Source organism: Astatotilapia calliptera, chromosome 11 (assembly GCF_900246225.1).
Source record: "Astatotilapia calliptera chromosome 11, fAstCal1.2, whole genome shotgun sequence".
NCBI classification, from domain to species: Eukaryota; Metazoa; Chordata; class Actinopteri; order Cichliformes; family Cichlidae; genus Astatotilapia; species Astatotilapia calliptera.
Genome location: NC_039312.1, coordinates 36465403 through 36534834, shown reverse-complemented (window position 1 = coordinate 36534834; position 69432 = coordinate 36465403). Strand labels below are relative to the sequence as shown.

The window sequence follows — 69432 nt, the reverse complement described above, 5'->3', positions numbered from 1 at the left end:
TAGTTGTCAAACAGCTAACAGATCATCTGCAGAGGAATGGCTTATTTGAAGAGTTTCAGTCAGGTTTCAGAGCTCATCACAGCACAGAAACTGCTTTAGTGAAGGTTACAAATGATGGCCTCTGACAGTGGACTGTAACCGAACCACAACTGTGGCTGGACCTAAGAAAATAGACCAGAAGAAGAACTGGAGTTAAAACCAGAACTGAAAGCTAAGACAGTGGTTGTCACGCAGGTGTACACAGTTATTTTGATCAAGTTCGAATCTGTTTTGAAGGTCAGCAGCTTTAATTTAGACCTGTTATGGCGTTTCTACTCAGGTGAAGTATATCACACTTCTCACCTGTCCAGGTGAGCCCTGCCTCTCCCCCAGAGTAGCCCTGCAGCCTCTGATGACCTCATCAGGGTTAAACACGTTAATGACGTTAAAACACACTGTAACGTTGGGTTGTGTTGTGTGGTTGAGAAGAGGCGGCAAAACACCTAGCAGGCTAGGCGGAAGGATACACACCCACACTGGTATCAGTAATCCACGGTGGTTCTTTAATACGCATTCTTCAGCAACCATATAAAAGCCCGGCTGAACGGCTGCGGCTCAACAACAAAATGCCCAGCGTTCATACAACCCAAGCGCTGCAAACAAAACAAAAAAAAGGGTCTGGAAAAGAAAACATAAGTCCGTCTCTCGTTAAGCACGAGCGTGAAGGCACGTGTCCTCATAGTCCCAGAGCGAGAGAGAGAGCAAGAGCAGTGGCACACACTGATGACACCATCAACCCTCGACTTGGGTGTCTTAAAGGGACACCACACCATAACGGCTGTTACATATTCCCCCCCGGTTAAACAAAGGCTGTCCCCAGCCGAACACAGCAAAGGTACAGTTCAAACTTAACCAGCCTCCATACATGGTCAGCAGGATAAGACGTCAAAACCAAAATAGGGGAATGTACAGTCCAAAATTGACAAACTGGCATACATGACAGTGTCCCACATGGTGAATGCCCATTCAAATAAATGTCAAAGAAAGAAAATAAGCTTAGGATAGCCAGGACAATGACAGAATGAAATTCCCTCTTATTGTTACATTGCGTTTCCACCGTTTCCCCAAAATTTGCAACAGTAAGCATGAACATATCACCACAACATGAAAACAGTGCCAACATGAATCGTAGAAAACTCAAACAACGGTCCTGTGACAACAGTAGACCACATGAAACACATCAGAAAGCAAACAAGGTCACTTTATGTCAAATCTGTCAGTATGAAAAGGGTTGGTCCACCTATTGACCGACCAGTCAGCGGTGACCCTAGGAACTCGTCTTGGTCTGAGGTCATAAGAACCTCTAACAGCACACCCATCGGCAGCAGGAGGTGAACTGTTAACCTCTGTCTCCAGAGCAACATCAGCAGTCTCTTGGAAAGAGTTCTGGTCCACGACAAGCGGGGCAGCGTCAGCATAGTCAAAGTCAGTCTCAGCAGAGGCGTTGCTAAAGACCGCGGGAGTGGTGTCAACAGCATCACAGTCAATGCGGCCCGGGACTGAAAGAGCAGGAGGCAAACTGCTGTCCGGGACACTGAGATCCAAAGCTGCTGTAGCATTTAGCTTCGCACGCTGGCTAGACAAAGCTGAGTCCCAGGTATGGAATGGTTGCATGTTCGCAACATGAAAAACTCCCACTCTCTCCCCAGTGTCCACTGTGGTGAGAGAGTAATTCACATCCGACATCCTCTTGGAGATGCGGTAGGGACCCGTGTAAAGCGGGGCCAACTTAGCAGAGAAGTTGGACGATGCATCTGATTTTGGGTGTGACTTTACCCTGACGAGGTCCCCAACTTCATAAGAAACCGTGCGACGTCTCAGATCATAGTAGCGCTTTTGCCTTTCATGACTCTCTCCGAGCACCAAGCGAGCATGTTCGTGAGCATCCCGAAGCGAAGCTCTCAGGTTATCTGAGTGGGATGTTTCCGGGTCGCTCAGTCCCTCCCAGGAGGGTTGAGTGACAAGGTCCAAGGGCGTGTCCAACTCTCGCCCATACAGCATCATGGACGGACTCAGGCCTGTGCTCTCGTGAGGCGCAGTGCGCAGTGCAAAACAGATCTGGGGAAGATACTTGTCCCAAGAGGTGTGTTTATCCCCAACATAGGCTCGAATGGCCGTTTTCAAAGTGCGATTTACACGCTCAGTTGCATTCGTTTGAGGATGGTATGCAGTTGTTAGTCTGTGTTCAGTCCCAAGAGTCAACAAAACATGCTCAAAGAGTTCACTGACGAAAGGCGTTCCCCTATCAGAAATAAGGTGTGAGGGAGAACCATGTCGGGCAAAAATGTCAGTAATGAACTTGTTCGCAGCAACCTGAGCAGTGGCTTCTCTCACAGCACTCACCTCGACCCATTTTGAGAAATAGTCCACAAAAACAAGGATATAAGCATTCCCCCTTTGTGTGCGGGGCAGTGGGCCAACATAGTCCACCCCTGCGTACTCCCATGGTCTTTGTGGCTGGATAGGGACCATAAGGCCTGCTGTTTTTCTTTGACTCGGCTTAGTGGTTTGACACAAACGACATGAGACCACATACTTTTTCACGTCAGAGTTCATGTGTGGCCAGAAGAATCTGAGACGCAAGCGTGCCAGCGTTTTTGCAATGCCCAGGTGTCCAGCTGTGGGATGATCGTGGTAATATTTGAGCAGATAACCACGGAGGGCAGTAGGAGCAAACAGTTTAAGCTGCTTGAGTGGGTGGAGACCACACTTTGTCTTTGGGTCGAGGAAATAGAGGAGACTGTCATGGACAATGTACTGTTCCAGATCTTGATTATTCTCCCCCGTTTGTTGGTCAGTTTCCAGTTGATTGAGCAACGGGCCTGTGACCGGGTCCTCAAGCTGCAGCTGACGAACATGCAGGCGGTCCAAAACAATCACAGAAGGTAGAGCACGAAGGTCCATGCTCCCAATCACGGCATAGGGAGGGAGAAGATCGATGGGGGCATCCACATCAGGTAGAGGATTACGGGAAAGGGCATCGGGCACCTTATTACGTTCTCCAGGTTTGTGGATGATGCTGAAGTCAAAGTCTTGAAGGCGCAGAGACCACCGAGCAAGCCTGCCAGAGGGATTCGGTCGAGACATCAACCACTTGAGGCTGCTGTGGTCGGTGTAAATGGTTACGTGCAAGCCTTCGACATAGGGTCGGAAATGTTCCAAGGCCCAGATCACGGCCAGACACTCCTTCTCTGGAGTTGAGTAGGGCTTTTCCGATTTGTGCATAGCCCGGCTAGCAAATGCTACAGCAACGTCTTTGTCATCCTCATCTTTTTGCATTAATGCTGCCCCAAGACCAGCATCGCATGCATCAGTGTGAATGAAGAATGGACGCGAAAAATCTGGGAACCTGAGGACCGGCGCTGAGGTTATTGAATGTTTCAGAAAGTCCACAGCTGCCTGGCACTCGTCATCCCAGTGAAACTGCACGTCCTTTTTAGTGAGGGCGAAGAGTGGCTCTGCATGGCGGGCATAGTCCTGCACAAAGCGGCGATAGTAGCCAGTCAGGCCAAGGAACTGTCGCACCTGCTTTGTTGTGGTCGGCACTCTGAAGTCAGTCACAGCTCTCACCTTGTCAGGGTCAGGATGAATGCCAGCCGGCGTAACCCGATAACCAAGGAAGGTGAGTTCTGAAAGGCAGAATTGGCATTTGCTCAGCTTTAAAGAGAGGCCAGCAGACTGAAGCCTACCAAGGACCTCTTTTAAGTCAAGCAGGTGTTGCTCAAAGGTCGGTGATGCGACAACAATGTCATCTAGATACACCGCGCAGGACTTATAAATCAGGCCAGCTAGAACATTGTTCATAAGCCGCTGAAAAGTCGCAGGGGCGTTACACAGGCCGAAAGGAAGGACTCTGAACTGAAACAGGCCACAGTGCGTGATAAAAGCAGTCTTTGGTTTAGCTTCTTCAGCAATGGGGACCTGCCAGTAACCTCGAGCGAGGTCTAGTGTTGTGAGAAACTTCCCTCTCGACAGAAAGTCCAGTGATTCATCCACTCGCGGGAGTGGGTAAGAATCCTTCACGGTCAGCTGATTCAGACCACGGAAGTCAACACAGAACCGTGGTTCGCGGGGGGGTTTGTTCACAATGACCACGGGGGCTGCCCATGGTCCTGATGCAGGTTCGATGATGTTATCCTGTAGCATTTTTTCCACTTGCTCTTCTATGATTTGCTTTTTAGCTGGTGAGGTGCGGTATGGTGGCAAGTTAACAGGCTTTGCATCCCCAGTTACAATGACATGTTCTGCCAGAGAAGTGCGACCAAGGTGGCCATCAAACAGGTCACCAAAACTATTTAACAACTCCAACAGTTCTTCCCGTTCCTCAGAATCCAAGTTAGCTTCTCCAGCCTTATCATGGAGCTGCGGGGTGTTCTGCAGGGTCATAGTTCCACACTCAAGATCAGCTTCCACAAAGCCATTCTCACAGAGTTCATCAAGACATGGGGGATTATCATCCATAATTACAGTTCTTGTTGGGACATGTATTGTCAGTGAAGTGCGAGTCATGAAGTCCATCCCAAGAACAAAGGGGGATGACAGGTCCTGCACTATCACAAACCGCTGATAGACTCGCTTGCCCATAAATCCAATGGTCAGCCAGGTTATTCCTAATGGACTGCAGTTGGTGCCATTGGCCAGTCTTATTGGAGGAGAATCCCACGGATTCTCTAATGACTGGTTTCGGTGTCTCTCAGATAATAGGTCTGCATTTACTGCTGAAAGAGATGCCCCTGTATCTAGTGTGGCATCCAGAGCCGCCCCATTAAAGTTCACTTTAACTCTGAGAGGGGTGTTCCACGATGCTTGCGAAGTTCCATCTTCAACGTGATTGAGCACTGGTGGCACACTTTGATTTGACAAAGACGATGAGGGCTGAGTTATTGGTTGGGGGGAGGGTTGCCCCTGTGAAACACTCTCCCCCCCCTGAAGTTTCCCGGCCTCCTGCCCGTTGCTCTCGTCTCCCTGACCCCACCAGTTTCATCTGGATCCGCAGGCTGAGTTACTGGATGTTGGTCAGGAGACAGCGTTTGGGGAAGCTCCGGAGCCATCCTGGGAGAGTGTCGAGCTCCCTGAAAATCAGTGGAACAGTTAGGGCACGTACGAGAGGTAACACCAGGCATGGCACATTTGAAACAGCGGGGTCCTCCCTCGGTTCTGTTTTTCGGCTGAGCTCGGGAGGGCCGTGAAAGGTTAGTGCCAAGAACAGAATGCAGCTCGTGGGCACGCAGCACTAGATCAATTACTGACTTTACAGGCGTTCCGAACAGTGCTACTCTGTACTTCTCCACTGCGTGGTTACAGATGAGCTCAATTTGCTCCAGTTCAGATGGTGGGTTCCTCAGTCTCCTAAATTCACTGAGCATGTGGGCAACAAACGTTGGCAGAGGTTCTTCGGGGTGCTGGAAACAGTCCAGGATGCCTCTCAAAATCTGCTCCTGGTTGTCAGCAGGCAAGAAGACGGTTCTGAAAAGTTCACAAAACTTAGCCCATGTAGATACGTGAGGAATGAGCACATTAGACCACTTTCTTGGTTCCTTAGCTAGGAAGTGCGGCAGCTCTCTGAGGATTTGGGCGTCTGTTAGGTCTAAGGAGGTTTTATAAGCAGCAACAGACTGCAGCCATTCTTCTGGGTGAAGGCTGCCATCATTAGCGAACACCTTGGGCTCCAATTTGGCTTGGTGCAATGCCGCAGCAAGGACTCTGGTTGTATTAATTAGCTCCAGTGAATCTGAGTGGGATTGGGACATGGCTCTGGCGGGCTGCGTGGGGCCAGGTGTTGAGATAGATTGTTGCGTTTCCCTGGTTGGCAGGCCTGGCACATATGGGGTAGAGGAGGCCTGAGGAAAAGGGTGAGTAATCTGGGCAGCTGGCACTTTTGGGACTGGTCGTTTTTGTTGAGTCCACTGCTCCAGAATATTCCTCTGGAGGTCCAAAGAGTCATGAAGACACTGCTGAAGCATATCAACCTCTGCTTGCAGACTTTGCACTTTATGCCCAAGGTCAGCAGTACTATGTCTGGCAGTAAGTCGGTTGGGGTGTAACATAAAGTCTATATCATCACACATGTCATTCAAGTCAGGATGAGTAGCCATAATACACACTTATCAAAGACCCAAATCCATACAAGGTAGCAGTTAAGCAGAAATCAACTTCAGTTCTGGTCACACAAAAGTATATGAAACATGTGAATTCTGAAGTTTAGCTACACATGTCTTATCTGACTTTGAAACGTGGAGGTGGAAGGAGCAAACACCCTGGATCAAAAGCATTTAGGTGTAAAATAGATCCAAACTTACGAGTAACTGAGTATGAGCAACACCTTTTCAAGTCAAATGCACTTAAAACAGCATTTCAATAAGGACAGTTAAGCCAGTGAGAATCAATAGCAAATCAGTTTGAAATATAGACAGCGTTCTTTTTTTTTTCTTTTTTTTTTTTAAAAATACACTCACAACATCAGTTCGGCGATTTTCCAGAGGACACCAGACTTGTCCAGTCCTGATGCGGTATAGAGGTTTGTCCCGTGGAAAAGTTCCCACTTGCGGAGACCGCACGAACGAAGCAAAGTCTGCAGCGTGAGCTCAGCTGGCGAGGAAGAAAAAAAAAATCCGGTGCGCTTTACTCCGCTTACATGTACGTCAGAAACTATGAAGAAACGGCATCCATCTCGCGTCCAAGCAGCGTGAATCCACGTTAATCCAAAAATGTCGCAGTAAAGGCGTTCGGCAGATGACGATAATACATCCCGAAAACAGCGCTGCGGCGGCTCCACTCGTTGCCGTAGAAACACACTTCCGTGATCCGGCGAATCGGACGTCCGCGTCGAGGCCAGCCTGGTCTGTCTCCGCGAAGTATGGCAGGCTACTACTAGCTCTACTTTGCCGCTATGTACCTTTCAGTGTATCAATCATCCGCTGCTCAAAGATACTGCATACTGAGGTCCAAGAGAAGATGTTCGGGCGCCATTTTGTAACGTTGGGTTGTGTTGTGTGGTTGAGAAGAGGCGGCAAAACACCTAGCAGGCTAGGCGGAAGGATACACACCCACACTGGTATCAGTAATCCACGGTGGTTCTTTAATACGCATTCTTCAGCAACCATATAAAAGCCCGGCTGAACGGCTGCGGCTCAACAACAAAATGCCCAGCGTTCATACAACCCAAGCGCTGCAAACAAAACAAAAAAAAGGGTCTGGAAAAGAAAACATAAGTCCGTCTCTCGTTAAGCACGAGCGTGAAGGCACGTGTCCTCATAGTCCCAGAGCGAGAGAGAGAGCAAGAGCAGTGGCACACACTGATGACACCATCAACCCTCGACTTGGGTGTCTTAAAGGGACACCACACCATAACGGCTGTTACAACACCTATTGTTAAAGTTTATTGAAAGCTGATTACAAAAGCAGTTTCACTGAGCTTTATTTAAACAGAGATTACTGACCGTACGTGCGTCTGCAGAGCTTCCTGAACGGACAGCGCTCTCTGAAGCGCAGCAGGCAGGACCGCCTCCTCACAGGTACGGACTCCATGAAGAAAACTTCTCTGTTTGGCGTTTTCAGTGGCAGGATGTGGTGTAAATGAGCCGATCTTGCAGGAACAAATGGCAGTGCTGCTCTCGGAAGTTCCTTCAGTCCGTGACAATAAAAAAAAAATGCAGTCTACCTGCAAAAGCCTCACACACCTGAGCCTTCAAAATAAAAGCTTCCCTGTAGACAGAATGGCGAAGACAGAAAATTGCTTCCTGTCAACCGTAAATGATCTCGTGATTATTGATCACTGCGATTGATCTCATTAGTTTGTGTCACCGGAAACTGTGTTTATATATAATGACGCATACTGTTTCCGATGCCTCAGAGCAACAAACATTTCAACCCTTTATCCTCCTGTGTCATTTCTGCTTATCAAATTATAAATACTGATAAAGAGGGACAAAAATTATCGACTCTTGATACTTCACGATATTTTTAAGATTCTTATTTATCCAAAATGAAAAACATTATCCTTTTATTGTGAAGTCAGGGTGTGAGTACTTCCTGTGCTCAGATTTCATATGACAGTTTGACCAGTTTAACTAGAAAAATCAGCTTCACAGCAGCAGATGATTAATCATCAACACTGACAGGCTGCAGTGTGCAAAAAAAAAAAAAACCTTTGTAAATAAATATAAATTAAAATCTAAATATCTAATTGTAACATAAATAATAATCAGTTTCTTATTTTATTCCCTAAATCACATATTTTGTCATGTCCTTTGAAAAAAAAAAAAAAAAGGTTTGTTGTACCAACATTATTCTGAAACACTGCAGACAGGAAACGATGTGATAGTTTCCAACTTTTATTGTGAAAATTTGTAAATTACAGTCTCTTTTCTTTAATTTATTGATCATAAAAACAATTGTAGAAAATAAAACAGAAAAAAAAGATCAACAGGAAGCTGCAGAGAACAGGAAGCAGTTTAATAAAGGAAAAAACAAGAGCCGCGCACACCAGCTGGGCAGGGCTACGCCTGGTCATTTTAAAGCATTTAAACCTCAAAATAAAGACAGATTTTACTTTTCAATCGATAATGACAATCATCAGTCACTGCTTGTGTCTTATCCCCAAAACCGTTGTCGGCCTGCTGGTTGAGGCGGTGCCTCGTCATGGGGAACACTGAAAATGGAACTCGCCGCATCCATCGTGAAGATGAAGTAGAAGTTTGCTCCCATCATGATGATACTTGGCAGGAAGGAGATGCCAAAACCAAATCCACGAATGCTGCTGCCAAATGCCGCAGCGACCCAGTAAGCCAACCTGTGTAGACACGGAAGCGCCATTAGATTCATCAATCGATGTCGTTATCGACTGATCACATCGTGGATGGATCCTCACCTTCCAAAAGCAAAGAGGATGGTCAGGAGCGGCACAAGCTTCAGCTGCTCCTGGCTAAGGTACATCGCCATAACGACCAGCTGCAGGAAGTAAATCAGGAACAGCGAGGCAGAGTCAGAGATGAAGCGCTGGTGGACAGTGACTTCCTGTAGCTCCGCCTCCTTTATCTCATCATCAAACAGAGGACGAAGCACACCTGACCTTAGCCGTGAGATGCCCAGAACAAGCCAACCTAAAGAACAGGTGAGACGCACACAGGTGAGACAGGTGAGATTCTGCATCTCTTTTTCGGTGGTATGTGACTCACCAAGGACGATGGGGGTGGCAGCGAACACAGAGCAGCGCAGCGTGTAGACGAGCCGGAGGGGGGCACCATCCAGCAGCGGGGCGTCAAATGGCAGAAACACAAAACCACCCCAGACGAGTAAAGGGAAGAAGAACGCCGAGGCCATCAGAGACACGCCCATCTTCAGGACATCCGTACTGAGACAGCACTGCCCTCCTGACACAGATGAGAAAAATGAGTTAATGGAGGCAGAGTCAGCAGTCAGAGGTGCACAGGTGTATAAACAGGGGCAGGTAATTAAACCCCCTGGAGTCCAGGGTAGAACCTGCTGTTTTCGACTCCCTCACCATGTTTGGCATCAGTCTTTTACGCACAACTTCACGTGTCTGGATTTACAGTCATGTTTTCATTTTGACATACTGTAGTGACACAACTAACCTTAAAAGAAAATCAGAGCAGGAAACATGTTCAACAAATCATTTTCAGAACTTGTGATGAAAAAATAAAAGTTCTGTGCAACTGTTAACAGTCTCTGCCGTTTTTTTGCACAAAGCAATCAGATGTCACACAAATTATTTGTGTTGTTCCAAAAACTAGTTCTGTCCAGCAAAAGGCAGAGGAGCTCATCACAGGCCTAAAACCTCAGGTGTATCACTTCTGTTTTCCACATGGAGATTTCAGTCAGTGACATTCAGCCGTCACCTCGCTGCTGTGACACGCAAAAAAAGAACAAAAGCCAAACACCGTAGACACACTTCAAACATGCTAAACATCAAAATCATTCCCACTTTCCCCCTCTTTGTAAGAAAACAAATGGCACGTGTTGCCATATCATTTCTTGATTGGTTGATGTGGTGCATTTTTCCACCAATAGGAAAGGGTGTGTTTGTTCGTTTTTGCTTGAAAGTGCATTCCTTAGAACATCCAGTTTTACCACTGCTCTGTACGCTACACCTGACGACAGTATTCAGGAAAAAGCACAATGAGAATGATTTATCATAACTCTAGCTTTACTTGGTCTGTCAACACAAACGGAGACTCAGTGAGACTGCATCTTGCTGGTACGTCATCTTAAATGGTCATATGATTTGGACGCACTAGCATGGCTGTCCTGTCCAAAGGTCCCAAAACCTGACGTGATTGGTTAAATGAGTGATGGCATAAGCAATTCTCCACAGCTTCCATGGTGGCAGATAATGCCAGAGCACGCATTAGCCAACTTCCTGTTTAATGGGGAGTTCTTCCTCAGCCTCTGATTTTTAAAAACTTTTTTTTCTGATCCTCCTGTGGGGCTCTTTGTAGCTCTTTTTCTGATATTTCATATCATTGTTATGCTAATGATGTTCAGCTATATATCTCTTTTAGGCCACCTGATGTTTCTAAGCTCCAAATCTTGCAGTCCTGCTTAGATTCCATTAGAGATCGGCTGGCTGATAATTATCAACTAATTATCAACTAACTAAATGCTGGTAAAACTGAAGTCATTGTTTTTGCTCCTGAGAAATTTGTTCCCCCAGTGGTTAAAAATCTAGGCCCTCTTGCTTCTTATATTAAACCCTCCATTAGTAACCTTGGTGTTAAATTTGACTGTTTAAACTTGTTTTTGGTTGATTTTGTTTGTTTGAGGTTTCATGTCCATTTCTGCTTCTGTGAAGCACTTTGTGATTTTATCTTGGTGCTATATAAATAAAAATTTACTTTACTTTTAAAAAACCCCAAAAAAACCTCAACATTTGCATTTTTGTGATTGTCAGGGACTGGTTTCACTAATATGTATAAGTATCCGAGTCATTCCAGTCGTTTTAGTTGAGCGTCGTCTAGAATCTACAGATTTTAAGGTGGTTCAGGTGGTTCTGTTCAGGTGTGCCCGACCCCCTGACCATTTCCTCCTGATGCAAGGTGATGTGATTTTCTGACATAGTCTCTGAGTTAGTACTTACGTTTATTGGAGCGCAGTTCCTCGTGCAGGTAATAATGTTGATTGTAGTTCTCGGGAACTCCTCGGGGACCCAGAAAGGGACTCTTCTCGGACTCCATTTCCCGGAGCGGCCCAGACTCTCTGAGTGAGGAGGGGGAGTGGAGGGCAGTCACTGCAGGCCTGAACACCTGAGCAGCTTTCTCTGGCAGGAGGTTCTCTCGGGGCTCCTCCTCCAACAGGTGTACCCTAGTTTTATCCTCACGTAGCTCCGCTCCTTCGTCTAAACCCGCTCTGCCGCCCCTCCTCTCCACCTCTGCCTTCAGTTCTCTTTCGCTCTCTGTGCAGCTCGACGCCTCGGGAAGAAACACACCTGACCTCACGCTCATCCTGTCAGCTTTACCTGTCCGTCCACCCGTCTGTCTGTCTGCAGACCACGGCAGCGTGCTCGTCTCGGTCACGACTGAGCTCACCGTCTCCTCGTCCTCGCCCTCTCTGGTCTTCCTCCCTCCGCTGTCCTCCATCATGGCGCGTCCTGTTTTGTGAGCAAATGCACCTGCCAGAGAACAGAGAGTGGGTCAGGTAAATCCAAGTGAACAGTAAACAGGTGATACAAGGAACTGTGCCACACACAGCTCACGACCTGTGTGTGCTGAAACACTGGAGTAAACACTGGAGTACTTCAAGTGTGATGTGGTTGATCACTAAGGCATAATGCAGGCCTCCTTCTCCACCTCCTGGCTTCCTGCATTTATATAGACTGTGTGAAAGATCATTTTGAAATCTGATGCAATGTTTGAACCCAACAGACGACACTTTCACTGCCATCACAATAAAGCATGTAGAATTCTTCTCAACATGAAATTCTGAATCACAAACATTAAAAAAATGCTACCTTCACCTAAGTTTCATGATTGATTTAGCAAATGCACGCCACCCACCCATCTGAGCCATGGCCTGTGTGACCCCCATCACTCAGGACACTCACACATTCAGTCCAAGTCTTTTCTTTGCTCTCCGCTGTGTGCCTTTCCTATTTTTGTGTGTCATTTATTCCCAACGTGTATTTACTATTTACATTTGAACTCCGGCAGGTTGGCGGGGAGCGCCCATAATAAGTAAAGTTTAGTTATTAAGTGCTTTTCGTAGACAGGCAGTCACAAAGCACTGTACACAAAGGTCAAAATAAAGAAAATATTAAGTAATAAAATAGACAATATAAACAATGCAAATTCAAAACAATTCAAAATTGTTGATTAGCAGAAGGCCTGTTTAAACAAAAAAGTTTTTAACTGCTTTTTAACCCTGGAGAACCCATGGGGTCGGCTCTGACCCCATGGGTTCTCCAGGGTTAAAGGATTCCACAGAGTCAACCAAACGTAAGCTGTGTCCCAAAACGTCGGCTGCATCCTCCGGAGGCCGCATTTGAAGGCCGACTACGTCACAGCCAGGCGATGAAGGCTGTCCCAATGCGGCCGACAAATGTGTCCTTCATTTCCCCAAATTTGAAGGATGGGTCGGGTGTGTCCTTCGTATCCCACCATATCCCAGAATTCATAGCCAAATTTCAGCTGCCAACAATGGCGGCCGCTACTAAGTTTTAAAATTAGTCTTATTAAACTTTCTGGGTCGCAAAATAAACGTAACATATTTTCAGGCAAGAAAGTAGCTGTGTAAATTACAAATATCTTCTTGGTTTGTCAAGACATCGTACATTTGCAAAAGTGTGCCGACGTTTTCAGAGACGTCTGTTACCCACCCGCTCGATAGCAAGCCGGGGGGTTCAATGGTCACTCCAGCCGGCGAGAGCAGCGGACAACCAGACCAGTGGACTTCCAGAGACGCTCTGCTTTTTGACAGGAGCATCGAAGACCACGAGTTTGATTATTTAACCAGGGTGTGCAGGAACTAACAGAGCAATGCCTATCTTTGAAAGGAGCAACCTGATTGACAATAGCAAGACAGTGTTCATTAAAAGAGTTAATAAGGAGCTCAACATCGTCAAAAGAAGTTTTAAAATCAAAAAGGGAAGAAAATTTAGAAATAACAGAGTCATCAATAAAGGGCCTGCAGCTAACAAAATCTTGGGGAAGAGACTCTGAGTTGACAAACACATTAAAAGAGACTGACTTATGGTGGCTAAAGACAACGTCATTTAAATTCAAGTGGTCAAGGGAAACGCCATAAGTGAAGACCAAGTCCAGAGTGTGCCCAGCAGTGTGAGTAGGGCCTGATACATGCTGAACAAAATTAAAAGAGTCCATGATGCTCAGGAACTCATTAGTGGTACTATTTGATGAGGCCTCTGCATGAATGTTGAAGTCTCCAACAATGATGACCTTGCCCAGTTTAATAGTGGAATTTAAAAGTTCTTTCAAGTCTGCCAGAAAAGACGCAGCAGACCCAGGTGGACGATAAATTAAGATACCGTACATTGGCTGATCTCTTCCAATTTTTATCATAACCATCTCGAAAGAGTTGTAACAGCTCGAAGAAATCAACTGGTATGAAAATGTCTTTTTAAAAATTACAGCTTGTTCCACCTCCTCGTCGAGATATCCGAGGCGCACAGAGAAATGAACAGTCTGTGGGACATAGCTCTAAAAGATGTGAGACTTCATTCTCACGCTGCCAGGTCTCATAGACAAACATTAAATCAAGCGTCTCTGCACAGAACAAGTCATTTAAAATATAAGACTTGTTGGCAATTGAGCGGGCATTAATTAACATCATTTTAATGTTGAGACCCACCGGGACAGTTGTAGAATAGCCTGGAACAGAGCCCGCACAGTGCAGTAAGCCACACAGTAAATCAGGGTTCCTATTGTGATGAGCCGTGGCTTTCCATGCTTTCAGGTGACAACCCGGATGGTAAACACAGGGGGTTGTGGGGATTAAACCAGCTCCAACAAGTCTCAAGCGTATTTTACTGGCAGCAGCCCAAGAGTAAAGCCCCTGAAGATCCAGTTCTCTGCGAAGCCGGCAAAGCAGCACAAAAAAGCCTGCTTGCTTCCTCCGATGAGGCCTCGGAAGCAAAAAAGAGCTGACCGGCAAGAATGGAGGTAAACCCGGGTGCTCCGCGGTGGGAAAACAACCTCGTTTCGTTGAGTCTGAAAGATAAAGGCCCATTCTATTCTTTTCTAGTTTCTTGTTCCCTCTCTGATTTCTGAAGTTTGCACAGTGGATGACTGTGGTCCAGATGAAAGCACAGAGGGGATCGGGTCTTCTTCACATCAGGCCCTGACATCAAACTCATCTTTATTCTCTGGCTTTGATATCAGGATGAACTCTGAGTGCTTTTGTGTTGTTCTTACTCAGATTTAGTCTCCTGTTGTTCTGCTTTATGCTTGTTATTTTAGAAGTGCAGGACTTCGGTCCAGACAAACTCATCCTCTCTGATGACCCTCAAACCCTCCGATCTTTAGGGGGGCCCACATCGCCACTAAAACCCAGGTAACTTCACGTAACTATGAAGCTGATTCACTGCTTGTTGAGGTAAATCACCATGGTAACTGATGCTGTTAATCTAACCTGCTCTGGAACAGATCAGACGAAAAAATGTCGTTTCCATTCCTTTTTTTTTTTTTTTTTTTTTTTTTGCCTGTCCCATTTGGCTCTTTTGCATCAGAATTATTGTCCAAAGGCAAAGAAAGATGCCCAACGGATTTACTTTACCAAACTGACCATCCCAGCCTTGCCATAATGGTCCATTTGATTCACCTTTTATTGTTTATTTTATTTTCACTTACTGAATACGGGACAGACTTGACTGGGGGAAAGAAGGGGAGAAAGAAAGAGGGAAAGAGAAACAGCTGAGAAGAGGGACGGGGGAGAAGGGCAAAAAACAAAAACCAACAGAACGGGCAGAGAAAAAAAATGCATATATCAATCACCTGGATCACCTGCTGAGAAAGAAAAAAGAAAACAAGCAGAAGAGAACAAGAGTAATAGAATAAACAACATCACAATGATATATGGGAATATGACAGTAAATACTAAATATTAAACATTATTGTGCAGCACATAAGATCAACAGAACACAGTGTGCTTTGAGGTAGGAGCCAAAAAGGGTGTAGTTTGTGGGTGTGATCACCCGTGTGTACACCTGTGAGCATGGACGCGCTTGTTTTTTAAAAGGTTCCTTCATGTAATAATCTGCTAGAGGGTGTGGGGGGGCCACAGCCCCGTCCTCCAGGGCATGAAGCAGGTGTGGAGGAGATCAAAACTCCAGACATCCAGAGGCCCCAGAACACAAGAGACCAAGGAAGACCAACAGAGGGGCAGCCGCGCCACTGTCCCAGAAAGAGCTGAGGAGAGTCCCAGATGAGGGCTCACTCAGCAGCCGCGGAGCAGAAGCCAGGGGGAGTTGCAGTGACGCGCCCGTGAGCTCCGCCGGCAGCCAGCTGCGCCTGAGTGACCGAGCCCCAGGCCGAGAGGCCGGGGGCACCCCACCTCCGAAGTGGCCCGAGCGAGCCCCAGGCTCCAGGCCCCGATAAGCGGCCGCCAAGGAGTGAGCCGGTGTGTACCTGGACGCCCATCCCCGGACACAAAGAACCACCAACGCACCGATGTCTGAGGGGGTCCGCCACTGGCAGGGGAAGTGGTGGTGGGGGGAGATAGGCCTCCAAGCCTTGGAGGGCCTGAGATGTCCCCAGAGAGGTGGCGTCTGACACCCAACCTGACATATAGACACAGACATACAGGCACACACAGACACAAACATCCATTCCCACCCTCATGCTCTCATATGCACTTACTCCACACTCAACCAACGTGGAGACAGACATAAAGAGACGCTGTACACACAATCACACTCCCCAAGCGTACTCTATTCCATTCCTGAGGCTCCCTCAGAGCTCAGAGTGGACGAACGAAGGTGTGAAAGTTTCGTGTTGATCTGATGATCAATAATCAATACAGACTCTTACACGCAGCTTTGTATATGACGCAACTGTCTGTTTATATGCGTGCGTGTGCGCGCGCGGGAGTGTTAAAAAATTTCTGTTTTTATGCTCTGAAGTTTTTTGAACTTGAAATTGTGACAAATAAAACACAAGCTGCAGGTAGCGGTAGTCCCGCCCATTGCATGACGGCAGTCTCAAGTTGACATGGCGACGTGACGTTTGTGATCAAATATGATAAAAACTGTGATTGAGCTCCGAGCTAACAGGCTACATGCTAACGGAGCGGAAATTCACACTAAGAAAAAACCCACCTGTTCGCTGAAGACCTGGGCCGGGTTTTAATCCTGGTTTTAATCCTGGTCCCGGCTCTCTTCCGCCGACTTGTTGTTGTTTCTTCTCTTTGTGAAAGACCCGGAAGTCCAGCTCAGGTGTGGTCAGGTGTGTTAAAGGAAAAGCTCTCTTAAAGGAGAAGTGTCAATTAAACATCCGCGCACGCGTTAAAACGTTGAAATAACAGCGTTAAATGTTCTTTGATTTGTTTTCGTCCAATACTGCGACGAAAAATGTGCCAAAAATGTGATGTTACTCATGAAGCAAGAACAGGGAGCATGTTCACTCCTCCTCCGAACATCTGCGAGCAGGAGCAGCAGCACTGAGAGTGCAGATGTTTGTGCAGATGTTTGTTTATTTGTGCAGATGTTTGTTTGTGCAGGTGTTCGTCGGAGCGGTGAGTGAGTAAAACGGTCTGGTTGCTGTGCCTCTGCGGAGGCACTCGGTAGGATTAACACACTGATGATGTGAAGCCTACATCTTCATCACCATCAGCTGTCTGGATGTTTGGGTCAGAGCCTCAGATCTAACCAGGTCCAGGTGTCTGACCTTTGATGACGTTTCTCGGCCTGCTTCAGTTTCAGGAGTGGAAATGATCTGTGATTGGAGGACGGTGAGAAAGCCCACCTGCTGCAGACTCAAACATGAGGAGCTCCCGCGAGTTTAGCCCCCTCAGAGTACCAAGGCTAAAAACAGCCATAAGAATTTAAATCTCATTCTGCAGATGCGGCAGGTGAAAACAGGTGTAATTTCCGGTGTTCATGATGTCACACAGAGGTGTGGCTGCTTCAGCTGCAGGTCAGTCATTAGTGCTTTTGTAACAGGGTCATAAATCACATTATTATAATTACACAAAATGTGTTCCAAACCCCCAAACTGCTCCTTTTATACTTGACTTTTAGGACCTCCAAGCCTGTAGTTGTGTTCATTATCAGTTAGAGCCCCTCCTCATTCTTTTCTTCTTCTTCTTTGGTGCAATACTATGTACCCCTTTTGCCTCTCCCCTTTTTCTACAATTCCCCTGTGGGAGAGGTGGGTGTCATTTCTTTCCAACACCTGATAAAAAAAAGGTAAAAGAAAGAAAGACCTCCAAGTAAATAATTTGCCCACTCCAGCTCCTACGACCAAATACAAACAGTGGGGAAGAGGGTTAGCTCAACCCACCACAGCTCCCAAGCTAGCAAGGAGTATATATTCATGCTAGCATTTATGGCGCCTAAAACACATTTATGATACACACATACTACACACTTATAACATCTTACAAAAACAGGCTTAATAATGACAATAACTGAACTAAAATCGCAATCATAAACATCAGGGTGGCTAAATATGAATTATGTGTGTTTTAAGGTATGTCAGATTTCATGTTGTTTTTATCTTATGTCAAATATGTTACGTGTATATGCATACTTTATGTTTAATGTAAAAATAAATGCCAGCCCTTTTTCTACAATTCCCCTGTGGGAGAGGAGCTGGAGTGGGCAAATTATTTACTTGGAGGTCTTTCTTTCTTTTACCTTTTTTATCAGACAGAACGCAGAATCACACCGGTTACACTTTACCATACTGCAATTTTGGAATTGAACCAGTACCAAGTAAACACAGGGACAGTATAAAGGCAGCCCAGTGTGTCGAGATTTATGACATCATCAGTGTTTCTCTGTGATCTTTCCACAATAATTAGTTACCACAGCTAAACACACGTTTCATGCATTATGGTGATATTCTATATATGAATGCTTCTGCTCAATGTCTTCGAATGGTTGATTCTGTGTATCATGCTTGTCTGAGGTTCATCACTAACTGTAAATTTCAGACTCACCACTGTGAGTTATACTCTCAGGTAGGATGGCCTGCTTTGGTAAGTCGGAGGAAATCTCATTTATACAGTTTTATATATAAGGCGATACTTGGGTTGCTGCCTTCTTATATATGTTCCCTGCTTGTAATGAAACATGCTGGTCGGTATTCTCTTCATCCGCATGGTTACTTGTTGCTTTCTGTTCCATTTGCCCGAACTGAACTTGGTAAAAGAGCTTTTGTCCATTTAGCACCCTCGGCCTGGAACAAACTGCAGAAGGAATGGAAAATGACTGAATTCATTTCATTAAGTGATTTTAAATCTAAACTACGAATCCTTGAGGCCAAGTCCATAACATGCAACTGTTTCAATTAGATTGATTGTCATTTTAACTGACTTTTTATTTTATTTGAATTTTATTGAATTTTATTTTTATTTTATTTGTATTCTTTCACTTATTGTTGCATGTGTGTTGTTGCTGCCTGTGTTTGAGTAATTTCTGTAACTGTGAGACATCTGCTGCTGCCTATCTTGGCCAGGTCTCCCTTGAAAAAGAGGTTTTTAATCTCAATGGGATCTTCCTGGTTAAATAAAGGTTAATAAATAAATAAATAAATTTTGAAACTGTTTTGGTTTTGTTTGGGTTTTTTTGGGGGGGGGGGGGGGGGGGAGCATGTAGACCACAAAGGCCGGGTCCTCAGGAGGATGCAGCCTACGAATTTGGAAAAGCGGCGCTGCAGAGGAGCTAAACCACTTCTTTGAGGTGAAGGGACCAGAGGTATGGCACACACAAAACACCAGCCCCTCTCGCTCAGTTTTTGCATTTGCGCTCGCTCGCAATGTGTCGCTCGCGCTCTCAACATTTCTGCCCGTGCGTGCTCAACTCTTTCTCTACACCGTTATATTTGTGCCACAAAACCAGCCAATCACAGACTTGGAGGAAAAAAAATCTGATTGGCTGTTTTGGTCTCCAATCAGCTCGAAATGACGAAATGCAATATCCCAGAATGCATTTGGTCCAAAATTCAAAGGAGGCAGTGGCGGAGGAGCACAGAGTGGCGGAGTTTGAAATATTACTCTTTCTGGGTCACAAAATAAACTTTTAAGATATTTTCATGCGAGAATGTTTCTGTGTGAACTTCAAATATCTGCTCGATTTATCAAGACATCACATAAGTGCTCTGACGTTTTCGGAGATGCCTGTTACCCACCAGCTGACCGCATAGCTGGACTGGCCATTGGGCATACCAGACATTTGCCCGGTGGGCCGATGATGATTTTTCATTTTTATGTTTGTTTGTTTTTGTAACGGTATAAACAATGAAAGGTGGTGGATTAGCCAATTGGTCATGATCAACTCTGGGCTGGACCAATTACAACACATCCATATTGAAGGGAAAAGGAACGCGATAAGTCCCGTACTTTAGCTAGAATGAAAAAAGACACAAAGCTGGAGTTATTCTGTCTTTGATGCACAGCTGCCTCTTCTTCTCTCATCCTCTCACCCTCTCTCTCCTGTTGCTACTTCAATCATGAAACTGATCAATGATCCGCTGATCGTCTCTCTTGTTTGTTTATCTCCCACTTTGCGCCAGAAACAGGAAACCAGCAGATGTTGCGCTAAACAACAACAGCAGCACGTTCAAGCTTGATCAGCTGTTGTTATAATTTATTTAATATTACTTTCTAGTATCAGCTGATGTTTGCTGGAGCCACAGCTGTAAAAGCTGCTGGTCATGATATCGGTTTGGAAACACGAAGGTGATACAAATCATACATATATACCAACAAGACACAGTGTGCATCACTGTCACAGCAGCGTTTGTTTTAGTTCAAAGGCTTTATGGTTTTTCCTGTAATACCTGGTGGTGTAGTCGGTGATTTTTTTTGTCACTTCAGCCTTATATATTATGTTTAACCCGAGTGACCACCCGGTCAGCTGGTGGGTAACAGGCATCTCCGAAAACGTCAGAGCAGTTATGCAAATATGTGATGTCTTGATGAATCAAGCAGATATTTGAAGCTTACACAGCACCATTCTCGCATGAAAATATCTAAAAAGTTTATTTTGTGACCCAGAAAGAGTAATATTTCAAACTCTGCCACTCTGTGTTCCTCCGCCACTGCCTCGTTTGAGTTTTGGACGAAATGGATTCTGGGATATTGCATTTTGTCATTTCGAGCTGATTGGAGACCAGAGCAGCCAATCAGAATTTTTTTCCTCCAAGTCTGTGATTGGCTGGTTTTGTGGCACGAATATAACGGTGTAGAGCATAGGTGTCAAACTCTGGCCCACGGGGCAAATTTGGCCCGCAGCCTAATTACATTTGGCCCACGAAGACATACCAAATTACTTTTAGAGCTGGCCTACTGGTATTATACAGCTAATATATATATTGTTTAGTATCAAGCTTTGCTTGTTCCATATTCAGTTTTTCAGCAAAACTTGTTTGAGTCCATAAGAAAAGATTCATTCTTATATCTGGAGGAAGTTTTTTTTTCAATAAATATTAATGTTAGCCCGCAACCTTGTTCCAGTTTTGAATTTTGGCCCACCGTGTATTTGAGTTTGACACCCCTGGTGTAGAGAAAGAGTTGAGCACGCACGGGCAGAAATGTTGAGAGCGCAAGCAACACATTGCGAGCGAGCGCAAATGCAAAAACTGAGCGAGAGGGGCTGCTGTTGTGTGTGTGGATAATAGCAAACACTGAAATACATTTTTTGCATGCAGGAATGAATTTTGTTCACTCAAATTCAGCTTTTCTTCGCTCAAAATAAATTTCTCCTCAAAATGCAACACTTGCACCTGCAAACTTTTTTTACGTGCGCTCAATTTTTTTTTACGTGCACTCAGAATAGTGGCACAAAAATAACGCCATACAGAGGCAGCAGCAGCTAAAACATTGGACAGCAGCAGCAACCCAAGCCTCATGGTGCAGGAGTATGAGGTGATGAGGTGAGATGCACACTGAGGACAGTGAACCCCAGAAAGGCCACCAGTCCAGATTGGGTGACCAGAAGGGCCCTAAAAGAATGTGCAGACCAGCTGGCTGGGGTCTTCACTAAGATCTTCAATTCTTCATTGTCCCAGTCCTGCATCCCGCCGTGCCTAAAGTTGGCCACAATTGTCCCACTGCCAAAGCGCACCAACATTAGCAGCCTCAACAACTACCCACCAGTTGCTCTAACACCTGTTATAATGAACAGTGTGGGCAAGTAAGTAATTATAGTTACTAGTTACTTCTTCAAAAAAGTAACTGAGTTAGTAACTGAGTTACAAGATTCTAAAAGTAATTAATTACTTGAAAAGTAACTATTGCATTACTTTAAAAAAAATGTTTAACCCTCTGGGGTCCAGGGTATAACGGGCCATTTTTAACTACTTTTGATTTTCAGGGCTCAATCCTTGGCCCTCTTCTTTTTTCATTATACCTGCTCCCTTTGGGGTCTATTTTTAGAAAACACAAAATATCCTTTCACTGCTACGCAGACGACTGCCAAATTTATTTGCTTTTAGCACCAAATGGCCCAGGCTCCATCCAAATCCTTTTGAACTGCCTTGATATCAAAGCTTGGATGGCTCTGAACTTTTTGAGTTTCAATGAGAGTAAAACGGAGGTGATTGTATTTAGACCTAATAATATTTCATGTAGCCTGCTCGTAAATTGTGGTTGGCTAGGGTCTTATATCAAGCAGCATGTGACAAACTTGGGAGTCATTATGGACTCAGATTTTACTTGGACAAACATATTAGTTCGGTGTTGCAAAAAAGCTTTTTCCAGCTGGGGCAAATAGCTAAGCTGAAGACAGTTTTGTCAAGAGGTGACATGGAGAAGGTAATAATAATAATAATAATAATAATGGATTGGATTTATATAGCGCTATGCCTTTATTTCAACACGGCTTGACTATTGTAATGCACTGTTTTTTGGAGTCAGACAACGATCTCTTGCTCGTCTTCAGCTCATTCAAAATGCTGCTGCCCGCCTCTTAACTGGTACCCACAGCTATGAACATGTAACACCTATCCTGTCTTCTCTTCATTGGCTTCCTGTTCATCACAGAATCAATTTCAAAGTCCTAACACTGGTTTATAAATGCCTTAATGGTCTTGCTCCCCCATAACTTTCCGAGTTACTTCAGCCTTATATTCCTTCATGGACCCTCAGATCAGCTGACCAGCTGCTGTTGGTTGTCCCAAAATCAAGGCTTAAACGTAGAGGAGAACGAGCCTTTTCAGTTATGGCCCCAAAACTTTGGAATACGCTGCCTTTAGATATTAGACAGGCATCTTCGTTTCCTGTTTTTAAAATGCTCTTGAAAACACACCTTTTTTCGATAGTGTTCAGACTGGCTTGAGTTGATGTGGTTTTTATGTGTTTTATTATGTTTTATGTGAGCGTCAGTGGTTGTATCTTGTGTTTTATCCTGTGATTCTGTTCAGCACTTTGGGCAAACGTTTTGTTTTTAAATGTGCTATATAAATAAACTGGATTTGGATTTTCCCTCCACATTTCACCTTTAAAAACTATTTACTTTTCCTTGTTTAGTATCATCCTTTTCAGCACAACCTCACACGTCTGAATTTACAGTTATGTTTTCATTTTTTACATACTGTATTAGCACAATTGATCTAAAATCAGACAAAAACATAAAATCCGAGTAGAAAATTTTATATTTTTTACTGTAACAACCACAAACATGTTTAATGAATCATATTTCATAACTTTAAATGCAAATATAAATTGTCAATTTTAAAATCCTATGCACAAGTTTTGCAAACATAGTTATTTGCAGCCATTTACCTTTTAACCTTTTTATAACCTTTTCAGACTATTTACAGAACAATCAGCTGTTCTTCATTCAGTAAGATGCCACACAAATTATTTGTGCCACTCCAATAATTTCTGTCCAGCAGCAGGTGTATCACTCCTGTTTCTACCTGGAGACAGCAGTCGCCTCATTGTTCTGACACACAACACAAAACTATCCACAACACTACACACTAACTACACAAGACAACACATTAACTACACTCTCCAAACATGCTAAAAGTCACAAATCTCTCACATCTCAAAACTCGCTCTCGCTCTCTCTTTTTCTGCTCTCTCTCTCGCTGTCACTCCTAAATCTTCCGCCTCTTCCTAAACAACCAAATGTCATGTCGCCATATCATTTTTTGATTGGTCGACATGGTGCATTTTTCCACCAACACCAACATGTTTTTTGTTTGGTCATAAGCAGAGTGCTTGCTAGCGCTGTCCTTAGACAGTAAACGTGATGAAACTATTCAGGAACAAACGCCGTGTATATATTGTTTATCATGACTCTGGTTTTACGTGGCCTGTCAACACAATTTAAAAACTGTTATATATCACCTTGTTGCTTTGTCATCTTGAAGTGGTCATGTAATTGGCTTACCCCGACCACTTTATTCTTCTTCAATCAAACAGCAGCACTCATGCGATTGTTTTGCTCACTAGCTCCAGGTGTTGTGCCAGAAAGTGGTCGTCGGGCAGAAAGTGATTGCTGTCCGCGGGAGTGCCCGCAAATGCTTAAAGCTGTAGCGCCTCGATTACTTACAGCTACTTCTGTGTAACTAATATAATGTGCAGTAAGCTGAACACAGCTTCAACCGTCTGTTGAAAAATAGTAACGGACCGTATTTTGTTGTTAGTAATGGTAACGGCGTTGTAACGATAGGAACAGTAATTACTCATATTACTCGTTACCAGTGTTGGTCAAGTTACTTGAAAAAAGTAATCAGTAACTAATTACTGATTACTTCCCCAAAAAAGTAATCCCGTTACTTTACTGATTACTTATTTTCAAAAGTAATTAATTACTTAGTTACTTTTTAAAAACACGATTTACAACCTGAATAGTTGATAAAGCGATAGATCTTTCAGCCCAATTCTACTTTTTCTACATAATCCATCATACAAAATGTAATCAAATGGAAAAGTCTCTTTTTAAAACTTGTTTTATTAGTTTTAATCTTTTAACTTTATGCATCAAGCAAACATTTAATTATATGCAACATTCTCTGACTGGAAGAAATTTGTTTAATATTTAAACCTATTTTCTGCACATTCCAGCACATAAAATATTTTTTTTGTGTGTTTACACTCACTCTTTCAAATAGATGCAAGTAAAACACTGCAGAAAATAAATAAAGTCAAAGACTAGCGGAGGTAGGGTAGGCAGAGGTTTGTCCTGGTGCAGGTGTGCCACAGCGGTCAGTGGAAGAATCCACGAGTTTCTCTGTGAATTTCCCATTACGTTGTAGCTACTCGGTGCTTGTTGGAGGTTTAGGGGTTTTTTCGCTGTAAAAAGAAGTTTTCTTCCCACGCACAGCGGACACTAATGTTTTTGTCACTTTTTATGGAATCAAACTCAAAGTAAGGTCAGTACTTCCACGCTTTAAACGCTGCACGCTCATACTCTCTCTGCACTCGATAATGATCCATTGTTGATCTGCACACAGCTGTTGTCACAAACGTCGCACTCGCTTACGTCACTGTCATGAGACATTCTCGCAAAAAAAATCATGGTTTTAGTAACACAGTAACGCAGTGTTCCTACGGGAAAGTAACGGTAATCTAATTACCGTTTTTGCAATAGTAATCCCTTACTTTACTCGTTACTTGAAAAAAGTAATCGGATTACAGTAACGCGTTACAAGTATCTCTGCTTGTTACTGAAAAAAGTAGCACCGTTAGTAACGTCGTTACTTGTAACGCCGTTATTCCCACCACAGATAATGAAGTGCTTCGAGAAACTGGTCCGACGTCACATCATGTCCTGTCTGCCACCCACACTCGACCCGCTCCAGTTCGCATACAGAGCTAACAGATCAACTGAAGACGCCATTGTTGCAATGCACCACATCACCATCTCTCACCTGGAACATCAGAGGCGATTCACCAGGCTGCTCTTTGTTGACTTTCGCTCTGCTTTTAATACGATACTCCCCAACAGACTAATAGTTAAACTGCTGGATATCGGACTTCCTTCTACTACCTGCTGCTGGATCAGAGACTTCCTGTCAGACCGTGTATAGAGGGTTAGAGTGGGGCCTCATCTTTCCTCAGCCCTCAGCCTTAACACCAGCTCTCCACAAGGCTGTGTACTAACACCCCTACTGTACACTCTGTACACACATGACTGTGTTAGTTCCCACCCAGTCAATGCAGACATGATATAGAGCTGAGGTCCAGAGCATGTCGGATTTGTGTGCAGACAACAACCTGGACTTCAATACCACCAAGACAAAAGAGCTCGTAGTCAACTTCAGAAGGAGGAAATCTGAGCTGCAGCATCAACAGGGAGTGCATGGAAAGGGTGTCCAGTTTCAAGTTCCTGGGTGTGCACATAGAAACAGACCTCCAATGGAGCTCAAACACCTCGGCGGTTTTAAAGAAGCCCCAACAGCATCTTCATTTTCTGAGAATCCTCAGAAAAATGGAGCTGAAGAAGGTGCTGCTGATCGTCTTTTACCGCTGCTCCATTGAAAGTGTGCTGACAAACTGCATCTGTGTGCTGTTCTCCAGCTGCACCACAGCATTTCAGAGGGTTATTAATATGGTCCAAAAAATCATTGGACATCCTCTTCCCTCCGTTAAGGACCTTTACAGCACTCGCTGTCTCCAGAGGGCACGCAGCAATAGTAATGTGCAATAAACATACTCATTCTTTTATTTATTACGTCATTCATTTGCTCATACCATTCATGCACTTAAAAAAATCCACTTTAATTTAAGTTACTGTGCTGTTTTGTTGTGCTATTGTACTAGGTATGACTGTGCAATGACAATAAAGAGTTGTCTTTATTTGCTGTTTTATCGGTTTGCTAGTTGTTGAATAGCCCTGATCAATGTAAACAGCTGACCTGACTGGATACCTCCCTGGACTTTTTAGGGGGAGGTAACAATGTTTAAAACGATAACAATAATATTTATATTTATAACAAGGTGCAATAATAATTAATGTGCAATAATAACAGTGTGCAATACACATACACTTATTCTTCTTTTTTATACTAAGTTAATATACTGTGTTGTGTTGTTTGTTACGTTGTGATGTGTCATATCGTGTCGTGTTGTGTTATATGTAGTGCCGACGTAGGACAGTTTTTCCAATTTCATTGTACTACTGTACTATGTATGACTGTGCAATGACAATAAAGAGTTATCTTATCTTATCTTAATAGTTTTGTGAGCTTTGACCTGAGATTCTGGCGTTTCTGGCAAAATACATTGATATTTAAAAATCAATTCAGAATTTATTGAATCAAAATCACTTTATTCAAGCTAAAATCGTTTTGAGTCAGAAAAATCGATTATTGAAACCCACCGCTATTTATAATTTAGTCTGGTAACCACCGGTTTCACTAACTAACCAGACCCCACTAACTGTGGACTGTGGGAGGAAGCCGGAGAGAACCCACGCACAAAAAGGCCCCGCCCTCATTGTGGAGTTGAACCACTACTGGCCGTGATGTCAAAATATCCATTTTTCCCTTTGAAAGACTAAAGGTTAAATATCAGCTGTATTTCCTCCGGCCAGTCAAGAGGGGGCGGTAGGCTTTCATGACGTCACTATCCTCAGGTTAATGTGTTTGTTAATTGCTGGCTGTCATGGTAACAGTGTGGCGGCCTGTGCCGGGAGGCAGTTGCAGACAAACGTTTGGCTCTGTGTGAAGTGATCTATCCGCTTCTGATCGATCACATGACTGTTGTGGAGCTGCTTCCGATCGGTCTGATCTGTCATCGATCGCTTTTTCTTTGTGTCCGATGGAGGTTCGTTTCTTGTCTACGCCAATGTACTCCGGTCTCCGCGCGCAGTGGGCGGGGATTGACCTCCGGGGTTCCACGTCACACCGCGATGGTTGTCCACCCTGCGCCCGCGCGGGCGGGTCTATTTTATCCGCGCAAGTCATCAGTCACGTGACGCCCTCGGCTGTCCTAGTGGCTGATGAGGGTCACGTGAGCTGTGGACACGTTGTCATAGAGACTGACTCCCCCCTCACTATCGTCAACCCGCCCCGGTAGAGAAAAGAAGCGCTCCCTGACAACTGGCGGGGGGCTGGGCTCACAGACCTGAGTGGATTGTGATTGGTCGAGCGTCCCAGCAGCGGGCTGAGCTGTGATTAGTTAGAAGTACAGAGCTTCGCTGTCAGTCAGAGAGAAGCCCCGCCCCCTCCGCTCAGACCGCGGACGCTCCGGGACGAGAACCGCACTTCTTTGATCAGAGACCGGAGCAATCAGCTGGATCAATCGGAGATCGGCAGGTGATCGACCATCGGCTGATCAGGGATCGGTTGATCAGGGGAATGTCCCGGCTGCTGGAGAGTAGGAGGCAGGACAGGATGAAGGAAATTAACCTGAAGGTGAGTTCACCGGAAAAAAGAAAGAAATGCTCTCCGGGCGCGTGCACACCGCTCCTCGCGGATGGATCGGGGCAGACGGCTGCGCGCGTCCGATCAGGAGTTATTGATGAGTGATCGTTGAGGGAGCGGCGGGAGGCGGCTGTTCCGCTTTGTTTCCGCTTAGACTGTTCCGTTACTATAGAGTATCGATCACAGCATCGATACCTGCTGATCAGACACTGATCGGCTACTGATCGGTCGTACACGCTGATCACCGATCGATCGATGATCAGCGTGTACAGGAGGCTGTGTTTGAACACGTGAGGAAAGTTTGAGGAGAAACGGAAACGGGACTTTTTTTTCCGTTCAGACTGAAAACTGCTCAGAGCGCGCGCGCGCGTGTGTGTTCAGCGTCCGTGTGCGTTCGTGGCGCGTGTGCGTTCGGCCTGTGTGCGTGTGTTCACACTGAGTTTTGGTGTGTATTAGTTTGTGTGTCCGTTAGCTGCAGCGTGGCCGCTTTGTCCTGCAGGAGGAAATGAGAAGGGGGAGGGGAGGCTGTGTGTGTGTGTGTGTGTGTGTGTGTGTGTGTGTGTGTGTGTGTGTGTGTGTGTGTGTGTGTCAGACAGGAAGCAGGGAGGAGGAGTGAATATTTGACTGTGAATATTTGACCTCTGACCTCTGAGCCGTAAATAAAGACGGAAACTGAGACAGGTGACACACTAATAAAGTTTAGTAGAAGATAAACCCTTTAAATGCTTAAAAAAACACACACACACACACCGTCTCTCTCTCTCACACACACTCCGTAAAACTTTATTTGAAGTCCTTCATTGATCTGCCATCAGTGAAACTGATCAGTTTTAGTTCATTGATCAACGCTGATCGATACCCTCTGTCTGCACCAAGTATTGCTACAGACCGACCAATCAGCTGCTTCAGATGATGATGAGAACATGATGGGAGGTGTGAGGCCCAGAGCAAATGTCACGTTGATCAGTGAGCTGACATTACCTGAGCTCAGGTGAGGAGGCTTCACTCAGTCAGAATAACCTCACATGAACACCAGATCATGTGATTACCGCCCCGTCACATGATCTCTCTCTAACGCTACACAATGAGGGCAGAGCTGCACTTTGACCTATGCTCAGGCAGATGCTTCACTCTGATGTCAGAGAAGGAAGCGAATGTTTCCCTCGTGCCAGCACGCGACCACGTTTCCATGATGACCTGACGGTGCGCTGCTATGAATTATGGGATCGCATAATCTCCCAAAGGGCGCCGCAGTGTCCCCTGGCATGGAGGAAGCTGTAAAACTCCTTTCAGCTCTGACTGAGGAACACTGATCTTACCATTAGCTGTGCGGTCATGTGACTGCGCTGCAGTGCATTGTGGGATGGAAGTAGAGCCGGTGTGTACTTTGCTGAAGAAGGAGTCCTGTTTCTATGGTTACCCACATGTTAAAAATTGACATTTTCAAACTGTGAGTGTATTTCAGCAGCCAACCACAGGAGGAAGAAGCCACAATCAATAACCTTTGACCCTGATCAGGTGACTGTGCGTGTGCAGAAACAGGTTATTATAAACGAGTTTAATCAGAGACGCAGTTTGAACAGTTAATGAAAAATAAAGTCAACACTGCAGCTGTCACACACACACAGACACACACATACACACTGTCTCTCTCACACACACACTCTCACACACACACACACACACACACACACACTGTCTCTCTCACACACACACTCTCACACACACACACACACACACACACACACACACACATACACACTGTCTCTCTCACACACACACTCTCACACACACTCTCACACACACACACACACACTCTCTCTCTCGCACTGCATGCTGGGAGTTTGCTGGTGGTGAGTTTGGTGTGTCTGAGTGTGAGTGTGAGGTGTGACCCTTATTAGCTGAGGTGATCAAGCAGAAGACACTAGATATAGCCTTTCTCCAAGAAACACATACTGACAGTACAAATGAAATAGACTGGGGTCTGTGGTGGGGAGGGCAGCAGCTTCGTAGCCATGGGACAAATTTTAGTGCAGGAGTTGCTATTTTATTTTCTCCTTCTCTTAATGCAAATATTACTTTCAGCATGGAGATGGTAAAGGGGAGAGTCCTTATGGTGAAAGGTGAAATAGGTTTTATTTTTACTTTTGTTGTTGTCTATGCACCAACCTTAGGGTCAAGGGGACTGTGTTGTGTTGGGTGGGGACTGTAATTGTTGTCTTGACTTTACTTTGGATAGGACAGGGGCGGAGCCGCATCTTTATCAGATGTCCTACGGAAAATTAACTTGGTTGAGGCATGGAGGATGAAGCATCCTTCCCCAGGCAGTATACCTGGGTGAAAGTCAATGATGGCAGAGTTAGTGCAGCCAGATTACACGAGTTTTATTTGTCTGTTTCACTTACTGCTCGAATTGTTAACTGTCAGTGTTTTCATGTTGTTTTTTCAGATCATCACTAATTTCTTTTTTTTTTTTGTTGCCTGTCCCATTTGGATCTTTAGCCGTCAGAATTGTTGTCTGAAGGCCAAGAAAGATGCCAAGCGGCTTTACTTTACCAATTGGATCATCATGGCCTTGCCATATTGGTCCATTTGATTGACCTTTATTATAATTATGTATTTATTTGATTTGATTTTCGGTTGTTACAGATGGGACAGACATGACTGGGGGATAGGACAGGGAGAAAGAATGAAAGAAAGAGAGGGAGAGAAAGAAAAACAGAGGGGAGAAGAGACGGTGAGAAGGGGGGGAAGAAAAAAAAGAAAAACAAACAAAACACCTGGATCACCTGTATGGAGAAAAAAAACAGAAGAGAAAGCAAACAACAAAGAGCAACATAATAAAAAAACAGCACCATCACAATAAACTAGCTAGCAGTAGATAACAGTAGATGCTAAATATTACATGTTATTGTGCTGTACGTAAGATCAGCAGCGCACAATGTGCTTTGAGGTAGTTTGTGTAGTGTGAACACCCGTGTGCATACCTGTGTGGATCAGTACGTTTGTATTCCAAAGGTTTCTCCATGTAACGATCTGCTAGGGAGTGTGGGGAGCCATAGCCCTGTCCACCAGGACATGAAGCAGGTATGGAAGAGATCCAGGCCCCAGACATCCAGAGGCCCCAGAATACGAGGACCCGAGGAGGACCACCAGGGAGGCAACCGTGTCACCCTCCTGGGAAGAGCTGAGGAGAGCCCCAAAGGAGAGGTCACCCAGCAGCCACGGAGCAGAGACCAGAGGGGGTAGCCGATAAGTGCCCACGGGCTCTGCCGGCAGCCAGCTGTGCCAGAGAGGACCAGGCCTCAGGCTGTACCCCACCCCCCGGAAGGGGCCCAGCCGGGCCACAGGCGCCAGGCCCCGCCAATCAGCCACCAGGAGTGAGCCGGTACATGCATGAGCGCCCAGCCCCAGACACCAAGAACCACCAACACACCAACATCTGAAGGCATCAGCGACTGGCAGGGAGTGTGGTGAGCGGAGATAGGCCTCCATACCTCGGAGAGCTTGAGATGTTCCCAGAGAGGTGAAGTCTAAGACCCAAGCTGACATATAGACACAGATGAACAGGCACACGCAGACATAAAACGTGCATTCCCACCCCCATATACAGAAAAAACAAATACTCGGCACTGCCCAAACATACTCTATATCCCAGGTCCGGGTACCCCTGTCCCCAGAGGGGCAAACCGTAGAGAGTTAGAGAGCCCTGCAGTTGGGCCGATGCACCAGAGGTCCCCATGCACCCACCCGCCCACCGACCCGGCAACACAACAACCAGGACAAAGGCCTGGCCAGAGCCCCGGCCTGGGGGCGGAGCACCCCCAGACCCCTAAGCCTCCACGCCCATCCCGGATCCACTCAGGGGCAGCCAGGCTACCAGGCCAGTAACCAACTTCCGCCAGCATAGACCCTCCCCCATCTCCGCTGTACGTAGCCACAAGGAAAACACCATCTAAGAGCCACCAGAGCCCCTAACCAGGTCATGGCCACAACCCCTGCGTTAGGCCTTCCAGGGAAAACGTCCCTAGGGAATCCCTAAACGCCCTAAGACCGTCCCTACCCCCATATCAACCACAATAGCAAAGGTAGGACTAAACCATAACCCCCCCCACCCCCACTAGGTGATGAAGCCTATCAGAGGGATTGATCAAATGTGATGGCAGAGGCTGTATCAAGACTAATGTGCTCTATTAGATGGTTTTTATATTGGTTAGAATTAAGATTATTTTTATTTTCCAGTTAGTGAGGACCATAGGGCCGTAAAAACAATGTGGGCTGTGTTTATTTCTGTAACGACCTCATCCAAGTTGCCTAGCAAGCACACTAAAGGGGAGGCTGGAATGTTACATTTCAGACACTTTGATAAGTCTTCACATATCTCGCGCCAAAACTTCTGAACTGGTGGACAGAACCAAAGAGTGTGGACATAATTGTCCGGTGTATTTGCTTGACAGTGTGAGCAGTTATTGGAAGACGTATAGCTCATCTTGAACATCCTATGACCAGTATAGTGCACTCTGTGTAATATTTTGTATTGTATTAATTGCCAACTGGGATTTCTGATCCATTGAAAGGTTTTTAAGCAAATCTGAGACCAAAGGTTTTGGTCTAAGCTGATTGATAAATCCACTTCCCATTTTGCAATAGGAAGGGATATTGATTCATCTATTTTAGAAAGTGTTCTGTATATTTTACAGAATAATTTGGGGGATTTTAGATTAAAAAATTGTACCACACTTGGTGGTGTTTGTAATTCAGCTTCACTGGGATTAAATTTCTTTTTTACTATGGACTTAATTTGTTGATATTCCAAAAATCTTTTCTTGTTAATGCCATATTGTATAACTAGTCTGTCAAACGAAATAAAGTCTGTTCCTTCCAATGTATGTTCCAAGTATTTAATTCCTTTACCACTCCAATCTGGCAAGTTGATCATATCATTGTTTTGTAATACCGGTATGTCCGGATTGTTCCAGATAGGTGTACGTTTACATGGGATTAATGAAGACTCTGTCATTTTTAGAAACTCCCACCATGCTGTTAGAGAAGAGCTAATATTGATGCTTTTAAAGCATTCATGTCGTTTGTTGTTTGAGCTGATAAATGGTAGGTCTGAAATTTCTAGGTTATTACATAGTGCCTGTTCTACATCTATCCAAGGTTCATCTAAGAAGGTGTGTTTCAACCATCTAGAGATGAACTTGAAGCCTGTTGGCTAAAAAGTAGTGATTGAAGTTAGGCAGATCTAGTCCTCCTTTATCCTTGGTCCTTTGTAATGTTTTTAAGGTGATACGTGGGGGTTTATCTTTCCAAAGGAATTTAGAAATATACAAGTCCCTAGGGAATCCCTAAACGCCCTAAGACCGTCCCTACCCCCATATCAACCACAATAGCAAAGGTAGGACTAAACCATAACCCCCCCCCCCACTAGGTGATGAAGCCTATCAGAGGGATTGATCAAATGTGATGGCAGAGGCTGTATCAAGACTTGTGATGGTTTGTTCGGGTAGACATTTCCATCTAGTCAGATCGCCTTCTACTGTCTTTAAAAGTGGGATGTGGTTTCATGTAGTTAGATCTGCAAGCTTGGGAGAAACATTAATACCTAAATATTTAATATTTCCAGATTGCAGTCGGGTAGATGAAGAATTATGGAAGGAGCAATTAATCGGAAGAACTGTAGATTTTTACCAGTTAATTGAATAATCTTGGACTTTTGAGAAAGAGTTTATCAATGCAATCACCCCAGAGATATTGGTTTGTGAGTTTTGGCGAAAAAGTAACACATCATCTGCATAAAGGCTGATTTTATGTTCTACATCCATACATTTTAGGCCCTTAATTGTTGTAGCCTATCTAATTGCTGCTGCTAGTGATTCAATAAAAATTGCAAACAGTGAAGGGGAGAGTGGGCATCCCTGCCTGGTGCCCCTCAGGAGACAGAAGCTGGAGGATGTTTGGTCATTTGTTTATGAAAGAATTTCCGAAACCAAATTTGTGTAAAGTTGCAAATAAAAATTTCCAGTTAACTCTGTCAAACGCCTTTTCTGCATCAAGAGAGAATATTATGGTTTCAATATTTTTACTACATGAGTAGTCTATTAAATTAAGTAGTCTACGTGTATTTGTTGATGAGTGCCTACCTTTTATGAAACCAGTTTCGTCAGGATGAATTAAAAGGGGGGTTATTTTCTCTAATCTCTTTGAGAGAGCTTTGCAGATTATTTTAAGGTCTACATTTATAAGGGATATTGGACGATAGCTTGAAGGAAATACAGGGTTTTCACCTGGTTTTAGTAAGAGACTAATATTTGCAGAGTGCATATTTGGTGGAAGTCTGCCATTTTCTTTGATTTCCTGCAACATCCTGTGAAAAATTGGTGCCAGAATTGTCCAGAATTCTTTGTAGAATTCTGCTGGAAAGCCGTCTGGACCTGGAGTCTTATTAGTGGGCATACTTACCAGCGCTTACTGGAGTTCACCTGGCGTCAGTGGCGAATCCAGTGCCACTGCTTGGGTATCTAATAATTTTGGGAGAGTTACATTATCGAGAAATTGATCAATTTAGTTTTTAAATGGGTTCATTTGTGGTGTATATAAAGATTCATATGTCTATCGATTGACTCCAGGATGTCCACAATGTCTTTGCTGGCAGGTGATGTTGTGCCGGGGGAGTCTGCCGGGCGACATCTTTTAGATGGCGGCGTCTCAACTTTGGCCAGGGAAGACGCACTCTGGGCCTTCTTCATTACTAGGTCATGGAAGCACCGGTTGATGAAATCTTGGAGAGCGTCTAAACTCTCCTCGTTGTCCTCCAGGGTGTTGGAGATAGTTGGACAAATGTGGTTAGTTAAATGACAAGTGATTAGTGTATTTGGAATACTTGAAGTTTAAAAGCATTTTTTAATTTCTATGCTACCCTTTGCTTTTTCCCGCCAAATCTCCAGCGTCTGACGTCCCCTACAGCATAATTCGCTTACCCGTCTCCCTTCCGTCCCTTACCGTCTCCCTTCTGTCACTTAGTTTTAATGGAGCTGTTTCTATCTACCACCAGTAAATCCAAACCTTTTTGGCGGTTCAATGTAAAATTATTGCATGGTCAGATTTTCTGTGAAAATTTTAGGTGTTTTGGGATTACTGGAGATCAAGGAAGGATGATTTTAATTCCTTCGTTCAATGGTGGGAGGTAGGAAATTTGTGTGTTTTGTCAGCAAAATGGTTTTAATTTGATAGTCAATATCATGACAACTGTGCAGGAGCTAGAAAAAGAGATAACACATATGGAGAATGTCTCATCAGGCTCCAGGACATGGACGCTCCAACTACATTTTCCTTTAATTTGGGGAAATCTGTGGTTCACAGAAAGCAAATGGTGTGTCTTCATCTTTCGGATGGAAAGGTGACCACAGATCTGGCTGAGATGAGAAGGCATGCAGTGGCCTTTTACACGGACTTGTTTAGTGCGGATAGCTGTGGTGTGGACTCTGCTTCGGACCTTCTGCAGGGGCTTCCTCAGCTGAGTCCAGGGGATCAGGATGTTTTAAACAGGGATATAACCTTGGATGAGCTGTTTGTGGCGGTGTCTCAGATGGCTTCAGGCAAAGCTCCAGGAATAGATGGTTTACCATCGGAGTTTCTTGAGCACTTCTGGAGTCTTCTGGGTCGGGACAGCTCTATAGCATTGCTATTGAGCCTTTTCTCTGTAGACTGAGGAGCAAGTTGAGGGGCTTCTCTTTGCCAGATCTCGCTCAGAGCCCTCCTGTTGTTGTGTCAGCATGTGCTGATGATGTTAATGTTTTTATTAAGGATCAAAGGGATGTGGAGGAATTAAAGGAATGTCTGGTTTTGTATGAAAACGCTTCTTCAGCCAGGGTTAATTGGGGTAAGAGTGAGGCCTGTTTGGTGGGGCATTTGGCGAGTATTCCCAAACTTCCTGGGAACCTTCGCTGGGGTCAAAGGGGCATTGAAACTCTTGGGGTTTACTTGGGGAGTGATGACTTTGTGAAGCAGAACTGGGAGGGAGTGCAGGAACAGGTGGAGGCTGAGTTGTCTAAATGGAACCGGTTACTCCCCTACCTGTCCTACAGGGGTAGAGTTGTAATAGCTAATAATCTAGTTGCCTTGTCTTTATGGCACAGGTTACTTGTTTTAGTGTCACCACCCGGTCTTCTGGAAGAGGTGCAGCGGCTTCTGGTGAAGTTTGTCTGGTCGGGTCAGCATTGGCTTCGTGCGGTGGGCCTGTATCTTCCTGTGGCGGAGGGGGGACAAGGCCTAATAGATGTTTTGTCCAGAACTCCAACCTTTAGACAACAGACGGCACAGAGGCTGCTGTATGGCTGTGGTCACAGCTGGATGACTTCTGCTCAATTGTTGCTTAGGAGAGCGGGCCGGCTTGGATTGGACCAACAACTCTTTCTTCTGAAATTGGATTAAGTGGACCTGTCTGGGCTTGTACCATTTTACAGCTCGGTGGTTAATGCCTGGCGGGCGCTGAAGGTTGCACGTACTCCTAACCCCAGACCTGGGATGTGGCTTTTTAAGGAGCCACTGTTTTTTTAATGACTTCCTGGCACTATGTTCTTGTTTGTGGAGGCTGGCATTATCAAACTCTGTCATCTTACAAGGATGTCAATGGGTGCACTTGGTGGTGCCACAGGCATTAAGTCCTCCAGAATCCTGGGGAGAATTATGGAGGAAATTTGGCAATCTCTGTCGCCATCACTGAGAGACTTTGCTGGAGACTGGGTCCTCGCTGATCAATGGGCTGATGACAGCGAATATGTTTTTCCTTCATTGATGGTCAGTCCTTCCTTTGAGGAGCAGCCTGAGGGGAGTGGCATGCTTCTCTCCCTGGGAACACCAGTGCGGATAGTTTCAGCTCTTGTGTGAAGAAGCAGCTTTATTTATGCTGTGTTAAGGTGCTGAATTTCCGCTCTCTGGTTGGAATCAGGGAGTCAAAATGAACTGAGTTTTTTAGCATTTTTGTGTTACTTTTTGGTGTTGTTTGTTTTTTCTTTTTAATGTGGTGTAAATAAAGTTGTGTGAAAAGTCTCTCACACTCTCTCTCGCTCTCTCACACACACACACAGTCTCTCTCTCTCACACACACACACACACACACTGTCTCTCTCTCTCTCACACACACACACTGTCTCTCTCTCTCACACACACACACACGCACACTGTCTCTCTCTCTCACACACACACACAGTCTCTCTCTCTCACACACACACACACAGTCTCTCTCTCTCACTCACACACACACACACACAGTCTCTCTCTCTCACACACACACACACACACACACTGTCTCTCTCTCTCACACACACACACACACTGTCTCTCTCTCTCACACACACACACACTGTCTCTCTCTCTCACACACACACACACGCACACTGTCTCTCTCTCTCACACACACACACAGTCTCTCTCTCTCACACACACACACACAGTCTCTCTCTCTCACTCACACACACACACAGTCTCTCTCTCTCACACACACACACACACACACACACACAGTCTCTCTCTCTCACACACACACACACAGTCTCTCTCTCTCACTCACACACACACACAGTCTCTCTCTCTCACACACACACACACACACACACACACACAGTCTCTCTCTCTCACACACACACACACACACACTGTCTCTCTCTCACTCACACACACACACACACACACACACACACACACTGTCTCTCTCTCACTCACACACACACACACACACACACACACACTGTCTCTCTCTCACTCACACACACACACACACACTGTCTCTCTCTCACTCACACACACACACACTGTCTCTCTCTCACTCACACACACACACACACTGTCTCTCTCTCACACACACACACACACACACACACACACACACACACACACACACACACACACACACACACACTGTCTCTCTCTCACTCACACACACACACACACACACAGTCTCTCTCTCTCACACACACCACACACACACACACACACACACACACTGTCTCTCTCTCACTCACACACACACACACACACACACACACACACACACAGTCTCTCTCTCTCACTCACACACACACACTGTCTCTCTCTCTCTCTCTCACACTCACACTGTCTCTCTCACACACACACACACACACACACACACACACACACACACACACACACACACACACACACTGTCTCTCTCTCACACACACACACACACACACTGTCTCTCTCTCACACACACACACACTGTCTCTCTCACACACACACACACACACACACACACACACACACTGTCTCTCTCTCACACACACACACACACACACACACACACACACACACACACACAGTCTCTCTCTCTCACACACACACACACACTGTCTCTCTCTCACTCACACACACACACACACTGTCTCTCTCTCACTCACACACACACACACACTGTCTCTCTCTCACTCACACACACACACACACTGTCTCTCTCTCACACACACACACACACACACACACTGTCTCTCTCCCTCTCTCTCACACACACACACACACACACACACACACACACACACACACACACTGTCTCTCTCTCTCTACCTCTCTCTCTCTCTCTCTCTCTCACACTCACACTGTCTCTCTCTCACACACACACACACACACACACACACACACAGTCTCTCTCACACACACACACACACACACACACACACACACACACACACACACACACACACACACACACACACACACACACACACAGTCTCTCTCTCTCACACACACACAGTTTCTGTAATTCTCTAATTTTTCACTGAGCGTGCTCAGAGTGGTGCTTTTTACTTCTAAGGTAGTTAGAGTAGTGAAACTGGATCCATTTAAACACGAAAGCTTCTCACAGCCTGATGATGAAAATCGTTTCAACTTGTTGCAGATCAAAGTGGAAAGAACAGCTGATCTTGGTGTTTGTTCTGTGTTGCCAGCAGATTAGAATCAAGTAGAACCAAATGTAGACATTTTCTAAATCACCAGATTAATTCATGCAAATTCACATGACTAGAGCAGTTTGTGCTTCACACAGTGGTTTTAAAACGTATTCCCCCTGCAAAGAATCTACTGTAATAAAATAATCAGTGAAAACCCTTCTAGCTAATTTTAAACCAAAACTTTGGTAACCTGCTGCTTTCGTTTTTATTCTGTCAGCTGCAGACTCGTTGAAGGGTTTCAGAGCAAAGACGTTAGTGTAGTGTAGGAGTTCTCTTGTAGGATCAATTAATGTGCTTAGAACAACACTGCTGTAAAAGTGTTTGTCAAGAAATAAAGTTGCATAAAAAAAATCTTTATTTGGTATTTATTACTGATGCTCATCAGGGAAACACAAACACAGACCTAAGGAGCTTGGAAAGAAAAGCATCTGGACTTCTTTGAGTTGCTTGAAGATGTTTCACCTCTCATCCGAGAAGCTTCTTCAGTTCTAAGGTCAAATGGTGGAGAGTCCCAGATTTAAACCCAGTGGGAGTTTACTCCCAAAGAGGGACAAAAGGACCCCCTGATGATCCTCTACCTAATCACGTGAGCCAAGGTGTGAAAGCGGGTGTGGGTCACAATCAGCCAAGGTTTCAGGTGAGCTCATTGTGAAACCTGGCCCCACCCTATCATGTGATTTCCTGAGGTCAGATGGCCCAGGATGTGAATGTGTAAATCTCCCCACCATTTGACCTTAGAACTGAAGAAGCTTCTCGGATGAGAGGTGAAACATCTTCAAGCAACTCAAAGAAGTCCAGACGCTTTTCTTTCCAAGCTCCATAGAGCTTGGAAAGAAAGCTCTAAGGAGCTTTCTGGATGACTGAGAACCTTCACAAACACAGACCGTTCACACGTCGAAGTCTGAGGGATCTTCTAGCAATTGTGATCCTATTTTCTGGAGATGTGATTGGTCAGTAGGTGGTTATTTCATATCTGACGATGTCTAGTTACCATGTCGATTTACCCCAGAAAGAAGTGATTGACCTTGGTGTCCAAAACCCAATTTTCAAGCTACATTCACAAAACCTCTGACTCTTCTTGCAAAAACGTTCACCCCAAAACAATTCAAACTGTGCTCAAACCTGAACTATGCCATCAAATCATGCCTCAAGTCAATCTAAATTAAATACTACTGAGTAGTCACTAAACACTACATAGGAAAAAGGAAAACACAATGCTCAGGACATGAAGCATTAAGTCAGGCCAGCACAGACTGCGTTTCACCAGCGTGTTATCAGCTCTGCGGCTGGTACGCGGTGAGGTCACATGGGTCAGACTCCAGTGAAGCATTACCTGTTTCTCTTCTGTCCTCACTGAGTCTGCTGTCTCTCCCGTCTCTCCTCTAACCTCAGCTTACTTGCCCGCCGTCACATGACACCCCCCCCCCCCCACTCCACAGCACAGAGCTCGCTTTCTTCGTCTTCATCACTGAGCTCTTTATTTATTGATCAGCTGATCAGTGACTGTCACCAGTTTCTCTGTAACTATGATGCTTTTCTTGTCAATGCTGAGACGGTTTTCACATCACAGCTGCTGCAGTTTGTTTACCTTAAAACTTTAACTTTACAGACAGTTTAAAACAGGAGCTCTGTCATTGGCTGGCTGCTAGTCACATGATTTCTTTCCTTTAATTTATATCTGACCAGAAGAAGTTCAGAGTCAGAAACAGGAAGTAGTTATTATTTTCAGGCATGAGCTCAAATAGAAACACTGATCACATGCAGAGAAAACTCAAGCAGGAAGAATTAACCGTGTTTCTATAATCATCACCATCATTAGTTAAATCTGTGATTATTTCCACTGACAGTGTTGCTGTTTGTGACGGACACGAAGTGGGGCAGTGGAAGGATGGATATCTTGATGCTGTGCAAACGTCTCGTTCTTTATGCTTTGCTCATAAGCAGCCAGACTCGAGCAGGAGTTCTCCAGTAAAGTTATTTTGGACACTGGCTGCTTTTTCAGTCTGGTCCATGTACCTGACCACTGTGTTTGTTTAGCCTCATAGCTCTGACCTTTGAATCATTCAAACATAAAAAGGATAATAAATCAACGATGAACCAATGTTGTATCCACACATAAGACACCCCAGTGTCTTTAGGCTCTTTCTTACCAGTGTCCTGTTCACATTTCTTTACTGAACCTATGAAAAATGTTAAAGATAACACGGTTGGAAATAAAAATTTTTTTTAGTATTTTTGCACCAAAACAGTGAATTCCAAAGAGCTGGTATCTGAAAACTCAGCATATTTCAGCAGTGTGACCCTAGTAGCTGAACAGTATCACGTCCGTAACAGGAGTAAAAAAACCCAATAAAGACACGAGAGAGGACCTGGGAGATGATCCAGACCTCCAACTGATCGTCTGCTGCTCACGCATTACCACCCATGTGTGGCCCAGATCTGGTTTGCCAGGGGTGGCCCACACATGGGCCAGCACAAGGCCAGTTGCAAACACACAGTTTCAGCCGTGGCCCCAGATGTCAGCCTAATGTGTACCTTAATCAAGCCATGTAATAACAACATGTGCATAATAGTGCAAAAGTAACATGACAAAACTCTGTTCAGACAGTGAATCGACTGATCTTATATAACACTTTTCACTATTCCGGATTACTGAAAGTGCTCTATACAGCATGCCACATTCACCCACTTTCTCTAAACTGAGTGCTTCCTAACTACATTCATACACATTCACACTCTTGACATGCAGACTGGAGAAGCCAGGGATCGAACCACTAACCTTCCAATCAGCAGGCTGCTCTACCTCCTGAGCTACAGCCACTCAGTGGTAAACATGAGTAAACCCTCACTATGTTTTGGATAAAGAGCACGGTTTGACACAAACCTGTGAAACCTGTATTTGAAACGTTGGCTACCATAATAGTATAGTATTGCAACATGGCATTTGGGTCTTCTAACTAAAATAGGAAAATAGGAACATAAACAGTGCCATCATTGCCAGACCTGGCCCACATCTGGTTTACATACACTCTGCCATGACACCGGTCAGTCAGAAGTGCCAGCTTGATGCTGGATCCAAGGAAGACCTGCTTTCTATGAGCCTGGGCCACATAAACCAAACCACAATCGAGCCAGATATGGCATGACATAACATAGACAGTGCCATCTACGCCAGCCCTGGCCCACATCTGGATGACTTCATTCCAGAAGTCAGTCAGCAGTGCCGGCTTGATCCCAGATCCAGGCCAGACCTGGGGCCTGTTCGTCGTACCTCGCTAAGTAAGTTAGCTGGATTAGATTGTTGACGATTTCGCGTGATCCTGGATCGTTCGGTTCCCCGAAGCTCATCCGGGACTTGCTGTCATAGCAACAGAGCCGTAAGCGTAAACCTGCTGCCGAGCAGGTTTACTTTATGTAAACAGGATTAGATCGCGGCCACGCAGGTATGTCCGCGTCATTCATACGAAAGCAACAGCGATATTTTTCCACTGTTTCACCATAAATAAATATTATCAATGTAACTAAAGATAATGCAGCACCTGATCCTTTTATTGATGTCACACAGATACATACACGTCATTTCCTAAAAAAGGGAAATGAACTATTAACATTCTATTACATGTATGTGATTATTACAGATGTAAGTCATATTTCAGAGTAGTAATTGTAAATTACTTCGTGTAATCAAGATGAGAGACCACGGCTATAAAAGCGAAGGTGGATTTGGGAAGCCTGTCGCAGCCATGTCCTGTCCGTATACGCGAGCAGCCCATTGCGGAAGGTGCAAGATTGATAAGGAGAGTCCTCAGAATTCAGCGTATATTGCGGGATAGACAGGATCCTTTAGCTCAGCGCGACTTTACTTAACCAACTTGTTGACGAGGGGGTGCAGGACCACCACCTGTCTTTTTTTTGCTCTGCCCTTTTCTTGGTTGCTGTTATGAACAAACTAACAGAGTATTACAGGCCAGTATTACCTTGCCAAGAGACGAAAAGCAATCTAAGAGATAAATATTACCATTCTGTAGAATACTCCTGTATTCCACTTTTACTTGTTCCCATGTTCTTGTGGGTCCTGTTGTGGCTCTAATGTGAAAGGGGATATAATATAACATATTATAATATAATATAATGTAATATAATATTGGACAATGTAGTGTCATATGATAGATCTACCCTACCGCCTACTGGTGTTGGCCAGAGGGGCCGATGGCGCGATATGGCAGCCTGGCTACAACCGTAGCTGCCTCCACCAGTGTGTGAATGTGGGAGTGAATGAATAGTGGTATCGTAAAGCGCTTTGGGTGCCTTGGAAAGTGCTATATAAACCCAATCCATTATTATTATTATTATTATTATTAAATTACCTACGAGTTTGATTTGTCAGCAACTTCCTGCCAGCCCTCTCTCCTTGCTTTTGCAGCCTTTGCAGTGTTCTCTTGCGTTTTAATTAAACTCTGAAACTCCTGAAATCCCTCAATCATGAGTTCTTGCTCTGCTGCCGGAAAATACCGAGCACGCCCCTTCGACATTTTCGCCGACCAATCAGCGGGTTGCCGATCAATGTTTCTACTATCGATGCGTAGCCCCTTTTACGACACCCAGTGATGTCACATTACTGCGTCCAGCTGTACTAATCGTCAACAGCAGGTGTGTTCGGGGAACCGGATTAGCGAGATCACGGTTAGCGCGATGGTTTGGTCTTGGATGTGTCATTTGATCTTGGATGTAGTAAGCGACGTACGAAGAACGGACCCCTGCTTGCTATGTGGGATATAAACAGTTAGAAATACACTGGACACGTGCGTTTGCATGTTTCATCCCAAAATCAAATCAAATCACTTTTATTGTCACATCACATGTGCAGGTACACTGGTACAGTACATGCGAGTGAAATTCTTGTGTGCGAGCTTCACAAGCAACAGAGGTGTGTAAAAATACAATAACATAAAACAAACAAAATATAAGAATGGCTAAATCTGAGACTAATAAATATATGTACAATATAAAAGTGTATGCATTACTGGATGTGTATACTAAATATGTTTTTCTACGTGTGTGTGTGTGTGTGTGTGTGTGTGTGTGTGTGTGTGTGTGTGTGTGTATAGACATTTTACAAATTAAATAGAGTAAACAATAAATAAAATATATTAAAATATACAGAGTTGAATATGTGCAAAACAAGTGGCATTTATATACAGTGTGGAGTGCATAATGTTGAAGTTCCAGTAGTGAAGCTGAGGTGTCTATGACGTGTTCAGCAGTCTGATGGCCTGATGGAAGAAGCTGTCTCTCAGTCTGCTGGTACGGGACCGGATGCTGCAGAACCTCCTTCCTGATGGAAGCAGTCTGAACAGTTTATGGCTGGGGTGACTGGAGTCCTTGATGATCCTCCCCGCTTTCCTCAGGCAGCGCTTCCTGTAGATGTCTTGGAGGGAGGGAAGCTCACCTCCAATTATCCGTTCAGAGCACCGCACTACTCGCTGGAGAGCTTTGCGGTTGTAGGCGGTGCTGTTGCCATACCAGGTGGTGATGCATCCAGTGAGGATGCTCTCAATGGCACAGTGATAGAAGGTCCTGAGGATGCGGGGGCTCATGCCGAATCTTTTCAGTCTCCTGAGAAAGAAGAGGCGCTGCTGCGCCTTCTTCACTGTTTTGTTTGTGTGTACTGACCACGTAAGATCCTCAGCCAGATGTACGCCAAGGAACCGGAAGCTGCTCACTCTCTCCACAGCAGCGCCGTTGATGGTGATGGGGGTGTGTGCTTCTCTGCACCTCCGGAAGTCCACTATCAACTCCTTTGTCTTTGCGACGTTGAGGGTGAGATGGTTGTCTTGACACCAGTGAGTCAGGGTGCTGACCTCCTCCCTGTAAGCCGCCTCATCACCATTGGTGATAAGACCCACCACTGTAGTGTCGTCCGCAAACTTCACAATGATGTTGGAGCTGTTAGTGGCCGTGCAGTCATGGGTGTAGAGTGAGTACAGGAGAGGGCTCAGTACACACCCCTGTGGAGCACCAGTGTTCAGTGTGATGGGGGATGAGGTGATGCTGCCCAGTCTGACCACCTGGCGTCTGTCAGACAGGAAGCTAAGGATCCAGCTGCAGAGGGAGCTGCTCAGTCCTAGATCCTGCAGTTTCCTGTCCAGCTTCGAGGGAACGATGGTATTGAATGCTGAGCTGTAATCTACAAACAGCATCCTCACATACGTGTCTCTCTTCTCCAGGTGTGACAGGGCAGTGTGTAGTGTCAGGGCTACGGCATCATCAGTGGACCTGTTGTGGCGGTATGCGAACTGTAGAGGGTCCAGTGAGTCAGGTAGTGCAGAGCAGATGAAGTCCCTGACCAGCTTCTCGAAGCATTTTCTCACGATGGGGGTCAGGGCTACAGGTCGCCAGTCGTTCAATGAGGAGATGCTGGAGGATTTGGGTGCAGGGATGATGGTGGCCATTTTGAAGCAGGCTGGGACTACAGACGGAGAGAGGGAAAGGTTGAAGATGTGTGTGAACACTCCAGCCAGCTGATCCGCGCATGACTCGAGGACGCGGCCGGGAATCCCGTCCGGACCAGTAGCTTTGCGTGCGTTCACCTTCCTGGTGAACTTCCGCACATCCTCCTCAGACACAGTGTGCGCGCTGAGCAGGGGCGGATCTAGAAGGGTGGCATGGGGTGGCAAGTGCCACCCTAAAATGATCCCTTGCCACCCCAAGTGCCACCCTAGTTTTGCATTTGACAGTGCTGTTTATTAAAATAAGATAGCATTAACAGTTTGAGCGTAGTTACAGTCAGCAGTGAATATAAATGCTAAAACTGAATATGTTGCATAGTGTTCCCCCCCTCCACCAATAAATGGTTCAGCCCAAAGCAGGACCGGCTTTTTTCTTGTTTTCAGTAGCAAGCGATGCTCATGATTGTGCCAGAGCACATTTTGAACAACACCATGGGAATTTCGCTTTTCACACAGGTGGGTGGATGTTACACTGTGGAAATGGAAGGAAGGTGAGTGTTATTAACCCTCTGAGGTCCACGGACACGCTGCACCTCCAGATCACATGACTGATGTGAGCACACATCTGTGAGTGACACAGCAACAAGCTGCAGCCACGCTGAGTCTCTGTTTCAGCCACATTGAAAGTTCGGACTTTAAAGTTTTTAAATTTTAATTACAGGCCAGTAAATCCAGAGTTATGATAAAAATATATATAAGCCACGCTTTTTTCTAAATACTGTGGTCACATTTTTGTGTGTGTGTGTTTTAAGCATTTTCTAAAGACAGCACAAAAACAGTAAGGAAAGAAATAAAGCCACATGTTTCCTATCGGTGGAAAAATACACCATGGCGACCAATTTTTAAAAAAGTCAACACGTGGGATTTGGTTGTTTAGGAAAAGGGAAAAGTTTGGGGAGTGACGGTAACGGCAGCGAGACAGAGTGAGTTTTTAGATGTGGGAGATTTGTGACGTTTAGTGTGGAGTGCATACTTAGTGTGTTGTGTTGTGTTGTGTAGTTGTTCTGTTGTGTAGTCGTTTTGTTTTGTGTGTCAGTGAGGGCGCTAATGACTGTCACAGAGCCACATTTGCAACGTAAACACTGTCACTAAGTAGAAAACCAGCGGAGTGATACACCTGCTGTTGTCGGGCCTGCAGGTTTGTCCCTGTGCTTTCTGTCTTTTGGTGGACAAACTTGTTTTTTACTGACACACATCATTTGTGGGGCATCTTATTGCAACACCTGATTGTTCTCTCATTTTAGTTTTAGTAATATTTTTAAATGGTTGTACAAAATGAAAAAAAATGGCAGGTGTATGGGGTGCATTTTTAGATAAATGGTTGTTTATGTTTACAAAATGTACATTTTATATTTGCATTTCAAGTTATAAAAATGTACTCAACATGTCTGTGTTTTTTTACAGTAAAAAAATTCTACTAGGATTTTAAGTTCTTTGTGTGATTTCAGATCAGTAACACTAATTCAGCATGTCGGTGAAAAAACAACTAAATTCAGTTGAGCTGAAAAGAAATCAAACAAGGCAACGGGGAAAAAACCAAAATGAAACAATTTCAGGGTGAAATACAAACATAAACTCAAAAGGAGTCAAAAATGGCCGGTTGTATTGTAGACCTCAGAGGGTTAATCCAACAAAACATGAAAAATTAGGTTTACATTTTTGTTCATGACAGTGCAGATTTCTGACATTTTGTGTAATTTAAGCTGTAACAATGTGACTGTTTTTAACAAAAACAGTGAAACTTAAGTTAGACTTGTGTTTGTAAATGAAGCGCCCCATGTTGTGTAGCTTTCTGGATTTTATATTTATTGGGCTACATATTTATTTATTCTACAGGCTATACAGTACATAAGATCAAAACTCACATGTTTTATGTAACTAGTGTGTAATTATGTGGGCTACAGACAATAATTAAGTTATAGACTATATTTATATGAAAAACTTGCATACTTACTGCATTTGAATCATTTAACCATGTGTAACCACCTGCATGAGTGTTTGAAAAAAAAAAGGCTTTGATTTTGCCACCCCATTTGATTTCTTTGCCACCTTAAGAAAATTTCTCTAGATCCGCCCCTGGCGCTGACGTCATCCGCGGTGCGCACACTGTCCGGTCTCGTGGTGTTCGCTGTGTCAAATCTAGCGTAGAATACGTTTAGATCCTCACACAGAGAGGCCGTGGTCTGCGGTGTGCTGGTTTCCCTCTAAAGTCTGTGATCGTGTTTAGTCCCTGCCACATACTCCGAGGGTTGTCAAACTGTTGCTCCACCCTGTCCCTGTACTCACGTTTGGCTGCTTTGATCGTCTTCCGGAGTTGGTAATGTGCGTGTTTGTAGTCCGATGTGTTCGCGGAGGCAAAGGCGGTGTTCCGTGCCGCGCGAACATCTCCGTTAATCCAGGGTTTTTGATTTGGGAAGGATTTAACTGTTCTGGATGAGACGACATCTTCCACGCATTTCCTGATAAATCCACAGACTGAGTCTGTGTACTCATCAATGTCCCTAGCAGCCACGTGAAACATTTCCCAGTCCGCGTGATCAAAACAGTCCCGCAGCGCAGACTCCGATTGGTCCGACTAACTGTGCACCGCCCTTATGGTTGGAGCTTCCTGTTTCAGCTTCTGCCTGTAGACGGACAGGAGCAGGATGGAGCGGTGATCTGATTGGCCGAATGGGGCGTGGGGGAGGGCTTTGTACGCATCCCGGGAAAGAGGTGCAGCAGTGGTGAAGTAGCCGGTCTCCACGAGTGTTGAAGTGGATGTGTTGGTGGAGTTTTGGTGAAACTTTCTTCAGGTTTCCTTTGTTAAAGTCCCCGTCTGTGATAAACGCTGCCTCTGGGTGTGCGGTTTCCTCGCTGCTGATCGCGCTGTACAGTTCCCTGAGTGCTCGGTCAGTGTCGGCTTGTGGGGGAATGTAAACAGCCGTAATAATCACTGCTGTAAATTCCCTCGGTAGCCAGAATGGCCGGCACTTAATCATCAGGTACTCCAGGTCCGGTGAGCAGAAGGATTTGACCGGGTGCACGTTCGCATAATCACACCAGCTGTTGTTGATCATGAAACACACACCACCACCTCTGCTTTTCCCAGTAAGATCCTGTGACCTGTCCGCGCGATGCACGGAGAACCCCGGTAGTTGTATTGCGGAGTCCGGTACTTTGTCCGATAGCCAGGTTTCTGTAAGGCAGATCACGCAGCAGTCCCGCATCTCTCGCTGGAATGAGATCCGTGCCCGAAGCTCGCACAGCTTGTTCTCCAGAGACTGCACATTAGCCAGTAATAAACTGGGTAACGGTGGTCTGTTAGTGCGCCGTCTCAGTCGAACCAGAACGCCAGGTCTTCTCCCTCTGCGTCGGCGTTTGCGGCCTCCAGGGACAGAGAACAAAGGCGTCTCAGGTGAGATGAATGGGGGGTCTGCAAACGGAGCGTCCGTGTTGCAAAACTTGAACTCCGGAAAGTGATGAGAAAGTCCGTCTTTTATGTCCAGTAAGGTTTGTCGGTCGTACACAAGGAGACACGTGCTAGTCGTGAAAAAATAAAGGAAAAGTAAAATTAAACACAAAAAACAGCTGTTGCTTGGGGGAGCTCGCGACGAGGCTGCAGCAAAACACCCTGCAGCTGTTTCACATTTTCTTGCAAAAGCTCGAGAGGTGGTTGTGTTTTGTGACGTGTCGGGTTTCAACCTGCAGCATCCAATAATCTAGACTCAATAATGATGTTCAGCTGCAGCTGTGTGAAGAGGAAAAGCAGAAGTGTTTCGTTGTTGGTGGATTTCACACCCATGTGTACTTCTGTGTTTGTGATGACATCATCCCCCCACCCCCCACGGTCCTCACACACTTCCCCTTCCTGCCCCTCCCAGGGCAGAAAGCAGAAAGCAGAAGTTCAGCTTTTGGGAACATGAAACATGTTTCTGATGAATCGTCACTTTTAGTGTTTTCAGTTTAAACTCTGCTCCCTCTGCTGTTACCGATGGATCGACTGATCAGGTCTGAGTCTGTGACTTTGGAGCAGTTTAGTGAAGATGTCTCTGAAACTTGACGGTGGTTTCGGTTACAGATGTGACTCATTTAAGCCTCACGCTGCCTTCACGTCTGTATTGATAGCTGATTAATCACTCTGGCTGACAACCGCGTGTGATTCCCACGCGTGGTGGGCCTCCAAGTATTTGATTGACTCATTTCAGAGTGGAGCCACTGATACTCAGCCCTGCACTCTGATTGGCTGGTGAAACAGTCTGTCTGCAGCCAATCAGAAGTCGTGGGTTTGAATCCGCTGGCTGTTCTCAGCAGGTGCTCCGGTCCCCTCATACAGCTCTGTCTCATCTGTTTCTCAGAATAAGGAGAAGGAGCGCCTGAAAGAGAGGGAGAAGGAAGCGAGAGAGAGGGAGGTGCGCTCCAGTAATGGCCACCTGTTTACCTCACTGACAGTGTCCTCCACCACCCTCTGCTCCTCCTGCAACAGGAGCATCACGGCCAAAGAGGCGCTCAGCTGCCCAGGTAAGCACACCTAGGGATGGGTATTGATAAGATTTTCACGATTCGATTCCATTTTCGATTCTGTTTATCGATTCTTTTTAAAAAAGGAGAACACTAAGGTCGATTAGCTCAGAACTTTGTTTTATATCTTCTCTTTGAACAAGATAGAAATTTAGGAGTAACATGGCCTTACAAACCCAGCAGTGAGATCTTAAGAGATCCAGCCTGCGGCTCTTCAATGGGGTGTCACAGGGTCCCCAGGAAAAAAACTGTAAATGTAAAATAATAAAATAAATATTCTTCTGTAGCAATAACAAAGTGTAACATAAATTATTCTGTAGCAATTACACAAGAATATCCAGTAATGTCCCTGCCTACAATTAAACACATTCAATTACTGAAAATCATCTGCTGTGGCAAACGGGTGCAAACCTTTGACCACAAACTGAGTCTCTGCTCGGTGACGTTCGTCTATCCTGCCTGAAAGGAGACGCTACCGGCAGACTGCAGCGAGAACTGCCAGCATCTGAGCCAGACTCTGTCTGTCTCATCATGGTCACTAAATGCACAGTAATGGCAGGTTTGTAATAAGACAGATCGCGCTAACATAATATGTTAGTTGATTATTTACCTGCCGCATTAACGGGAGAGGACGTGCAAACGTTACCGCTGCTGCTGGGTTGAGATTCACGAGTCCGGAGCGGAATTAAAAACACGACGTTCATGTAAGGTCATCGCGTGTTTTGTGAGCAAATGCTTTTGCATATTCGTAGTGTTTCCTCCCTTCAATGAAATCTCTACTTTGCAAGTATTGCAAGTTGCCCTGTTGTCATCCGTTCTCGTAAAGTGTAACCAAACTTTTGAGCGTTTGAGCCGCCGTGTTTCCTGCCAGGTAAATGATGCTCCGCAACGTGGTGACATCATTCGGGGCGACTGGAATCGATAAGGGAATCGTTTGCAAAAATGGCAAACAATTCCAAGGAACTGAAACAGTGGGAACCGGTTCTCAACAAGAACCGGGTTTTGATACCCATCCCTAAGCACAACTGTACAGAGGGAGGGTTTACAGTTCATTTACACACAGGAAACTTTATTTATACAGTCGATTTACAGATTGATCAAACTTGTGTGTGTGTGTGTGGGGGGGGGGCTTGTCTGCTGTGTGTATGACAGACGGTGTGTTAATCCTCCTCACAATGAACAGATGTACCTCCGGATTAACACACACAGAGTCAGCTGAGATCAGTGTAACACAGTAAAATCTCCTTGTTGAACACAACAGATTGGTCATGTGACCACATGTAGACCTCAGGAGCGGGTGAAAGAAGACTCACCCCTCTTCCCGCCCCATCCCCCCAAGCCCCTCGCCCAGTGTGTATGTGTGTGTGTGTCAGCCTACACACCTTGTTGTCCTGCACTCTGATTGGCTGCTGCAGATGCACCCTGAGAAGTGGGTCAAGGGGACTATGTCTACGTGTGTGTGTGTGTGTGTGTGTGTGTGTGTGTGTGTACACAGACGTCAAGTCAAGTGGCTTTATTGTCATTCCAACCATGTACAGTGGTACAGTACACAGTGAAAGGAGAAAGCGTTCCTCCAAGACCACAGTGCTACAAATGACAGCCAATCAACACGAGACAACATAAAGTGAAATATGTCAAAACTGCAAAAAAACAAAACAATGACAGCGCAACACCAGACAGAACAGAACGATACAGACAGACAAATCTTTGGGTAGAGCAGGGGTGTCCAACTCCAGGCCTCGAGGGCCGATGTCCTGCAGATTTGGCTAAATTACCTCCTCAACACGTTTTAAAGTTCTCCAGAGGACTGGTAATGAACTGATCGTTTGATTCAGGTGTGTTGACCCAGGGGGAGATCTAAAACCTGCAGGACACTGGCCCTCGAGGCCTGGAGTTGGACACCCCTGGTGTAGAGCAACTCGAAGACTGAAGAAAGTTTATAAAAAGAAACTTACACACCCAGAACACAGAGTATTTTTAACTGTGTGTGTGTTGTGGTTTACTGGCGACATCTTCTGTGGAAAAAGTGAGGTCAGCACAGTGAACAAATGTGTGTCTTTAGCATGTAAGTGGTCTCTTTCTTGCCTGGTTTCTGCAGGTTCCAGTACCACTGTGGTAGTTGGGTTTCTCTCTCTCGCTTCTCTTTTTTATTTATACAGCATCAAATCACAACAACAGTTGCCTGAGGTGCTTTATATTGTAAGGTAAACCCTACTATAATACAGAGAAAACCCAACAATCATATGACCCCCTGTAAGCAAGCGCTTGGGTGACAGTGGGAAGGAAAAAATTCCTTTTAACAGGAAAAAACCTCCAGCAGAACCAGGCTCAGGGAGGGGCGGGGCATCTGAATCTTAAAAAAGTTGTAGAGTTTCTGTTGGACTTCACAGAGCCCGGCAGCACAACAGATTCTGTTCTGTAAACTTCAGACTGTAAGAAGCTCGTTTACAGACTGTTTCCTGCTGGATTAATTGAAGGCTTTGCAGGGAGTTCCTGATAATAGTGCTGATAATAATAATCCAGCCTAGAAGTAATAAATGCATGAACTAGTTTTTCAGCGTCTGTTCATTGTTTCAAATTTCAGAGATATACATTTTCATTGTATACCAAAGAAAATGTATGCTATGTCTTCTAATGATGCTGCCTAAGGGAAGCATGTATAATGTAAACAGAATTGGTCCTAGCACTGAACCCTGTGGAACTCCATAATTAACCTCAGTGTGTGAAGAGGACTCTCCATTTACATGCACAAACTGGAGTCTATTAGATAGATATGATACAAACCACTGCAGTGCAGTACCTGTAATACCTACAGCATGTTCTAATCGCTCTAATAGGATATTATGGTCGACAGTATCGAACGCTGCACTGAGGTCTAGCAGGACAAGCACAGAGATGAGTCCACTGTCAGAGGCCATAAGAAGATCATTTGTAACCTTCACTAAAGCTGTTTCTGTGCTGTGATGAGCTCTGAAACCTGACTGAAACTCTTCAAATAAACCTCTGCAGATGATCTGTTAGCTGTTTGACAACTACTCTTTGATATAAAGGAAGGTTGGAGATTGGCCTATAATTAGCTAAGACAGCTGGGTCACCCCATTTACACCCGTGTCTCTCTTTACCTGTGTGTCTCATAGCATGTAATGTCACCATCCACAATCGCTGCAGAGACAGTCTGGCGAGCTGTGCTAAGATGAAGCAGAAGGTAAGAGCAGTCTCTCTCTCTCTCTCTTCTTACCTGTCTGTCTGCACACACCTGTCCCAGTCCTGGTAGGCTACAGTCACACTGGGGAAAACAATGGTTCGCTCTTGGTTTACATCTTACATCAGAAAGCTTTGCTATCAGGGTCTTTCTAAAAAAAAGGTTACATTAACTTCAATTCAATTCAATGTTATTTACACAGCGCCAAACCACAATAGTCACCTCAAGGTGCTTTATATTGTAACGTAGACCCCACAATAATACATACAGAGAAAAGCCCAACAATCATATGACCCCCTATGAGCAGCACTTTGGCGACAGTGGGAAGGAAAAACTCCCTTTTAACAGGAAGAAATCTCTGGCAGAACCAGGCTCAGGGAGGGGCGGAGCCATCTGCTGCGACCGGTTTGGGTGAGAGAAGGAAGACAGGATGAAGACATGCTGTGGGAGAGAGACAGAGATCAACACATACATGTTAATCTCTGTGGCTTTGCAGCGGATGGTGCAGCCGCTGTGATAGGTGTCACACCACTGAGTGAAAAAAATCAGCCCTAACCTGACCGTCATTCAGTGCACCGTTCACAGTTAGAACAATGATGTGGTAAAACATATTACTTTCACATATTTATTAACTCTGAAAATCTGAAAGTCTACTGTTGAATTCAGTGAATGGAGCAAGATGCCTCCGTTCTTGCACAGAGGAAAGATGTGTGGGGAAAAAAGGGAATTGATGCACTGCAGTAAAAATAAATGGCATCAAAGCATACTTTTTTCTTTGGGACATCCTGTAGTGGAATATTTACTAATTCTTTCTTTAAGCTGACAGCATTTTGTGCTGTTGCATATAATGAAGTTGTGTGACAGCTGGTGAAAAATAGCACAGATGAGGCATTCACCTGCACTGAGGATAGTAAAAGAAAGAAAATGAATGATGCTCTGTGTGCACACTACTGAGAAATGTTGTGTAATTTTTATTGTGCACTGATCTTTGTGTAGAAGTTTGACTAAAACACTGAACTGATCGCTGGAAAAAGGAAAACAGGATATTTCCATGTGTGCGTCCTGTCTCAGGATTCTCCTTGCTCAGTTCAAGTCGTCTCTTTGAGTAAGCTTGCAATATTATTGTGGAGCAGGAATATGTGGGGCTCGACTCTGAGCGCGCCAGGAGTGAGTAAAGATCAACAGAGCCAAAGGCTCAGGGCTCCGCCCCCTCATTCTAACTGTTAAGCAGCTAATCAAGTTAGCTTGGAGAAGCTGAGGGAGCTCAAAGTAGTTTCTCACAGGAAGAAAGCAAGAATGAGTCAGCAGGGGTTGGTCGGCCGTGTTAGAACGAGGGGGTGGAGCCCTGAGCACGGCTCGCCAGGTCTGTCATGGACAGACATGGTGTCATTGGAGATTCTGTAGTTGGTCACACCAAGGCGATTCCCATAGTGAAACACAGAGCGAAGTTATAAAAAGAACTGCCACAAACGTCGGTGACCCGGGTTTTTGGAGCAGCTGTGTTGCTCATGAACGCAGGCTTTCTCTCTCTTTTTGGTCGCTCCAAGGTTGACCTGTGTTTCTCTCTGACAGCAACAGAAGCTGGCGTTAGCGAGAAATAGTTCAGCTCTGCAGAACGTCGCCATGAGAAGCAAAAGTGAGTCCTGTCACCTAAAAACATCTCCTTTTCCTCTTCTTTTGCTGTTGTTTGTCACAATGATGACTTTTTCTTCTTCTCTGCTTCAGCGCCTATGATGAAGGAGCGACCGAGCTCAGCCATCTATCCTTCTGACAGCCTTCGTCAGTCGCTGCTCGGCTCCAGACGCGTTCGATCTGGCCTCTCGCTCGCCAAAAGTGTCTCCACAAATAACATCGCAGGGTGAGGCTGAGCACGGAGCTAATTGGCTGCTGGCTGTTGTGGTTGAGCAGGAGCATCAGAAACAGGAAAAGCAAATGTACAGACTAAATTGATTATGGGTGTTCCTAATAAACTGACCACTTTGTGTGGAAAGACTGGAAATCGGAAACATTCAGCTGAGCTAAAATATAAACCTCCAGGTCACAGACGAGGCTCCGGTTTGCTCGGCTCCGACATCGCCATCTTGTGGTTCTTGTGGTTGCAGGAAGCAGCTGCTGGGAGGGTTAGAGATATGGCCGCAGAGCGAAAGAAGTAAAATTCATTATATGCAAGAATAAATTCACGCAGAGTTCATTAAGAATAAAACATAAAAAAATTAATCCAGATGCTGACATCATCAAACCGCCACCCATCACAAAGTGAGGTCTTGATGCGTGCTCAGTCATCCAGGTGAGTAAATCCCATAAAGTCGATTCTGTTCATCTGGATGTTTTCAGTGGGAGAAACGTTTCGTCACTCATCCAGGTGACTTCTTCAGTCTCAGCTGACTGCAGGTTTCCAGCCTCATAAACAGGACATTTGCTCAGTGACTGAAACCAGCCCACAGAAACGTTTCTCCCGCTGAAAACATCCAGATGAACAGAATCAATTTGTGGGGAAGGTGAAGCAAGCTTTTAAATCGCATCCAGTGAAACTAGTTCAGTGTTCTGTGGGGCAAAAGTAAAACACTGAAGCTCTCTATCTTTAAACTAATGTACTCTACTGTACTCGATTACTGTAATCGAGTATTGCAGCTTCAGTGACTTGAAAAAGTTTTCGATATGACGAGCTTCAACACACTCAGACATTCAGACATTTATTAATTGCCACGGCAGTCAACAGCTGACATGCTCACCTGCTTCTCTGCATCTTCACACCATCAGAGCATCATAAGTCACCTTTCTGTCTGTCCTCAGTGTGACCGAGGACTCTGCAGGTCTCAAGAGGATCCTGTCTCAGTCCACAGAGTCTCTGAACTTCAGGAGCAGGACTCTGTCCATGGAGTCTCTTACTGATGACGGTCTGTTAGTCACTTTTATTGATTACTATCAGATCTTAATTCTGTGAGCAGGTGGCGCTGTAACCTGATGGGATTCATTCTTTCTGTGTGCAGCTGAGTGGAGCCCTCTGCTGGACGAGCTGCAGAAGGAGGGCAGCTGCGTGCAGGTCGACAGCTGGAGCCTCGCTGTGGAGCCCAACTTCCTGCAAACACTTCACAAAGACCTGATCAAGCAGCAGGACGTCATCTACGGTACAGCAACAGTCACCAAACACACACACACAACATGTGGACTCGTTACACCTGCGGGAGATTTAAACTTGGAGCTCATACAGCTTCCAGATGTGTGGGAATTTTTGCCCATTTGTTCAGGAGAGCTTTTGTCAGGTCTGGCACTTGGCGTCTCTGTTTTAGTTCCTCCCAAAGGTGTTTGACGTGTCAGTGCTCTGTGTGGGCGGGGTCGGGTTTTCCTACAGTCCCAACGAAGTAGCCAATTCTAAAACCTTAACTAAAGCGTGGTCTACAGCTGTGCGTGTGCTCGCCACAGCTGGAGAAGAAACGTGACCGAGCTCTCTCTTTGCCTCAGAGCTGATCCAGACCGAGTTTCACCACGTCCGCACGCTGAGGATCATGGAGGGCGTGTACCGGCGGGGGATGCTGGAGGAGGTGATGCTGGAGGCGGGGGTGGTCCACACCATCTTCCCGTGTCTGGACCAACTGCTGGAGCTTCACTCCCACTTCCTGTCAGAGCTGTTGAACAGGAGGAAGGCGGGTCTGGTGGAGGGCAGCTCCACCAACTTCACGGTGCGCAAGCTGGGAGACCTGCTGGTCCGACAGGTACGACGACTCCACCTCTTGCACCCGCACCTTGCTGCTAACAGGGCTTCTAAGGCTACGTTCCCACTGCAGGCGAAAGCGCATCAAATCCACCATATCCGATCATGGTATGGCAGTTTGAACAGCACAAATCCGACATTTTCAAATGCGACCTTTTGTATGTGGTACTGAATCCGATACATATCTGATGTTTTAGAAAGTGACTGCTGTTTGATGGTCATGTCGCATTAAATTAGTCTTTTACGTCACTGACAAAAGACAGATCCCAATTATCAGCGCTGGAGAAGACAAACGACTCCGTGTCCATATATACATCTGCACGGAGGTAGCAGCCACTGCTCCAAACAAGGCCATTGTTAAAGCACGGGCTCTCTGTTTTCTCAGTGTCCTTCTTTCTCTAATTAATTTGTCAAAATTCTGTCGGTTACAACTGTGCAGAAATTGGTAGACTGCTGCAACAACACCTACCGTGAACAGAGCGCATTGTGTGTGACGTCTTCTTTTGCACATGCAGGCCGCTTTGAGACGTTCACACTAGAGCACGTTTGCTGTCACATTTTATTTGTAGTGTGAACAAAAAACAGACAAAAAAATGGATGGATTTATTTAATAAAACCCGAGGCTTGTTTGCCCGGAACTGAACGTCACGTTTGTCAACATAAACCAACCACTTGGCACTGATTTTAAAATGGCATTCACCAGACGGTCGCTACAAAGACACGCCAAAGACCTGAGTTTATCCACCGAACCTACACGTGTGTGTGTGTGTGTGTGTGTGTGTGCAGTTCTCAGGGCAGACTGCTGATGACTGGAAGAAAGTTTATTCAGAGTTCTGCAGTCGACATCCGAAAGCTGTGAAACTCTACAAGGAAGTTTTGGCTCGCGACCGGAGACTGCAGCAGTTCATCAGGGTGAGGCGCTCACCTGTGGCTTCAGGCTGATCCTGGAACCGTCATGGTCATTGTGTTTTGATTTACGCTGCTGCAAGCTGGTTCGGCCCGGGGCCGGCTGGTGTTTCTGATGCTGACTTCCTGTCTCCATCCTTTCCCACAATGCTCAGCGTGTGACTCGCGGTCCTCTGCTGCGGCGTCACGGCGTCCAGGAGTGCATCCTGTTGGTGACGCAGCGGATCACAAAGTACCCCGTCCTCATCCAGCGAATCCTGGACAACACTAAAGGTAATCTGTGACTTTTGACCTTTAGGATTCTCTGATGACCTTTGACTTATGACTGTGATGAATCCATAACCTCCTGCAGGCTGCGAAGAGGAGGCACAGGCTCTGAGCCGCGCACTGGGCCTCCTGAAGGAGCTGATCAGCTCTGTGGACAAAGAGGTCCTGGAGCTTGACCGGAGCAGGAGGCTGCAGGAGATCCATGCCCGCCTGGACCCGCGTGCCCAGGCAGAGGTCCGGGGAGGAGGTGTGTTCAGAGGTGGAGAGCTGCTGAGGAGGAGGCTCCTGCACGAGGGGACACTCCTCTGCAAGGTCCAGGGTACCAGGATGAAAGGTAGTGGGCTTTATCACCTGCTGTGGTGCAACATGCGTGTGGGCAGAGCTTGCAAGTCACGACTGTGTTTGTCTCCAGATGTGCAGGTGCTGCTGATGTCAGACATCTTGGTTTTCCTCCAGGAGAAAGACCAGAAGTTCACCTTTGTTGTGTCACTGGTGAGTCATGCCTGATAACATTCGAAAGCCCCCTGACCTTCTTCAGCTCTGTTCAAGGTTTCCTGTTTGCTCACCTGTCTGCTCACCTGCGTTTCAGGACAAGTCTCCAGTGGTCTCATTGACTAATTTGATTGTCAGAGACATAGCCAATCAGGAGAGAGGGATGTACCTGATCAGTGACTCCACCCCCCCGGAGATGTATGAGCTGCACGCCTCATCGAAAGAAGACAGGAAGACTTGGATGAGCCGCATCCAGCAGGCCGCCACCAGGTGAGCAAGACACACGTGTGTGTCCTGAGGAAACGAAGTGCTCTGGCTGTGCGTCATTTCCTGCCCCGATGACGACAGTTATCACAATACAGAGCGCCTGTAAATTCAGTGAATATAATACAGTCATATTCCTGCAGTCGAGTGTCTCGACCAGTGCACGGCATCGTGTATTTGTGGGAGTTTTGATGTCCGGTTTTCTCTTTAGTATATGACGTGCTGCAGGAATCAGAATCACAACTATCAAATGAAATGATGTATTTAAGAGCAACAGGCTGAACCAGTTAAATAATACAAACATAAGAAATCGCTCTAATACTCACAAACGGCTCAATTATAAATATCCATAATATTACAGAGGCCAAATATATATAATTGATATTTAACCTGTGAAACTGGTATTTGTATTTGTTACCTTCTGCGCCTCTACTTAGTTTTGGTGACCTTAGTTACTGTGGTAACTACTGCAAACTGTAGTTACTGTAGTTACTGTGTACTTTAGTTACTGATGAATTCTTTTCTGCAGCTGTCCGTGCAGAGACGACTTTCCTCTCATTGAGACAGAAGACAAAGCGTTGCTGCGCAGACTCAGAGCTGACATCCAGCAGAAGGACAGGGAGGTGCTGGAGCTCTTACAGGAGCGCGTCACTCTGTTTTCTGATCTGGTGGAGGCGTCTGGAAGAGGAAAGGCAGAAGAAGAAGGAGACATGGAGGTCAGGATCTCCTCCTCCTGCAGGAACCTTTTTAGAGCTGACACTCCTCAGGCACCTCAGGCCGAGCCACTCCTCCTCGCTGCCATCGGTGAAGGTGAGGAGGTGCTAATGCTTCTTAGGTCCAGAACGATGGACTAAGACTTTAACAGATCATGTGACCTTTGGTGGAGATTAGGGTGTAACGCGGTAAAGGACCAGGGCGCCTAACTGCAGCTTCATAGATAATGAGCTAATCAGGCTACGGAGCCTGAGTGTGTGAATAAAACACAGGAAACAGAAATAGAGCTCAAAAGTATACAGAAAATAAATATATGCATATATATCACGAACAGAAATAATGGTAATAACACAAAACAGCTTATTGGGTCCCAAAAGGAGGTGGGACGAGGTTTAGTCCAGTGTGAGATCAGTTTTGTTCCATTGACCTGTGATAGGGCAGCACGGTGGCACGGTGGTCAGCACTGTTGCCGCACAGCAAGAAGGTCCTGAGTTCAATTCCCCCATCAGGCCGGTTTCTTCTGTGTTGAGTTTGCATGTTCTCCCCGTGTTTGCGTGGGTTCCCTCCGGGTACTCCGGCTTCCGTCCAAAGACGTGCAGTTAGTGGGGATAGGTCAATTGGTTAATCTAAATTGCCCATAGGCATCAATGATGTTGAGTTGCATTTTTCCTCATCCTGAAAAATGCCACAACCATGACCCCTACTAAATCTATTTCTAAACTATACAAAGCTCTCTCTAGTGCCAGCAAGGATAACACTTTATACACTAAGGATAAATGGGAAAGGGAATCAGGAATTGGTATTTCTGTGGGGGAGTGGGAAAATGTTTGGTACTGCCAGTGGTCCACGTCCAGTTCTATGAGCTGGAAGGAGCATGGCTGGAAGAATATTATTAGGTGCTTCAAGACTCCATATCAGGAGAGATACAAAGGGGCTCGACTGTTGCTAACCATTTTCATGTCTTTTGGGACTGTCCCGAGTTAAAAAACTTTTGGATAGGTGTTCAGGTCTCTTTAAGTGCAGTCTTTAACGTTCAAATACCTTTAGATTTTAAGGTTTTATAAATGGGTTTGGTCCCCTTTCTGGAACGTAGGAGTGAGATTAAGTTGGTGCAATTACTCTTGGTGGCGAGTAAAAAAACAATTACTAGAAGATGGTTCAGCCCAGCCCAGCCTACCCTGGATGACTGGTTTGGGATCATTTTAGAGATATTTAGGATGGAAAAACTTACATATCTGTTAAGAAAGCAAAAAGCCAAATTCTACCACATTTGGAGCAATTGGATCCAATTCATCACCCCCACGAGGGCTGACTTCACTTGATCTCACTATTACTTGGTTGGTTTTTGTTTTATTCATTTATTTATTTATTACATTTACCTCTATTACTATTGCTTGTTTATTTACTTATTTGTTCACCATGATTGCAGCATGGGCACGTCCCCCCAGTTTGTGTTTATAGTTCCATGTAATGTGTTCTATATATCTCCTTCGGGAGAGCATGCGAGCAACTCTCCTAGTAATAGCTAGTTAACCTCCACCGGTTAATATGCACCCGCTGATCACTTCATCATTTGCTCTCCTGGACTTAATCTAAAACCTGGAAGGACTTTGTTCCCATGTTATTCATATACTGCTGTGCAGACGGTTTTTCTTCTCCAATCCAAATCCAAATATAATTAAAAAATAAATTGCCCATAGGTCTGAATGTGGGAGTGAATGTGAGAGCAAATGGTTGTCTGTCCCTGTGTGTCGGCCCTGCGACAGACTGGCGACCTGTCCAGGGTCTACCCCGCCTCTCGCCCTAAAACAGCTGGGATAGGCTCCAGTGCCCCCCTCGACCCTGTAAAGGATAAACGGAAGCGAATGGATGGATGGATGACCTGTGTGTATCAACAGTTCAATTTAGTCCATAGGAGCAGGGGACATGCAGCTGATTGACCCGGAACTTATACAGGGTTCATTCCCGCCACAATAAATGGATTTGCGGAAGTGGGGTCAGATGTTGCCGTGGTTACATGGATGTAGCTCACCTGGTTCGATGTTTAAAATTGATATTTATGGGATGAAGCCATCACACCTCAGGTCTTTGTGCCACACATAAACATCTGGGAACAAAGAAGAACTGAGCATTAAAGGAAACGTTCTCCGAGACAGCCTCCACCCCGAGCAGCTTCCAGCGCTAACAGAGACTCGGTCCAGGCTGCCGGTTGCTCACCATCAGGCTCACCATATTTTCTGTTTCAGTCGACAGACTGACGGAGCTGCTGTCAGATGCCAGCATCCAGAAATCTTCCATAACCAACGGCAACCAGGAGATCAGCGGTGAGTCACCTGTCGCCTGTTTGTGCTCCGCCCCTTCGTGTCGTGATGCAGAAATCATCTTTCTGTTGCTGTTTGATAACCTGTCTCTTTCTCTCAGATGGTGACTCTGGTTCTCTGAACGGCTCTTTTGACTTGAACGACAAGTCCTCAAAGGTAACGCTCACCTTTCACCTTCTGCTCAGGTGTGTGTCTTAAAGAAGTGAAACTTTCAACCCTTCATTTTTCTTCTGACAGCTAAAATGTTTGAATGCTCAGAGGTTCCATGGAAGTTATTTACAGTCTTTAACCAATCAGTGAGCAATTGGTCATATGATCCCAATGTCACAGCAGGGTTTTGGTGGATTTTGTTTCCATGGAAACTGGAGCAGAAATGAAGATACAGGTGACAGTAAAAAACAAGTAAATGTTGAAGAATGTTTTTCTGAGGGGCTCGTTTACGTCTCACTGCACAGACGAGCGGGTGGAGCTACTTCTTCACTTACATGGTCGACGTTCCGCAACATTTCTCTTATTTATAACATCATCGTATGCAGCTGGTACAACAGAGGCTCCACCTGATTGGTCCGCAAGTTTCAGGTGGTTCGTGAAGCTGAACCTGCATCTGCACGATGCAAACCTTCAGTTGTGTTTAAATGTTTGTCTGCTGAACCACAGTTCTTCAAATAAATCCTCTTTATATAAACTGTATGTTTTCATATGTCTGAGTGAACCTTCAGAATAAGAGAAGGTCTGTGGCAGCTTGTCTCCACGTCTCTCAGTTTCAGCTCTTTTCTCTTTCAGGATGGAAATGGTAACCAGCTGCAGGAGCGAACCCTGAACGAGGTAACACCTACTTCCTCTTTTCTGAGTAACCTCTTGATACCAAGAAGTCAAAGACCTAAGCCCCTTCTCCATCAGTACCTACTCGGATCGCCTTGCCACAGTTCGCCGGTTTTCGGGGTTGGCACCACATACTGCAATAGTACCTGCTCGGCCCGGGTTCCAAGGGACCCGGGCAGGTACTAAAATGTGATGTCAGTTTGCGTGACACCGATTGGCTGGTCAGTGGCGTCATTCAAAGAGTCACGAAAGCAACTCGTTCACGAAAATCAAAACAGACATTTTTGAAACCCGACAACGAGGAAAAAGGCTGCAAAAACCGACACAAGGTGCACGAGTCTGACGAAAAGCCACAGACCCAGCAGCAGCTATACTGCTGGCTCCACGTCCACCTTTGTTGTAGTCGTCGCATATTAATCACGGGACACTCGGACATGTCGGTATGATGACGAACACGCACATTAGGTGTAACTGGACTGTAATAAAAGCAAGTCGATCTGAGTAGGTGCCAAAAGGGCTTAGATTCGCTTTGAAGATCGACATGTTTCTGTCTGTGTTGGGATGCAGCTCATGCACCGTTTCATACATTTTGATGTACAAAGTTTCTGCCTGTGCAGTTCTAACATCTTCAGCTGTCCTCTCTGCAGGACGTCCATCAGCGCTTGATCGGTCTGAGCACACAGCTTCACGCCCTGCAGGTCTGAAACTTATTTCTAGTATTGTTTGTTTATACATCCTGCAATTAACCCAAATAAATGTATAAATAGTGATTCATTTATTCAGTATTTATGTTATCAATGTTGCAGGCTGCTGTGATTCGTCAGGACTCAATGCTAGCGCTCTTGGTCAGTGCAGGCTCCACCCCCTCCACCACCCCTGGCTCTGCCCCTGGCCCCCGCCTCAGCCGGTCACTGTCACGTGACACAGGGTTGGAAGCCAGCGGGGAGGCGGTGCTGCTGCGGCGGCAGGTGGAGCTGCTACAGGAAGAAGTGACACGCCTCCGTCTGCGAGAGGAGGACCAAAACTGGGAGGGAGTGGAGCCAGGCACCAGAAGGAGGAGCAAAAATGGAGAGAAGAGTGATGTTATGAAAGGAGAACAGGTGAGTTGGGTTCACTTGTTCACCTACTGGGCAGGGATAGCTCAGTAGGTAGAGTGGTGGCCCCATGATCGGAAGGTCGGGGGTTCAACTCCGCTGAACGGCTACCCTGAGGTACCCCTGAGCAAGGTACCGTCCCTACACACTGCTCCCCGGGCGCTGCATTGGTGGCTGCCCACTGCTTCACTGGGTGAATGGGTTAAATGCAGAGGAACTATTTCCCTATGGGGACTAACACGCACACATTACATTACTAAAGCGCGATGAGTCGACAAAACTGAAATAAATCCGAGTTGTCTGTTGGCAGGTTAACAAGAGACGTAGCAGTCGGGAACTGGAGCTTCGCCCCCTCGCCCCACTAGCCACCGAGGATCCAGTCGACCAATTAGATGGCGTCCAAGAAGGAAATGAAGAGGAAGAGGAGGAAGTGATGAAGATCTCTCCTCGCTCTGACAGCCCCAGAGGTTAGTACCACTGATCAACAATCAATATGGAAAGCCCATGGCATTATGATGGTCTCCATGGTAACCTATTACCTCTGACCCCTCAGACCTGCAGGACATCCCAGAGGAGAGCGAGAGTTAACGCCCCACCTACAGCTCAGGGACCTCTGCTGTTGTCACTGCGATGCCACAGACACACATCGGACTCTTATTGTTAAAGGCCCTGGATATAATGCCATTGCCTGTTTTACAGTTTTTAGACCAAATCAGACTTTTGTTCTTGGAACATTTTCTAAAACTTGGAGCCAAAAGGGTAAGGGCGAGGTTAAATTGGCAACTTATTTTCCGCTTCAAACAAACTGGGTCATGTGATTAGATCACTGGTTTGATCTGTGCCCTTGATGTTTTTTGTTTCTTTGTTTCTTTGTTGTTTGTAAATGGGACCAGAGCATGCGTATCTGGAGCTGGACCTGGATCTGGATCTGGTCTGATCCAGATATTTTTCACAGTTTGTTTTAAGCAGACAGATTTTTATTTATTCTTTGAATCTGAGACACACCACACTACATTACCCAGAATGCCTTTGGACCAGCAGCCATCTCATATTTAAAGTTTTGATTTTAATGGTGTCTGATTTACAGAAACCATTACCAGTATGTAAGCATTGAAAGGACTGGGATTATGGGGAGGGATTGGAGGTTGGTGTGGTCAGATGTGGGTTTTGGGGGTCGGGACTCACGTAGTGCTGGATTGTAGGTCAGGTGTGTTTTTAAGGAGCACAGAGCTCCTTCTATTAGCATGTTAGCATGGCTGTGTCTCTTATACTTGTGTAGGACATTGGTTGAATTGACCAATCAGCTTGTTTCTTTTGATGCATGGAGGTGATGATGTCAGCTCCTCGTGTCGTCCGGTGATGATGATGATGGAACAGTGTTTGACATAGAAAATTGTTCATTTACAAAAAAGAACAACAGACGCCGGTGATGATGTAATCATGCGATCATATTGGGGTGGACTACAGCAAGTTTAACAAGTCTGCGATCAGTCAAAGAGGCCATGCCCCTAATAATGCAAACTCTAATCAGTTCAGACAGGAGAGTGTTATCTATAGAGACCAGTTTGTGAATCAGGCTGTAAGCATGTTTATTTTAACATGTAAGGGTTTTGGGACTGACTCGCTGCTGCCTCTGCTGGACAGTAGAGGAACTGTAGTTTGGCGCTGATAAAGCAGAAAGCGTTACCGAAGAATGCGGGTATCCTCTGTCCTGATCATGTGTGATTGATCATCTCTGATCAGGTGTTTTATGGACAGTGGTCCCACCCCCTGTGAGTTCACATGATGTTCTATAGGTTTTGGAAACACAAAAAAATGAATTTGTAACATCAGGACCTGAATGTGATTTTGAAGTTTTTGAATAACTGATTGTGTTCAGGTTTAACGCTGGGAAGTTTCTACAGTGTGATTCATCACTGTTTTGTTATGTTTTTTTTATCTGAAGCTTTGGGATCCAAAACATTTCTGTTTATGCAAAAAAGCTCGCCAGGATGCACGCCTCACATCCAGATGTGCCGCTGTAACATTTCTTTTGAGTGTATTTTAACTGTAGTAACAATGGACTGAAGTAATTGTATTGATCTCTGATGAGTGTAGGTGATTCCTGCTGTACTCTTTATAAATCTAATCAGCTGCTCTTCGAGTATTTGTTTTTACTTTTAGCTTCAGATGAAACATGACTTTCAGATTTTGATTACTGATGCAGAAATGAATGAATTGATAAACTAAGCACACAGTGACACAAACTTCATTTGGAAAATTTATTTCCTGAAACTAAAAATAAACAAAGATGGCTGACATTCAATTCAATTCAGTTTTATTTATATAGTGTCAAATTACAACAACAGTCGCCTCAAGTGTCACGGGTGCAGGAGAAAGAGGACCCCAAAATGCGGCGCTCTGGCCAAAAAGTGTGCGTTTCCAAAGGTAGTGCCAAAAAACAGTGAAAGGTGCTAATCCAAAGGTGCTCCTCCTTAATCCCCAAGTGCAGCTTCGTCCGTGCAATTCCGTGTCTGAATGGTGCTTCCTGATTCTCCTCTCCGTGCCAATCTCCTGGGAGAGGTTGAAACCAAACACACAATCAGCGGGCTTCAAAACCAACAATCCACTTTCACCTAAAGTAACTAACGCTACCGGCTTGGAGTAAGCATTTGACGTTGACTGTCATCGTGCATCTTCCTTAAAGATGGAGGCTTAGTCCATCGTGGGCGATCGTGGCTCAAAGAGTTGGCAGTTCGTCTTGTAACCGGAAGGTTGCCGGTTCGAGCCCCGGCTCGGACAGTCTCGGTCGTTGTGTCCTTGGGCAAGACACTTCACCTACCGCCTACTGGTGATGGCCAGAGGGGCCGATGGCGCGATATGGCAGCCTCGCTTCTGTCAGTCTGCCCCAGGGCAGCTGTGGCTACAACTGTAGCTTGCCTAAGAAAGCTCTCCGCAAAGCCAGAACATCTTACTATTCATCACTGATTGAAGAAAATAAGAACAATCCCAGGTTTCTCTTCAGCTCTGTAGCCAGGCTGACAAACAGTCAGAGCTCTGTTGAGCCAACCATCCCTTTAACGTTAACTAGTAATGACTTCATGAACTTCTTCACAAATAACATTTTTATCATTAGAGAAAAAATTACCAATAATCATCCCACAGATGTAATATTATCTACAGCTACTCTTAGTACCATTGATGTTAAGTTAGACTCTTTTCCTCCAATTGATCTTTCTGAGTTAACTTCAATAATTACTTCCTCCAAACCATCAACGTGTCTTTTAGACCCCATTCCTACAAAACTGCTCAAATAAGTCCTGCCATTAATTAATGCTTCAATCTTAAATATGATCAACCTGTCTCTAATAATCGGCTATGTACCACAGGCCTTCAAGCTGGCTGTAGTTAAACCTTTACTCAAAAAGCATCTCTAGACCCAGCAGTCTCAGCTAATTATAGGCCAATGGTAAATGGCCTGTATTTATATAGCGCTTTTCTAGTCCCTAAGGACCCCAAAGCGCTTTACATATCCAGTCATCCACCCATTCATACACACACTGGTGATGGCAGCTACATTGTAGCCACAGCCACCCTGGGGCGCACCGACAGAGGCGAGGCTGCCAGACACTGGCGCCACCGGGCCCTCTGACCACCACCAGTAGGCGGTAGGTGACGTGTCTTGCCCAAGGACACAACGACCGAGACTGTCCAAGCCGGGGCTCGAACTGGCAACCTTCCGATTACAAGACGAACTGCCAACTCTTGAGCCACGATCTCCAACCTTCCTTTCATATCAAACATCCTTGAAAGAGTAGTTGTCAAACAGCTAACTGATCATCTGCAGAGGAATGGCTTATTTGAAGCAATTAGAACATGCTGTAGGTATTACAGGTACTGTGCTGCAGTGGTTTGTATCATATCTATCTAATAGACTCCAGTTTGTGCATGTAAATGGAGAGTCCTCTTCACACACTGAGGTTAATTATGGAGTTCCACAGGGTTCAGTGCTAGGACCAATTCTGTTTACATTATACATGCTTCCCTTAGGCAGCATCATTAGAAGACATAGCATACATTTACACTTCTATGCAGATGACACCCAGCTCTATCTGTCCATGAAGCCAGATAACACACACCAATGAGTTACACTGCAGGAATGTCTTAAAGACATAAAGACCTGGATGGCCGCTAACTTTCTGCTTCTTAATTCAGATCAAACTGAGGTTATTGTACTCGGCCCTGAAAAGCCTAGAAATATGGTATCTAACCAGATTCTTACTCTGGATGGCATTACCTTGGCCTCCAGTAACGCTGTGAGGAACCTTGGAGTCATTTTTGACCAGGACATGTCCTTCAATGCACATATTAAACAAATATGTAAGACTGCTTTCTTCCATTTGTGCAACATCTCTAAAGTTAGAAATATCCTGTCTCAGAGTGACGCTGAAAAACTAGTTCATGCATTTATTACTTCCAGGCTGGACGACTGTAATTCATTATTATCAGGAAGTCCAAAAAACTCACTGAAAAGCCTTCAGTTAATCCAAAATGCTGCAGCAAGAGTCCTGACAGGGACTAGAAAGAGAGAGCAGATTTCTCCTGTTTTGGCTTCCTGTTAAATCCAGAATTCAAAATCCTGCTCCTCACATACAAGGTCTTAAATAATCAGGCCCCATCTGATCTTAATGGCCTTGTAGTACCATATCACCCTATTAGAGCGCTCCGCTCTCGCTCTGCAGGCCTACTTGTTGTTCCTAGAGTATTTAAAAGTAGAATGGGAGGCAGAGCCTTCAGTTTTCAGGCCCCTTTTCTGTGGAACCAGCTTCCAGTTTGGATTCAGGAGACAGACACTATCTCTACTTTAAGATTAGGCTTCAAACTTTCCTTTTTGCTAAAGCATATAGTTAGGGCTGGACCAGGTGACCCTGAATCCTCCCTTAGTTATGCTGCAATAGACGTAGGCTGCCGGGGGATTCCCATGATGCATTGAGTTTTTCCTTTCCAGTCACCTTTCTCACTCACTATGTGTTCACAGACCTCTCTACATTGAATCATATCTGTTATTAACCTCTGTCTCTCTTCCACAGCATGTCTTTATCCTGTCTTCCTTCTCTCACCCCAACCAATCACAGCAGATGGCCCCGCCCCTCCCTGAGCCTGGTTTTGCTGGAGGTTTCTTCCTGTTAAAAGGGAGTTGTTTTTTTCGCCGCCATGTGCGTATGTAAACAAAGGCACTGCGCATGCGCGTTTTACTCATATTCTATCGCCATATTTCATTTTCTTATCGTTGCCCAACATTACACCGGTATCACCGTGAACGGTATGATATGGCCCAGCACTGTCACCAAGTAGAAAACCAGCGGAGTGATACACCTCCTGTTGTCAGGCCTGCAGGTTTATCCCTGTGCTGTTCTCCTGTCTTGTGGTGGACAAACAATTTCTTTTTACTGTCACACATAATTTGTGGGGCATCTTATTGCGACACCTGATTTTAGTTTGAGTAATATTTTTAAATGGTTGTACAAAATAAAAATAAAAAAACGGCAGGTGTATTGGCTGCATTTTTTAGATAAATAGTTGTATATGTTTACAAAATGTGTGCATAAGTTTTCAAAATGTACAATTTATATTTTTACATTTCAAGTTATAAGAATAATTTACTCAACATGTCTGTTTTTTTGTTTACAGTAAAAAAGATACTACTAGGATTTGAAGTTTGTGTGATTTCAGATCAGTTGTGTTAACACAGTATGTCAATGAAAAAACAACTAAATTCAGACACGTGAGGTCAAGCTGAAAAGAATGATACCAAACAAAGAGGGGAAAAAATAAAATGGCACAATTTGAAGGTGAAATACAAACGTAAAATCAAAAGAAGTCAAAAATGACCGGTTATATTTTGGGCCTCAGAGGGTTAATCCAACAAATCATGAAAAATTAGGTTTAGATTTTTGTGCATGACAGTGCAGATTTCTGACATTTTGTGTAATTTAAGCTGTAACGATTTTACCTTTTTTTTCTAACAATAAACAGTGAAACTTAAGTTAGACTTGTGTTGGTAAATGAACCGCCCCATGTGGTGTAGCTTTCTGGATCGTATACTTACAGCGTTACATCTTTATTTATTATCCAGGC

The 69432-nt window shown here is 45.2% G+C and overlaps 2 protein-coding genes across 3 annotated transcripts; one reads left to right on the top strand and one right to left on the bottom strand.

Moving 5' to 3' along the window:
• Positions 1 to 8472: 8472 nt before the first annotated feature.
• Positions 8473 to 16491, bottom strand: tmem79b (transmembrane protein 79b). 2 transcript variants are annotated; one of them, XM_026185753.1, is made up of 5 exons: positions 16325 to 16491; positions 11135 to 11665; positions 9216 to 9410; positions 8909 to 9140; positions 8473 to 8830 (listed from the first exon to the last, which is right to left on the bottom strand). In XM_026185753.1, the coding sequence occupies exons 2-5, from the start codon at positions 11634 to 11636 to the stop codon at positions 8632 to 8634; spliced, it is 1128 nt and encodes a 375-aa protein (XP_026041538.1). In that variant the 5' UTR covers positions 11637 to 11665; positions 16325 to 16491; the 3' UTR covers positions 8473 to 8631. The 2 variants fall into 2 exon arrangements, with proteins under 2 accessions (XP_026041538.1, XP_026041539.1); XM_026185754.1 differs by lacking the exon at positions 16325 to 16491 and adding an exon at positions 11753 to 12023.
• A 9997-nt stretch (positions 16492 to 26488) lies between these two features.
• Positions 26489 to 65620, top strand: arhgef2b (rho/rac guanine nucleotide exchange factor (GEF) 2b). Its single transcript, XM_026185688.1, has 21 exons — positions 26489 to 27539; positions 49359 to 49521; positions 52659 to 52726; positions 54296 to 54359; positions 54449 to 54581; positions 55517 to 55620; positions 55714 to 55851; positions 56186 to 56436; positions 57222 to 57347; positions 57497 to 57614; positions 57694 to 57942; positions 58021 to 58100; positions 58198 to 58370; positions 58894 to 59174; positions 61325 to 61402; positions 61500 to 61555; positions 62183 to 62224; positions 62869 to 62919; positions 63028 to 63321; positions 63626 to 63782; positions 63869 to 65620. Exons 1-21 carry the CDS (start codon positions 27483 to 27485, stop codon positions 63901 to 63903), a joined length of 2718 nt encoding a protein of 905 aa, XP_026041473.1. The 5' UTR covers positions 26489 to 27482; the 3' UTR covers positions 63904 to 65620.
• The last annotated feature ends 3812 nt before the right edge of the window (positions 65621 to 69432 follow it).

Excerpts from the sequence above, each read along its gene's own strand:
- arhgef2b (XM_026185688.1), top strand. The coding sequence starts at position 27,483 with ATGTCCCGGCTGCTGGAGAGTAGGAGGCAGGACAGGATGAAGGAAATT. Across the intron at positions 27,540-49,358 it reads TGAAGGAAATTAACCTGAAG|AATAAGGAGAAGGAGCGCCT; the intron begins GTGAGTTCACCG and ends TCTGTTTCTCAG. Across the intron at positions 52,727-54,295 it reads GTGCTAAGATGAAGCAGAAG|CAACAGAAGCTGGCGTTAGC; the intron begins GTAAGAGCAGTC and ends TCTCTCTGACAG.
- tmem79b (XM_026185753.1), bottom strand. The coding sequence starts at position 11,636 with ATGATGGAGGACAGCGGAGGGAGGAAGACCAGAGAGGGCGAGGACGAG. Across the intron at positions 9,411-11,134 it reads GGAACTGCGCTCCAATAAAC|GAGGGCAGTGCTGTCTCAGT; the intron begins GTAAGTACTAAC and ends CATCTGTGTCAG. Across the intron at positions 8,831-8,908 it reads ATCCTCTTTGCTTTTGGAAG|GTTGGCTTACTGGGTCGCTG; the intron begins GTGAGGATCCAT and ends GTGTCTACACAG.